This window comes from Danio rerio, chromosome 3 (assembly GCF_049306965.1).
Source record: "Danio rerio strain Tuebingen ecotype United States chromosome 3, GRCz12tu, whole genome shotgun sequence".
In the NCBI taxonomy this organism is placed as follows: Eukaryota; Metazoa; Chordata; class Actinopteri; order Cypriniformes; family Danionidae; genus Danio; species Danio rerio.
In genome coordinates this window covers 22,662,129-22,734,217 of record NC_133178.1, presented here as the reverse complement: position 1 = coordinate 22,734,217, position 72,089 = coordinate 22,662,129, and the positions used below count along the sequence as shown (strand labels likewise).

Below are 72,089 nucleotides of genomic sequence, written 5' to 3'. Positions count from 1 at the left end.
CACCATAGTTTTGTGTCTAATGCTTATACACTTTTTGGTGATCTGTCTGTGTGTGTTACTGTAAGATGAATCACTGATTTCAAACACTGAAACTGAGACCTGTGTCGATGTCAGAAAGCAGTGTGATGGTGAACAACGAGGTCCTCAAGCTAACCAGTGACAATATATAAACACCCTAAAACAAATAAGCGCTGTGTAGGTTGCTGTGTCAGAGCCTCTTACGGGTCTGTGACTTGATTTCTATAAACTGTACAACAGTTAGCCCCCTAGTGGTGATTCAGTTTTAATAAGTTAGTTAAGCTTGATTCTGAAATAATGAAAAAAATTATACATTTAAAAATGTTCTGTTAAATTAATACTGTTGTTTATATTTTAAGTATGATGCATAAAAAATTATGACATACTATGACTAACAAAAATATTTACACACACAAAATATACATTATATATAAACAATAATATTTAGCAATTTTAGTTTTACAACCATTACAACATTTATATTTTAATATTAGTTTTAAATATGACACTTAAATCTAAATAAAATATTTTATTTTATAAATAAAAAATGTCAATTCAACAGCATTAGGATGTTATATGTAAATAATTGTCAATTGTATTAAAATAAATGATTTATTTCAATATATTAAAGCATTTTACATATATTTAGCTGAATTACCTCAAAGCAATGCAACATGTACGTCATTTGCCATTTGAGTGAGATTCTAAGAGAACTAAACCCAATTTCTTGCCTGCAGCAAAGTAACACTTTAACTTGAGCAGCTGGTGTGTGAAACTTGGTGTTTGAGATCCGGTCAAGGTGAAACTTACTGACCTCAGGGTGCTTCTGACCAAACAGGAGGTCAGATGAGAGTAATTTTACACCACTGAATGACTCGATACATGTAAACTCTTACACTTTTTTTCTTTCATCTGGTTCTCCACCTGCAGCTATGAATCTTCTCTATGTGCTGAAGACGAAGCTAATCTATTAGGTGCATGACAAACTCTTCCTCTTCTTCATTGTTCATTTTAAAAGTTCAGGATTGACTTCAAAGATGCAGGTGGATGTGAGGTCAGTGAATGAGGAAACTGATGACCAATGTTTTCCAGCATGGTCAGACTGATTGATTACATATAATATGCTCTTCAACAACTTGACCAACACCCAAATTATTGAAATCCAGGTGGTCTCTTCAGAAGAGTAAAAATGTTTCAGATTAGTAAACCTAACTGAGTTTTCTATTGAGGTTTTACTCATACTGGCCATGTCAGGCTTGTGTGACACTGACAATTGAATTGAAAATCATGAAAATCTTGAATTTTTTGTATCAAGATGTAGAAAAACAAAAGCTTAAAGCTGAAAAAACTAAAATATCAAACATTAAATGGGGAGCGAAAGATCAGTTCACCCAACAATTAAAATTGTCATTATTTACTTGTTGGTTTGCCTTTTTCTGTTGATGAACATTAACTTACATAGTATTTTTTCCAACTATGGAAGTTGATGGGTTTAGCAAACCTCCTTTAAGGCAAGTCATTTAACTCTGTGGCCATCTTTGAAACGCCTCTCAGACAGTATGGTCAAGCATTTTGTTTAAACAGGGAAACATCAAATTCTCCAAAACTGTTTACCAAGCTTACAATTACATTATATATTTGTAATCATAAATAAAAAATAAACAATGGTCTCAAAAGGTGTTTCTAAACGTCTGAATCAAACTAATCTGGCATTTTTTTAGGTTGCCCAAGCTAATGCACATGCATGCTTATAAATGAATGCAATCATGACACCAACCTCAATTATGGCCTAGTTACACAATATCATCCTCTGAATAATGATCGTCTGATCTCTTCTTAAGTATTCAAAAGCTTGATCTTGATGGCGAATCTCCTCCAGAAATGACAGCGACTCTTTGTTTACAAGTTATTGGGCATTTGAGTAGTTGCTGTGATGTGATGTGCATTTGACAGGATGGACTGTACCATCCTCACGTTAGTTTCCTCTAGATTATAAAACCAACAAACTTGTTTTCAAGTACACTTAGCTCATTTAAATGTTTTTCAAGCTTTATTTGTATACATTTTTTATGTCTGTCAAGCAAGTATTCGCTGAGATTCCAGTGCAGTTTGTTGACCACCAATCTGGTTCGAGCCTTTTTGGTCAAACTGGTCCGAACCTTTCCCCCGGAGAATCTTCAGTCTATAACGATCGATCATTGGTTCCTGTTATAGAAGAAGGGGCTTTATTTGCCTTATTGATCGTTACACTTTCCCCTATTCTAAACTAAACGAGATATGTCTTGTGTATTCTTATAACAGAACTTAGAATCACCAACAGGCGACACTCAATAGAACAATCCATTGCAACAGCAGCACCCAGCAACAGCTCCGCGACTTTGCCATTCTGGAGTAAAAGCAATCGGCCGTCTATTGGCTCTGATAGCAAGCAGCTGTTTTTTTTTTTATTAATTTATTTAAAAAGCACATTAACGCTGAGATACAACCTGACAGACAACAATACAACACTTACTATCACAATCTTCAGCACTTAATGCATTTTTTTTACAGACTTAATGTTCTATATTGACTTAACTTATTTTGTTGAAACTGTCTCTTTTAGGTGATATTACTTTAGTTTGATAGTTTACACACTGGCATAATATAAATAAATACTGACATGGTAAATTAAAGTAACATGACTTTTCAAAGTGGGATTTTGATATTTTTTAGTGTTGTCTGTTGAAGAAAGACAAAGGGTGTACTCACACTGTGCACAGTTGCCTTGGACCGGGCCGAAGCACACTTGTCCCCCCTCTCCTCTCCACCGACAGCTAGCACTCACAACGCATTCGGGCCTGAGCATGCGTCATCAATGATGCGCTGTTCAGTAAGAAGCGCTCTCGCTCAGCAAAGTAGAGATTTCTTTAGTTATATCCTTTTAGTCGTTTGGGATGCAGTGACGCACAGTCAAATATTACGATGAACAGATCAGCCACTTTTGACGCTCCTAAACAATCATGAAGCCCTCGTGCTGCAGGAATTAGTAGGTTTGCTGAAGGTGCAGCTGTCGTGCAGTAATGGGTTTGTGTCTTTGATAATCCACAACATATTGCGTTCATTGATCAGTAAGAATGATTAATAAATCCATATGAAACAGTCCTATACAAGTCACGTCTCAGTTTCAGGCTCAGACGTGCTTTGCACTCACACTACAAGCATACTGTGCCTGAGCCCAAGTGAACCATGCTCTGGCACACCTCTTCCAACCGGGCCAGCCAAGTGAACCACGCAGATTCAGAGCACTCGCACTTTTCAAACGATCCGGGAAATGGGCCTGGGTATGGTTCCAATAGCATTGTGTGAGTACGCCCTAATACAGCTTTTATGTAAAAAGCCATTTTGTCCAAAATCATTGAATTCTGACAGAAATTCATCATACACATACGCATCTATGTTCATGTATTATATGTCTCCTGACCTGTATCCAATTAAACACATACTGTATAGGGAATTCTGAAGAGACATCATTTAACTATCTCTTTGAGCAACTCTAAAAGAGGGGTCATTTTTGAAGAATGGAAAAGATATATGTGGCAAAATAGAGTAATTTGTAACAAAGGCGACGCAGTGGCGCAGTAGGTAGTCGCATCACAACAAGATGGTTGCTGGTACGAACCTCGACTGGGTCAGTTGGAGTTTCTGTGTGGAGTTCTCTTTGCATTCGTGTGGGTTTCCTCCAAGTGCTCCTGTTTCCCCCACAGTCAAAAGACATGCGGTACAGGTGAATCAGGGAGGCTAAATTGTTCGTAGTGTATGAGTGTGAGTGAATGTGTATTGATGTTTCCCCAAAGATGCGTTGCAGCTGGTAGGGCATCCGCTGCGTAAAACGTGCTGTATAAGTTGGCTGTTAATTCCGCTGTGGCCACCCTGGAATAATAAAGGACTAAGACGAAAGAAAAATGAATGAATGAACTTGTAACAAGTAATAAAAATATATGTGATATGATAAAAGGTTGATGGATGTAGATGTAACTTATAGATCACCTATCAGAGAGTGCAAAGGGCATCAAACGAGAGCTTGAGCATCATACAAAGATCTTGATCTCTAACACATTCTTGTACCTTTGGTCTTTTTGTACAATTTTCTACTTTGTTTCAAATAATATTTTGTAATAATGTAATTTTCTACACAGTTGGTTCGGTTAATTTCTTATAACTTTTCAAGACTTCATACCCACATTTTCCTCTTAATTTCAAGAATTAAAGAGGAAAATGTGGGTGGGCACCAATGCGCTATGTTGCATTTCTTCCTGTGAGTCCATTTCAGCTTCCTGTGAGGTCTGGCCAGTTAGTTTTTTTTAACTCTCAAATTCACAAGTTAATACAAAGCAAGTTCAGCAGAAATATTCTGAATGGTCAATAACACAGCGGATGTGAAAAAGAAAGTTTTAATGAAGTGAGACAAGAATCTTTGATCTGAACTTTACACAAACTCCACTGTTTACCAACAACAGAGCAGATGGAAGTCCATGTTGTCAGTCAGCCATCTTTCCTCAATGCTTGCTGGTGTCTCCACATGCCAGGACTCCTAAAACAAAGTGTCAAGACCGTAGCAAAGACCCTTATTTGACAGATCTGTCAGATCTCATTAGCGTCCCCTGTTTCCCCTATGTTTGTCTATCATCAGCACTCCTTTCCATCTAGGAATTCGAGGTTTGGCGGGATGGGTCTAGTTCCAGGTGGAGACAGAAAGTCTATCCATTAGCACCTCGTCCACCCGTGGCCTCCGTCCCACCTTGTTCCTCCTCGCCCTACAAATCACAGAGCAACCCGCCAATCGTTCATCACAATGTTAAAGGGCTCGTTATTGTCCCGATGACACCAGACAATCCCCCTTGAACTGCACCTCTGTTTTTGAGGCATTTATCCAGCGGGATGAGTGGAACAAGAGATGGACACCGGACAGAAATGAGAAGATACAGGTGCTGCTGACTCTTTGTCAGCTGCTGGTGGGGCAGTCTTAGATTTATGATTCTGTGGTAGTAGGTGTAGAGGGAAGATGTCTTCACAGTACACTATAATAATAAAAATAAAAAAAAAAGGTTAACTGGATTTACTTTTTTTTTTTTAAGGTTATTGTAACCTATTTATATGGGATGAATTTAAACAAATAAACTGTTGAACATTACTAAATTTAATGTGTTTAAATTCAGCCTATATAAATTGTTTGCAACCACCTACCTTAAAAAATTAAATAAACTCAAGTCAAAAGCTCAATCAAGGTTAGGAAATGTAAATACATGGGAATGGCGAAGCTTAGGGATTGATTCTTCTCTTTATTGGATGATTATAGGGAAAAAAAATCTGGTTCAGTCTGTGATTGTAGGCAACTTCTGTCTTGATCTATTTATGAGTGTCATTTAGTGAAGAACACTGCAAGTACATGAAAACTATACCCTGAAAACAATAACACATTCATTTGAGGTCACCGCCTGTGATATTTAACAAACCATATTGCAAAGTTTTTATTATTATTTTGATATATTGTGCAGAATTTGCAGAGAGTAACATAGTTATTGTTATTTGTAATTGACAGATTTGTATGAATTTTAAAAGTGGCCCTTTAAGAGGCTATAAACAGCTCTGCAACTAAATATAGTTAAGTGTCTAGTCCGTTAGTGAACACCACTATTTTCACTGTCTTTCATGCTTATCCTCACATCATCAGAAGTGACATGTTCAAACAGTGGATATTTTGAATATGGGAAGGAAGAAATAAGCTCATTTACGCATAAACAGAAACAGATACTTTTCAATCTTACCCGAAAAATAGCATTTTCAGCAAGGTAAAATAAATAATCTGTTGGGTATTTTGAGCTGAAACTTCAGAAATACCCAAATGCTTATTACATCTTGTGAAAAATGGCATGAAGCGTGCCGTTTAACCACTTTCAGTAACCTTAAAATGATGTTTTATAGGACCTATTCCCACATATTGTGAACTGAATAAGACAAAATAATATACAAAATAATAAATCGATGGAATTTAGTGAGTAATAAATGAAAACATTAAACAGCACAACATATAATGTATACCACGTAACAGAACTATAATATATTTTTTATATGCAGCCCTTCAGGTACAAGTATACTTGGTTTCAACATGTATGCAGCTCATGACTTGCATGCATGACTCAGAATGACTTGAGGAACAGTAAATGAACCCAGAAATTCTGAGATGCATAAATACCTTATCTTGAGCTACACGTAGGTTTTACCATGCTTTAATTTGTAGCACATGGGTTTATTTATTGAAATCATAGTCTGTGAAATTTGACAAGCATTTAAACATTGCAATGATGAATTGTATTTTGATACACGAATCATGTTTTGTGCAGAGCAACATAAGACCCCCACTGACTTTGTATGAACAGAATTTAAGGCAAACTTTTAAAGTGAACCTTTAACATGACCGAACAGCCAATATAAAAACGATGTGCGATTAATGTGTAAAGGAAAAGGTGTGTTTGTGTATTTATGCCTGCATTGTGTGTGTATGTGTGACTGATAGAGATGGAAAAGTAAAGAGTGTGATGAATGGTTGAAGGAGTCGTATCAAGGACAAGCTGTGGTTTACCTGAACTGTGATCAGGGTCAAACAGAGGCCACAGAAGAGAGTGACTGATGGGCCGCTCAACACAGGAACTGAAGGAAGGCAAAGGAGTCGAGAAAATAGAAGAAATTCTGCAGGAGATCTGTAGAAACAAAACAAAATGTACATATGGTCTTCCAGAGAGATTTTACAACCATTAAATGATGTTGGGCGTTGTGTGAATTATGTAATAGCCCTTATGTATATGTATATGTATATGTATATGTATATGTATATGTATATGTGGTTATTCAATTTTCCCGAAAAAATTAAATGGATAGTTAAAATGTATGTTTCGTTTGTTTTGATATTATTGTATGTATTATGTATTGTTTAAAGTTTCATTCAGATTAATGTAAATGCACAAAAGCATACACATCACTTAAAATGAGTAGAAGGCGATAACAGCAAAGCTCCAAAAATGCCCATTTATTTAATTAAAAAGGCTGATAAAAGGTGTGTAACATTTCGATCACAATGGCTGATGAAGAGCCGATGTGCTCAATGTTACACATTTTTGGAGCTTTGGTGTTACCGCATTTTTATTTGATATTCAAATTAATGTAACCATTTAACATTTACATTTATTATTTATTTATTTGTTAATTAGGCTTAACATTTTTGCATAAATTAAGTATTTTGTTTTCAATTCCAGTAGGATGAATTAACTTGAGAATAAAAAGTATTGTTTGATACATTTAGATACAAATAAATATTATATTATTTAGATTTTGTGTAAATTTATAAGTAGAATGTGTTATCTTTTTTTTTTTACTTTACATGTTGTTGTATATACTTCATTTCTTTTTTTTTTTTTTTACTTTTTGCAGAAAATATTTTTCTGCTTAAAGGGCTTCTTTCTTACCCATTTTTCAAGATTTCAGATAAGTCTCCAGAATGTCCCCATTTTGTGTCTCCAAAATGTGTTTGTATAGTTTTATCTCAAAACAGCCATCCAATTATTTATTATAGCTTTCAGATTATTAGAGTTTTCTGCTCTGAACACAAAGTAGCAGTTTTTGTGGCTAGTGACTTTAAAGTTAGTTCTCCCCACCCACTGTTACCATGTGTCTGTTAGTGTGCCTCAATCTCAACCTTGCCTGTGTCAGAAAACCAGCACAGTGACAGTCATGATGAAAGCAGATCTCATGTAATGTGTGTGAGAATAGTAAGAACGTTTCCAATGATTATTTGATGTATTTGTTGTGGTGTTAATTCAAGCCTTTCTGCAACAATGACTCGCACACAGTGTCATTACAAAGTTCACACGCATACAGATACACACAGCGGACACACACAGCATGCGTTTAACTTTGTTTTTGCATGGCAAATGTGACAGGACACATGGTATTATCCACACTCCTACGTCCTGTTGCGGTCGGCCTTAAAATGGGAGGGATTTAGATCCTATTTAATCATCAGGAAATTTAAAAAAGAGACTTATTGTGTTTTTATCACCCTAATATGGTGGATGCACTATATCTGCGCACAGTTCCGTGGAATCAGCTTATAATGTTCTTTTCTTTATCATAGGTGCCCTTTAAACTGATAAAGGGTATGGATTGAAAGGGCAAACATGCTAATATTGCAATATTTTGCAAGTAATTTAGTGCAATTACTTGCAAAATATTGTAATATTAGCATTGAGTTCAACTTGGGCATCAGATTTTTGGGCTGTTATTATTTTAACAAACTTCTAAATGGTGTTGTGAAGAACATCTGACTTGAATTAGATCATCTAACTGCAGCTTTACAAACTTTTTTCAAACAATTTTTTGTGTAACACATTTGGGAGTAGCAACAACAACAAACAGACTTCTGGCTTAGTTTGTCAGTGAAGTGCATCGTCTTTATTAATTGTGGATGAAGCCATCACAGACCTGTCTCAAAAATAAACTTCACACACATCATAACAAAAAACAAACAACACAATACACAACACTAACCACAAATACATCTGTACCATTAGAGCAGGACAAAGTTTGTGTCAGGAAAAACCAAGAGAATCGGGCGGATCTTACAACATGAAGACAGATGAACACAATCACAAAGGCTTTAAAAATGTGTGTACTCTGTCACAGTGGTGCGTTGTGGGTAAATATGTGCCATAACTCACGCAGCGTCACTGCCGTGCCGTTTAAGCGTTCATGTGTATAATTATTTTGGAGGATGTCTCCATTTTCTTTCTTTTGCTTCAAATCAATTTTTATGGCAGCTGATTTTATGGGCGTCATCAGGCGCTGGAGAGTCTCAGTCGGCGTCTGCTGCGGGCGGAAAAACAGCAGAGACGAGTCGCCGAAATATTAACACTTCCACTGCATCACCTCAGGCCAACACGTCAATGACAGAATCTATGCACGTGTACGTGTGTGTTTGTTTGTGTTTTGTTTGCCAAAGAAAAGCTCTCTGTGACCTTTGACCTATGGCATCGTCTTTTCTGCAGCTCATCGCTGTGTAACAGATTTTCACTTGATTTAAGGACAACATTTCTGGATATGCTGTACAGTGACTTTAGTTCCTTTTTTTCTGACAGTCTAAAAAAAGTGTCTAAGTTTCAAAACAATACATTTAAGATTACTTAAACCTTAAATTTAAAGTCTTGAAACATTTATGATCAATGAGCCATGACAAAATACATTTTTTTAAATGTTGCTTTTTTGGGTAGTTTAAGGCATTGTGTTTAACATACTGTAATGTGGAAATCGTAAAAATCATTTGATAACTTTTTCAAAACTTTAATTTGACCATTAATTTGCAGTGTTTGTTCTAGGTCTAAAGTAATGTTAAACTGTTCTTAATTCCATGTAAAACTACATCTAATGCTCATTGAAATGCTCCTGCAGCCCTGTATAATGTATTTTGTAATGTTACAGAAATCAATTTAAATAAATTTAAATAAGTAATTTTGTATTTTTAAAATTAAAATAATTCTAAAAATCATTAGTTTTATAATAGTTTAAAAAATTCTTTAAAGTGTTACGTTTATGGAATTATTGTTCTAGGTCTATAATAACTTCATAAACTGCAGGTCTCAATTTCCCTATGTCCGTGTAATTCAGCCTCCCAAATATTGTATTGTTTTAATGTATTATATTAAAATGTTAATTATAATTAAAATGATTTCAAATATAATAAGAACATTTATGATAATAAAATAATAAGAGAATAGTAGCAATATCTAATGTAATATAAATAATATAATGCTGAATAAAATTGACTCAAAATTATGTATATGCTTTGAAAGTTTTTGTAAAGTCATTAACTGCCAAAATTACTTTCTTTTCATCTTAATCACTTTTATTAAGATTATGATTATTACTATTTTTTTTCTCACCTTAAGACAGGACAATGGAGATAATAGACAGGAAAGCAAAGAGAGTGAGCAGAGAACTCCAACTTGAAAATCGAATTCGGGTCACCCTGAGCACCTCAGTGCTATCGGCCCACTTAACCACTAGGCTATTGGCGCTTTTATTTTATACATTTATTACATTACATTACATTTTTCATTCACATTTATATACTTTATCAAGTATAATATGTTCTTAATGAAATAGACTAATAAATGGTTCCAGGTAGGGCAGCACAATATATCGGTTCAGCATCGATATCGAAATGTCCGCATCCGTAATAGTCACATGGCAAGATATGCAATGTTGAGTCTGAATTATAGTTGACCAGGAGCTACAAAATTTTATTAAATTATAGTATTTTTACAGAATCGATTTATGCAAAAAAAAAAGGTATTTCTAAAAAATTTTGTTTCAAAGCAAAAACTTCTATAGTTTTGGTTGTTTTAAGGAAAAACTTGAAAACTAATTAATTGAAATTATTAATCTAAAAAGTTTAAAGTAGGAAAATATATACTTTAATTGTGATTTATTCAATTTTTGTACCTGAATTCTGTTAGACTCAATGGTAAATCATTAAATAGTGCTATTCAAACCATCTTGTGAAACCGCATTCACATCGCAAAAAACAAAATATCGCAATATCAGATTTTTTTCAGTATCGTGCAGCCCTACTTCCAGGTATAATATCTTTCAAAATACTATAATCCTGAGTTTACTGACTCAAGTACAAAAAAACATAACAAATCACCAATATATTAGATTGGTCCATATCTTTGCAAAGGCGCATGAACAACAACTCTCTAGACTTGGTCATGGTCAGCGTACATCCACAGTATACGTGCATGAAGTGTCCAGTGAAATGCTGATTATAAAGAGCTCCTCATTTCCTGCTGTTCATCACGAACGGGCCGCCAGACGGAGACCCTCTGTGTCACGCTGACCAATGGCAGGATTAGTGTTGTCTAAACAGACGGCGGTGCTCCTGAGAGAGGGCAAGGCCTGCGTCTGCTCAAATAGAGGCCCGCAGATTCATAACCGCAAACATTAACACCTGCACTTCTCCAAATATTAGCATCTCTCCGTAAATCCAGCACATGATCTCTGTCACCTCGCAAAGTGGATGAACATGTAATCTCCTGTGGATGAAAGGGTTTTTGTAGATGAAAGCTGCTCCGACAGGATAATCCTAAATGCTCAAAAGCGTAGCCGTTTCGTCGTGGTTTATCATCGTCCTCCCAGCGCAACTAACCTGTCTTAAATGTCACTTTTGTTCTTTGTTTCTGGTTGCTGCTTTTTTGCCGGAGATGATCTGATGGCCTTTATTTCCAGTGGGTGAAATAGATCTGTGGCGGAGGAGAGATTCAGTCTAATTGTTTCTATCAGTCTTTTCTTCGTCGGCGGCTTTCAGACTCTGGCTGCGTCCCAGATGTCATTTACTGTCTGTTCAGTGTTCGAGAAGGTGCAACTTTTTTTTTGGTTTGAATGAAATCATAGTTATGAGGGCGGCTTTAAAAGCAACAAATTGTTGGCCTGGTACTCGCTGATGTTATTAGCTTGTACTTTGTTTGAGTGCAATATAGTTTAATGTTTACCATTTTATCTTATTTATTACCTTTTTTTTAAGTTGTATTTGTTTATTTTTTATATCTGGTGTAATTTATCAGTTTAGTATTTTGATTTGTTTGTTTTCTGTGTTTGTATGCATTTCATGTAATATATATATTTGAATCTGGGTTTGGTTTATGTTTTTGTTTGGACACATTATCATTACTTTTGTGTATTATATTAAACTTTTTTTTCCCAGTTGTCCCAGTTGTCATTTAGTGTCTGTTCAATGAAAAGTGAAGCGTCTCTGAAGTGTTCAAGGAAGTGCAACTTATGTGTTTGAATGAAAATACATTAATAAGGTGACTTTTTAAAGTTGCAAATTGTTGGCCTGGTACTTATGGATGTTGTTCTATACTTCATCCTTAATCCACTTACATTTGTAAAAAATAATTAAGTTAACCCTCTAACTACCCCACCAAGAAAAAAAAAATAGATTGCAGTTCTTAACTCCTAATGCTACTATTTAACACACTTAATGCATTTTTTTAACGCCTCCCATAATTTCTAAAATATCACCCTTTACCAAATGGTTGATATGTCAGTTTATGGAAAAGTACCAGACTTAATACATATAAGAAAAATCTGACAATATGTAAAAGTGTAAAACTAGTTTATTTAAAAATATATATTAAAAATAAAACATTTTTGAATACTAAATCACCTTAATTTTTTTAAGTATGTCATAAAATATTTTTAGATTCTCATTTAACATGTTTCTTTTCTTGTTTTTTTAAATAAGAAATAAAATCAAAATCCATTATACAGTAGCAGTGCAACAGGATATTTGTAAGAATATCCTGTTGATATTTGCAACAGGATATTTGTTTTTGGTAAACCAACAATATTGTGTGTGTAAGCCATTATTTAAAACAGACATTCTTTAAGTTACTTTAACAGTCTTTTTTTTTTTAATTATGCAGGGTTTCAGATGTTTCATGTTTTCCTAATATAAATTGATTTAGTTAACAAAACATAATAAAGTGGATTAAACATAAAACAATTATGTTTCCCAAAACAATCTTCAAAGTTTTATGGTTTCAGCTCATTTTAAATAAGTAGTTTGAAAATCTTTTTTTTATTTTTTAGAGTGTACACTGTAAAAAGTGATTAGTTACTTAAAGCAAGTATAACCAGTTGCCTTAAAAGCAACAAGTTGACTTTACAGACAAAGTAAACCTTTTGTAACTTGAACTGTTAAATTGACTTAATTTTTATAATTATGCTAATAGTACTTTCTTTTTAAAATCAACGAATCCCTTTTTACAGAGTCAGACAATTTAGCACGTCTGTTTTCAAATAATTACTGTATCACTATTACATATTTGGTGCTTTAAGTTTTTAAAATCTACAATTCAGGCCTTAATTGAATTTAGAAGACACACTGGCGTCTGGAAGAGCAGAAAATATATAATAAAGGTGTATTAGAAAAAAGTGATTATTTTTTTAAAAAGTGACAATGAGTTTACATATATTATTTTTCATAAAGTTAACTTTTTGCTTTTAAGGCATTTGGTTCACTTGCTTTAAGTAACTAATCACTTTTTACAGTGTATATACTTATAGACTAACTTGGGGCATGTAAAAAAATAAGAACGGTCCGAATGTATTTCCTGCTTTATTTTTTTCAATTTCCATATAGCTTCAGAGAAATCAAAAAGGTCTGCATATTGATGAATCATTTTATCATAGTTTTAATATTAAGTTGAGATTAAATTGTCTCATTACAGTTATGAAATAATTTAGTAACAAGCAGCAAATGTTCATGGGCCAATGGCATCTCCTCGTTGAAATGGTCTAAAGAATATCCTTTAGTATATTTAATTTCATTTAACTTTTTTCACTGGCAGCTTTCAGACTCTGGATGCATCCCAGATGTCACTTAGTGTTTGTTCACTCCAAAGTGGAGGGTCAGTCACTCCTTACGTGTTTTTGAGGTGCTGTGTTTATGTGAATGAAATCATAGTCATAAGGATGACTTGAAATGCAACAAAATTGTTGACCTGATACGCATCGTAAGGCACAGCTTTATTGCGTGATCCATGGACCATGCGAGACCATGTTTTTGGTCGCATGTCCTTTTTGTTGTGCTGAGCTTTGTGTATTTTATAGTGCTGATCTAGCATTGCGCCACCTGCTGTTTGCATGCAGGCGTATCTTCAGACTAGACCTCAATTTCCAAACCCTTGAGAATATTAGACCTTTTTACTGTTGTGTGGTTTTTCAGTTAAAATAATAATAATAATCATTAATCGGTCATAATTAAAGTTGACAATTCAATATTTTTGCTTTAAAACTTTATTTTAGGTAAATGTTTTTTGTTTTTTTAACCAAACGTTAAACTTGTTTTATTTTTGTCAACATGAATCTGATAATATCCCTTCTTGCTTTATTGTTCACATTAAAACATAGTAGCTAGTAAGCTCTCAGTATAAATCTAAATACATTCGTACCAAGATTATCCTTCAAATTAAAAACAACAAATATATGTTTTTTTTAAACTGTAATGTCCTGCTCAGCCTCACCTGAAGCTTTATAAGGACCTTTCTTGGCCTCCAGCATTTGTTCTTTGGTTGTGAAATAAGAGTTTTGGTGTTGGTCTTGAGGTGACTCTTTAGATGATGCAGATCCTTGAGGGTTTTCACAGTCACCTGAAGAGCCAAGTCTGCAATTACACCTCCATTCAGCAAACGCATAAATAACTGAGAGGCGGCAAGATCCACACATAACAGTGATTAATAGAACCATTAATTCAGCCCAAAACCATACTCATCTTTTTCCTAATAATGGATAATTACAATCTATGGATATTGTCAAAGGTAGAGAGCTGATTAAATGATTTGGCTTAAAGGTGCAGCGAAACTTAAAATGTACAGGGGTAATAGAGTTTAGCATCTTTTACCTAAATAAATGTTAAAATTTCACATTTCAGTTTTGTACTTTGTTCTATTTGTTTTTTTTCCTCATTTATTTTGTTACTTCCATTTTATTAAACAATTTTTATTGGACTTCCATGCTTATACATGAAAACCTTTTTACACTCACTCAGTGAAATGGTTTAATATGATTGGTTTCAGAAAAGGAAATGTTTTAGAAATTTTGAAGTAAAAAAAAATTAGTTTGACATGAATTTCTGCTTGCTGGCTTTTCTATTTTGTATTTATAAACGCTGTAAATTTTTTTTACTTTAAATTCACAGTAAAGTACTGGCTAATTATTGCATTACTTTCACAGTAAAATACTGTATATAAATTCACAGCAAATTACCGTGAGGTAGTTAACATTAGTTAACTCTGACTTTGTTACTTTACACTACTGTGAAATTACAGCCATATAGTGTAACTTCACAGTAGATGGTAAAGTCCATTACTGTGATTTCACAGTATTGTCTTTTAGAATTGACTATATTTTACGGTTAAGAAGGCTTTCCTCGGCTATTCATTCTGACATTTACGCTGACTTTGAAATCATTTTGGGTGTTCAGCAATGTTTGGTTCTATGAACCAATTACTTTGGTTTAAAACTGTTTATTAAGTTTTTGGCTAAGCACAAAAATATTTTTATATTTCCATGTTAACTTTTTGAAAGTATATAAAGGTGCAGTGCACCCAAAAATGAAAATTTACTATGACATTCATATCAGTTTTTTTTGAAGATGAAACCAAATTGTTTTTAGGGCTGCAATAACATGCTGCTATTTCTAAATATCAAAAAGTGAAATACAAGCATAAAAGTTCATTTATATTAATGTCTATGTTGAATGAAATAAAGAGTTTGAATTCCTGTAGCTAACATGCAATAGATATAGCTCTTTTACAGCAATTTACTGTAATCATACTTCCTGCCTTAATTTCACAACAAAATTATGAATACAACACATTACTGTGAATTTTTTACAGTTAAATCCTGTAAAGTGATACTAATGTAGTTTACTGTGAAAAATTACAGTAAAATGTTGTTAAAATCTAGACATTTCTTTACAGTGAATATTTGTGTTTTGTGTAATTGTAACTTGTTTTTGCCACAAAGATAGCCTTAGATGCTGACATAAAAATAAACATCTAGGTAACTTTAGAGTAAACATAAATGTGATAATAGGAATACCTTTCAACATTATTTTCATATTTTTCAAATGTATATATAGATTTTTGAAGGTTGGTTTAATTGATTTTGATAGAATGAAATTAGCATATTTTGTTTGATTTCAAAATTATTTGATATAATTTTTTAATTTGTTTATTTTTATTTGATTTCTGGGTTGTAGTTTTTTTTTTGTATGTCATTTATTTCTTTTTATATATATCTGTGTTTATCATGATAGTATATGATTTTTATTTATTTATTTATTTATTCATTTATTAATTTCATTTATTAATTAATTTATTGTTTTTGTTTTCTAAAATTGATCTTGATCACATGTAATTTAGCCTACTTTGCTGTGTGTTTCAATTTTGAACAAGAAAAACTGAACTTGCATTTCCTCTATTATCAACGTTTTATTTACAGCAACAACAACAACAAAAACATAGTTAGCATTGCAGTCTGCAGTCCTCAGATGCACGGCTGATAATATTGATGGTGTTTGTTCCAGATGTGCAGTGCAGATAATGACTCTCAGAGGTAATTGACAAACAGATCGATGACCTTGAATCTGTTTGTCTGCCGCTGACAAGAATAGAGTCGCCTTTTCAGAAAGTAGCGGCTGCATTCTGGACGACCACCACAGGATAGCAGTGTCGGCTCAGTTTTGCCTCCGTCTCAGCTCTGTCTTGTTCTCCCAACCCCCCTCTCTCTCCTCCTCCTCCTGATAGATACATTATTAAAACACAGCCTTTTTCATTAAATATTCATGAGGCTGTTACACTTCTTTCAGGTGCTCACATTACCTGTGCTTTCTGAGCCATACACTAGAGGGCTAAGCAGACCGTGTGGATTTAAATCTCACATTTCAAGGTCGCAAGTGTCTTTTACTGCTATGGCAAACTTGTAACAGGTATCTGTATGACAGAAAATGAACAGATAAGCTTGTTTTTAAAGGAGGTTCATAATGAAAATCTGATGACTTCTGTGTTTGTGCTATAATCAGAAGCTCACTCAGAAAAGGTGAAAAAGGACAACCCAGTAAATTTGGTTTTGTAAGGATTTTTTTCTGCAAGCATGTGAAAGAACGAGCAGTTCTGGTTGTACCCCTTTATTTAAGTAGGATGGGGGTCTTATTGTATATTACTGCCTGTAAATTTGTCCACCCACCTACAGTCCACCTTACCATTTGTGTTAAAGGGATAGTTCATCCAAAAACCTTTGAATTTCTTTCTTCTGTTTAACACAAAAGAAGGTACTCTGAAAAATGTAGCCGTTGACCTTCATGGTATTTGTTTTTCCCTATAATGGAAGTTGGTGGTATTTTTCAGCTTTCTTCAAAATGTTTTCTTTTATGTTCCATAGAAGAAAGAAATGTAAAGTTTCGAACCACATGAGGGTAAATTAATGCCGAAATACAATATTCAAGTTCATACAATATTCAAACATACAAGTTTTGGGTGAACTATCCCTTTAACTCACTGTAGCAGCTAGAAATTTACAGAAGCTATGTTTCCATCCAAAGATACAAATAAATTTATGCGCATAACTGGAATATCACATAAAAAAGATGTGCACGTTTCCATGCAAGTAGTCAAAGAGAACAAAATAATCACTTCCTGCTTATCTGGTGCCAAATATCAAAAGTAAAAACTGAATTTGCTGTGGTAGGAGAAGCTGCATAATTTTTTTTTTTATTTCAAATTAACTTGCGTCAGAAGACTGTATGCTGACACAATGAACGTGGTGGCGTTTGAAGGCATCAGACACGAAGTTGATGCTCTTGCCAATTCTGGAGATAATAATTTAATAATAACACTAATACTGCCGTTTTAGAATGACCAAAACAACATTTCAGATATTTAACATTGTGTTCAGCTTGTTGGTTTGTCTATTTAAACCAGTGGTGTCCAAACTCAGTCCTGGAGGGCCGATGTCCTGCAAAGTTTAGTTCCAACCCTGATTAGACACGCCTAAACCAGCTAATCAAACTTGGAAGTTGGAACTAAACTATGCAGGACACCAGCCCTCCAGGACTTAGTTTGGACACCCTTGGTTGACACACACTTTTTTTTTTATCATCACATGATCTCTTATAACGAAATCACATGACTTTTTTTAATGCACATACCGGAATTTGTTCGGTATAAATGTTTCCATTGTAGTTTATAGGCATTTTTTCTTTTGAATAACATTTTTTTAAAAAGTCAATACTATCATCCTACTTAGTTATGCGCATATGTTTTTTTATGCGCATTTTTAAAATGTAAAATGTATTCACTGACACCAGAGCTGTCATTTGATTAATTCCAAAAAATGTTCACCGTCAGCCTAATTTATAATCACATGTTTATTCTTTCATAAAGCTGTGACAAAAATGGATCATGAAAGTGATTCTGAATCGATTCTGAGCTTAGTTTTTAACAACAGATGGTTGTATGCTTTACACACAGCCTTACTCTTTGTGTCCAATTCCGTATAACACCTAAACCTTTCCTAACTTTACAAAACATTATTTTACGTTTAAGCAAATTACAAAAGGGTTCATAGTGTAATGTTTACAACAAGCTTGTGACAAAAGATATTAAGATTTCATTACTAATTGTAATTAGTGTTAAATGCTATCAAGCAGCAGCAGATCATTGAATCGTTTGAAAATCAAATGGTTGGAAAATCAGTGACATCAGTACTGAAATGTATCACTTAGATTATAACTCTTACTATTTCATTGGGAGTGCAGTGGCTAGTAAATATCTTTTATTAATTGCTGTAGTATCTAAATGTTTCTGTTGTGTTGCATCACATTTGGTGCAGATAGCCAAATTGCTTGTCCCTGGAACCTTGTCTGTAATTTCACTTACAGGACATCGTGGCATGATGATAAAAAAAACTTTTCCCATGAACAGAAAAAGTTTACAAAAATATTGAATGTGCTCAGTCACGTGAAAAAACTAAAAAGAATCATAATAATGTCAACTGAAAAGCATAAAAAGTGAAGCGCCATACAGGGTCTTGTGGGAAAATCCATTTTATGGTCATTCACCTTACATACACTTGTAAGGAAACTTGCCATTAACCTGATTTTTAAGGTAACATCGAGAGTCAAACATCTTTAGCATGCAGATAGCAAGCATCCATTTGGTAATAATACAGTGCTATCTGAGGGTTTTGCCTGAGTTTAATAGATGAGTGTTTTCAGATGTTTAAAAACGCTTATCAGCTCTGCACTCAAAGGCCTCTCAGAAGACACTAGCAGCGGGGAAACCCTTTAGATAAGAGCATGAGCCAGAGATTACTTCGCTTTAACCACGAGGAGGAGAATTGGAGAGTTTGAGGTCATAACAACAACAACATATCTTTATTGAGCCACTGATTTCTGCATGCAGAGAAAGCCACTTTATTGAAAAATTTAAGCAATGCCCATCACTACTTTAAAGAGTTTTTAACAAGTGTTACATTATGTGTCCAATATAATGCTAAACTAGTAAAAGAATTCGTCAGGTATTTATTTTAATTCATATTTAATTACTTATTTGTTTATTAAGAAATAAAGAAAACGGATATAATTTGTAAATATAATCAATTTTCCTATACTTATTTGCAGTTTTGTTTTACAGTAAGTAAAAGTAATATATTATTTATCCGCTAAACAAATAGTAAACAATTATATATAAGTGAATGAATCCAAAATAAAAAAGAGAAGAAAAAAAATTCTTTATGCTTATTTTGCTATGTTTATATTTGCATTTTCTTCTACTTAACCACTATAAATAAGTATTTATTATAAGTAATTATAATTATAAGACTAACGATGCAATTTGGAAACATTGCTATTGATAAAAAAATAAAATAAAAATCAAACCTATTAATCTATAAATCTATTTCTTTACTAAAAGGAAGTAGGTCTATAAAGTACTGTTTATTGTATTAAGTAAATCTCAAGATAGTATATTATTAGATATTCATGTTACAGTCATTAATTTTAAATGTATCTAATATTTTCAGCCAGGTTTTAGTGAACTTGCAATATTGTCAAAAACACACAACTTTCAATTCTTTTGTTAAAAGACCTAAATATATGCAAGGTCATTCAAATGTTTTGCTTATCTCCAACTAACACAAACACTTGCAATCGGTTCATGAGATCGGCCAGATCAGCCAGTACCGATCACATCATTAAGTGTGCTTTCACACTTTGTTCAATTGACCAAACCTAAGTTCATTCAAGCGCCAAAATAGACACGTCCGCATCGTCAATCTGCTTTTACTGAATCTTGCTTTTGTTACCAAAACCAAAATACAGAGAGCCACTTGCATCTGTCTGCAGAAGTCGTTTTTGGTGAAGACAAGCAGACATTATCACTGTTTGCTTTGGCTTGTCACCAAGGTAGGTTATACACAGACATACACACACACACACACACACACACACACACACACACACACACACACACACACACACACACACACACACACACACACACACACACACACACACACACACAAACCGTACCTCAGACCACCACCTCTTTTAGAAGGACTCTGATACAATTTACATATGCACACCCGGGTTCAGAAGACAACGTTCCATTAGTTAAACGTACTGTACTCTGACTTCAAACGTAACCAGGGGCTGACCAAAAGTGAAAGTGTGAAAACACCCTAAATGTAATTAATTGGCCAATACCAATCTCCGGCTGATCAATCGAAGCCCCCAGTAAAGGTTATAATACATTTTCATTTATACTGTACTATATTCTGTTGTGATGGCGTTAGCATTCAGTAAAGTTTTTATATTGAATTATTTTTTTTCTCATGTATTTAAATTTGTATTCAGACAATTTATCAGATCATAACTTCAAGGTTACTAGCTTGTTGATATCAGACATTTTACAATGGTATAAATGCAAATTTTTTTATATTGTTGCATTTTATGAAATTAGTAAAAATTATTATTAGTATCATTTGTTATTTACATGTAATATTTACATTTTTTTTTAAATAATTAGAATTTTTTTTGTCAGCAGAAAGCAAATTTTTATTTAAAGCAATTTCACTGATTTTTCACCATAGTCTGAACAGTTTCTGAGACTTATTTTTGTTAATGGCTGATTAAGAAAAATCATGCAGCGTTACATGCAGCATTACCAATACCTTCCAAAAGTATAGTTTTAAGAATCTCTCTCTCTCTTTCTGTCTCCTCCTTGGTTTTCCTCTGGTCTTGCTGGTTTTGTTTTGCCGTCAGCAGCAGTGAGTTCAGTGTTGTGTCTTGAGCTCAGACTGGCAGGGAAATCAGACATGACTCAGACACAACTGTAGGTAAATGAGCGCCGACTGAGAAGCGTCAGATCCGTCCAGTCAGTTGTTGTGGATCTGCCAGCTCACATAAACAGAAATCACGCTTGCTCTTGGCATTAATTGCCTATCATACACGCGTCCACCGGCTAGAATACATTGTGTCATCATAAATACTTCAGCAGTGTTTTATAAGGCCTGACTCAGGACTCGCCACCAGCGCAGATCGATATATGTCAGCGTTATACGGAAAACAGTATTTGCATAATGTAAAACTTGTGAGACAGGAGCATTAAGACAGGAAAGGCTGTAGTGAAATTGGCCCGAGTGCAAACCACTGGAGGAATGGCCACAATAACATTTGTCATCCGCCATCTCACACACACGCACACCCTCCCTCATGATTTACCTCGGTGTCTGAGGCCACACCATAATGCCACATTGTTCTGCCATTAACTCCTCAACAGCCTCTAAACTTAATTTCCCTGATTTGTGTCAAAGCGCCAACAAGCTTCACCATCGATTCAAGTGTCACCAGAGGCTTCTTACTGTGTGTGTGTGTGTGTGTGTGTGTGTGTGTGTGTGTGTGTGTGTGTGTGTGTGTGTGTGTGTGTGTGTGTGTCTGTGTGTGTGTGTGTGTGTCTGTGTGTGTGTGTGTCTGTGTGTCTGTGTGTCTGTGTGTGTGTGTGTGTCTGTGTGTGTGTGTGTCTGTGTGTGTGTGTGTGTGTGTTCCTGGTTGAGTACATATTCAAGATAGCTTCACTTTTTGGTACCATCTCGAGCTATTTCATACAATTTTGCATGGAGCTTTGGGGCCATATTAATCAACTTGCACCTTAAATGTTTACATCACATGGGCTTTTAAAATGAAAAAATAAAGGCAAGAATAGTGGTTAAAATAAATTAGTGCAAAATAAAGTTTAATATTAGCGACGTCCATGCGTCAGTGCCATATTATTTTTCAAAGTATAGTTGCGTCCCAAATGCACACTACGCACTTGTACACTATGTAACCTGTTGAGTATGGGTTTAGTACTGTCAACTTTATTTTACTGAATAGAAATTTAAACAATTTCCCCGATGATATTTATCATACAAATAAGCAAAGATTGAAAAAATAATTTATGAAACAACCAAATTACCACATTCACTATGGCAAAATCGCTCGCATGGAAAAAAATTGGTTTCACAATCCAAAATAAATAAATTAATCCAACCCAAAGTCTCTTTAAGGCAAGTAATTTCACTCGTTGGTCATCTTTGAAACGCCTGGGTATGCTTGGGTATTCTGTCTGAATGGGGAAACATCAAACTCTCCAAAAATGCTTGCCAAGATTGTGATTAAATTTCATAACCAACAATAAATTAAACAACAACTGTCTTAAGTTTAAATTCAATTCAATAAATGTACATTTGTGTTGCGCTTTTCACTCTAATTATTATTTCAAAGCAGCTTTACAGAAAATGCACATTATTGCATTACAATCAAATTGGGATAAGTTTATTAGGATAATTTTATTAGTTACCAGTAACTTTAACTAGGAACTAATAGCTTTTAACAGTTAAAGTTATTATCCACACTACCGGTTTGGTAAAAGTTTGGTGTTAGTTTTTTTTTTTTTTTCCCATGTTTTTTTTTTAAATAAAATTATTCTGATCACCAAGATGGCATTTATTAAATGAAAGAAAGTAAAATTGTTAAATATTCTTTAAAATTATTACTACTAGTCATTATTTTATTACGATTACCATTAATAATAATTTCATTACTAATAATAATGATAATTAATATTAGAGTGATTTCTGAAGGATCATATGACTGAAGACTAAAGTAATGAAGCTGAAAATTCATCTTTAAAATCACTGGAATAAATTATTAAATTGAATTATAAACTTCTCATGAACAGTTATTTTATAATGCAATAACATTTCACAAATTTACTATTTGAACAGATTTTTTTATATATTTAAATAAATGCTGCCTTGGGGAGCAGGAGAAGCTTCTTTTAAACATTTAAAAATCATACTGACCGCAAACTTTTGACAGGTAGTGTATAAACACAGATAACCTGCAGTTATACAGTATATAGATGATGTCTATGTGCTCAATGAAGTGTATAATATGAAGTGTACGCTATAATTTAAATTTGCCTAAACCACTAATCTGGTTGATTTTTAAGTTTTTGAGTAACTCTTAATGTGGCGTGTGATAAAGAAAAGCTGAAGGGGAGATAGAGAGAGATAGAAAAAGAAGTTCAACTTGCACAAAATCTGCAAAAACTCAGGGCTGGTCCGATCTCCTCACCTGTAGATTCTTCAGTCTACTGCAGTCTCTGATTGGCTCCCGTACTAGAAGGTGGGGCTTAATTCACCATGTTGAACATAACACTTTTCCTCATTCAAAACTGTATGAGTGACACGTCTTGTGTATTCAATATTCGTTGTCCAACCTCAGCTCCAAATTGCACCAACCCTTCTGCTATTTGAGCAAAGCTGCGACTGTTTGGTTCATGAAGTGTTGAATAGCCCACACTTCCTTTTACCAGTTAAATAAATGCATCATTCGGGTATTTAAAGTGCACTTATTCTTTTGGAATAAAAAGAAATATTTCAGTGTAAATGCACTACTTGCTCTTTTTATTGAAACAAACTGGCATAGAATAGTGCGTATGCAATTTGTACTATTATTATCATTAACCATATTGTGAACATGGAAAAAAATCATGTACATGTCTTTATGTAATGTATATGCAGCAGCAAAAATAATTATGATAAATAGTAATAAAAAATGCAGCATCGTATTACTAATTTTCCACTTTTGTTTTTATTAGGTTTATGCTTTTTAAATTACCTTTAATGGTGATTTAATAAATTAAAAGTAAAACAAACAAACTAACAAAAATAGTATTTTTTGTGAGCTATAATAAGCTTCTTAAATGAGCTTAAATAAAGCATTGGTTAATTCAGTGACATTAAATAATTAGTTTGCACCTTAATATATTATTTTCATTTAAATGTGGCCACATAAAGCACATAGCACACTTTGTGCAGTATGGTGCTCCTGGAAGCGCTTGAATCCAGCACCATTTCCTGTTACTGTTCACCCCTTATTCTGCTTACTTCCTGTCTTCTCTTATAATTTACAATAAACAGGAAAAGATCCTGTTCAGAGTCACTGCTAAGAGATAGAAATACGTTTATTTTATGTACACACACTCTCTCTCTCTTCTGTTTAAAGAAAAGATTTTTTCAAAACATTTCTAAACATAATAGTTTTAATAACTAATTGCTAATAACTGATTTATTTTATCTTTGCCATAATGACAGTAAATAATATTTGACTAGATATTTTTCAAGACACTTCAATACAGCTTAAAGTGACATTTAAAAGCTTAACTAGGTTAATTATGTTAACTAGGCAAGTTATTGTATATTGATTTGTTCTGTGTAGACTATTTAAAAAATATAGCTTAAAGAGGCTAATAATTTTGACATTTATGTTTTTTTTAAAAAATAAACTGTTTTTATTCAAGCCGAGATAAAACAACTAAGACTTTCTCCAGAAGAAAAAAATATTATCATACATACTGTAAAAATTGTCATGCTCTGTTAAACAAAATAAGTCAAAAGGGGGCTATGTATGTGTGTATGTGTGTATATACACACACACACACACACACACACACACACACACACACACACACACACACACACACACACACACACATATCTGTGATTGCAAACTTGTTTGGTTTTCTTCTGTTAAACACAAGTGAAAATGCGTAAACTGAAGAATACTGGAATTTAAAATTTTGCATACAATGACTTTCCGTAGTAGGGGTTAAATAAATGTGAAAGTTATACGCTACCGCTGTCCAACATTCTATAAAATACTTTTTTTTGTGTGTTGAACAGGAGTAAGAAACTAATTAAGTGATGGCACAACTTTCATTTTTGGGTGAACTTTAAGATCCTTTTAATCACTAATACATAAACCAGAAAAAAAGCAGCATCAACAATGGAACAGGGTGGTAATCATCTCTGTCTCCTTGTCTGAATGTGTCATAAAGGCCTGTAGAGGAAGTGAGTTTTTGATAATGCAGTTGAAAAGACAACTGTAAATCTGTAAAATTCACAGTAGATAAATAGCAGTTGTAGTTTCCAGCATTTTACTGCTTAAATAAGGCAGAAACTGTAACATAAACTTCAACATTTCATAGTGTACTACCATATTTCATCAGTTTTTAATGGCAATTCATCAGTGTTTTAAAGTATTAAACGTTGTTGCACACACAAAAACACAGTCATACGCATGTTGTGATAAAGTCATATAGTGATAACAATAGATAGTGATAACAAACAGCTTTTTCCTAAACAGAGTAACATGCTAATATATAGAAGGCTCTCAATGTAATTTACACAACTACTAAACAGCACTATTGCAGCAGACACAACAGTAAAGTAAATGCACTAAACATTATCAGAATTAATATACTGCAGATCTCTAATGTAAAAAGCACAGTAATGTCAACGAAAAAGCAGAAAATTGAAGTGTCACAGGGAATTCTGGGAATAGTCAATTTTATTTATCATACAAACAAGAAACTGTAATGAGGTTACAGAGTTGTACTGTAGAATAAAAACAAAAATTGCAGTTAAAATCACAGCATTTTTTGCAGTGTATATGTATATTAGCTTGTTAAGTTATTATGAAATTATGTTACCCAGCCTAGATCTAAGCCTCATTTGTATTGGGAAAACCCGTAGCCATTAATGCCCACTGTTAGTCATCACATTAAAGTAAATCTTTTACAAAATCCTGGTGTTCACTACTGTTTCTAGACTTGCTGAAAATGTTACTCAAATATAGAACACAAATTACTAAAGGAAATTAACATTACAGTCATTTTTTTCGAGAGTATAACAGCATATTTATATTAGTAACATTTGCTTTTGGCATCTGATTGAGGGATTGGACTTGTACTTAAAAGACATCAGTAGATATCGAGAACAAACACAAAATGTCCAACATGATGGAGATCAGAGAGACCTGACATCACGGAGCAAATGGAAGACTCCTTGATGTGTCTATTGAAGGAGAGGCATGTGTGTTAGTAGATACAGAGCAGTGTGACCTGACTAACCTCTGACCTTCGGGCTTTACTCGTGACCTAATCGGAACCATGGTCTCTGACTAGAAGAGGGTGTGCATGGTTTGGATGGAGAATCGGTTTCTACAGTACAGCCTGTGTGATTATCTGTGCTCTCAAACTGATAATATTTGCTACTCTTTTTATTAAGCAAACCCAGTTATTTCTCATGCAAACAGATTTTTTGCATTGTTGATATTTTATCCTAAGCTACAGAACTGGACTACTACAATGTAAACACTGACAAAAATGGCTTCAAAGCATTTTTATTTTAGTTTGAGCTTTTAGTAATTTCGCACAAAGATTCCAAAAATCACATGACTTTGCATCCAATCATATTTGAACCTAAATTATTGGATATATAGACATGCATTTACTTAATCTTATTAATATATGAAACATCTATGCTGTTGTTGCCAATGTTATGATAATCATACACTGTAAAACCAGATAAGCTAACTCAAAATATTTAAGGAAACCAATTGCCAATTAGTATTTCAGTTGACATCAAACATTGAGTACTAGTAACTTAAACTTTTTAGGTTAAGTTAAGATTATCTGTTTGAGTTGAGTTAACAAACTAATCAAGTCCAAACAACTGTATAGCTACTCAAACGGTTTGAGGGAACCAATTGCAGCAAATGGTTGGCTGAACTCGCATGAGTATAGTTAGTCAACCAAAATGGTGTGCTGCAGTCCGTTTCCTCAAACCATTTTAGTAGCTATGCAATTTGGATGTAATTGATTCACAGTAAAACCCAACAGTCAACTTTATCAAATAAAATAAGTGTAGTTAACTCAGTTGACTAAAAGTTAATTCTACTCATTTGAAATGTGTTTTGAACTCTGTGTTGAAGGAAACCAGTTAATTCAATACCTCATTACTTCAACCTAAATGGAGTAAGTTCACAGTACTCATATAGATTATTTGTTTTGACTCAAATGGTTTGTTTTAATTGGTTTCCTCAAACGATTTGAGTTGCCTTACTTTACCTTATTGGGTTTTACAGTACTCAGTTGGTTTGAGTTGTCTTCATTTATTAGGTTTTACGGTGCTCAAATTGCTTATTTTTCTCAAATCGAGTAAGTTCACAGTACTTATTAGGATTCATTTTTGAACTTAAATGGTTTGTTGCAATCTGTTTCCTCAAATGGTTTGAGTTACCTTAACGTTTTGGGTTTTACAGTATTGCAATCAGTTTCCTCAAATGGCTTGTTACCATAACTTATTGGGTTTTACAGTGTTCTATTACATGAACATGAACATAAAGCAAAATCTGACGTGTAAACAAGAAATTACATAAAAAGGAGGTATTTTAGGATAATTAATAATAATAATAATTGCCAACGTTACCTTTTTCACAAATTTAAGGAGATGAAAAGTCTGTTTATTGAAGTAGTTTGTCAAGGGCATAAAACCGCTCAAAAACCAGAGTCAGTGCTCTAAACCAGGGTTTTGAAGGCATCACCATGTCATCTTCAAGAACATTTAAGTCATCTAGCTTGTCAATAGGCAGCATTCCCTAATCCTTTTTGACATCAATGATGGCAACAGCTACGTTTTATGCATTGTTTTTCCCTAAAAATGCATTGAAATTTTTTTTGTTAGTAAATATTTCTACATGTGCACAAAAACAAAACATACTATCAAAACCATACATTTAAAAAGATATTCACACAAACAATTCTGTCATCATACTCAGCCTTGACTTGTTCCAAACCAGTTTGAGTTTACAAAAGAATTCATATTCTGAAGAACAGATGGAAATCTGTAACCATTGACTTCCTTATGTAACTTTAATAATCAGTATCTAAAAGTATTTCATGTTGAGTATAAAAAATATAAGAAAGATAAGTGATATGACATTAGGGGTTGTACTTTCAGCAGAAAAGCCCCAAACGTTACCCTTTTTTAGCCCTTTATTTTTTAAGTGCAGAGGTAAACGTACAGTAACACAAAATTTTAGTAGCTTTGATAGGTATTACAGTAGAATTTTGTTGTAAATACATATACAGTCAACATGAGTGAGTGTAAAATATACTCTGCGTATGTGCGAGACCCAGAAGTACTTATCAAATACACATTAATATTCGAGTTGGTGTTTAAAGATTGTTTCTTGTTGTGCACATCAGCAGAACTGACTCGTCTGATGATAAACTCGGTGTAAATCTGTTGTCAGTTCACCGCTTCATTCAGCTGCAAAATGAACGTGTAAATATGCTGGCTCACATCTCTCCTCTGTTACATCACGTCGGGACTTTGGGGCCGTGTTTGCGCGTGTGTGGGTGAGATTTATTCGGCTTGTACTCCAGCGCTTCATTATTGCAGAGCATCCGAGAGCGCAGGATCTCCAAACAATTTATGACAGACACCTTTATTGGCCCCTGTAAAATAAAAGCGAGGAGAAAAAAAAAAGATTAATCATCTCTCTCTCCATTTATCATTCGAGGCCCGGAACGCCCCATTAAAAAGGGCTGCAGTTTTACAGCGTTTTAAACGGGCATATGTCTGGTCACCGTTGGCATTCAGCTGTAAGGGCAGCTTTAGGACCCTGAGCTCCAGCGCCGCTATCTAAATGAAAGGTTGGCCGTGTCGGCAGCTTTGCCCATCTGGATTTATACCGTTGCGCATTGTTTAATTGTGCCACTAAATAATGCCCATGCATTATTTAATAGGCTGTTATTGGGTTTTTAATTGGCAGGCCAGGAGGCACTTCAGTCTCAGAGAGTGCATTAAAAAACAGGGGAATCAGTCTGGTTATCTGTATTAACTGGTGAGGTGGCTTTGTGTTGATGTGTCAGGTGTGTGTGCGGCTCTGCGGGGGTTTCAATTTCCTGCGTAATGCGGCTATTTGTTTAGACTAGTTCCAGTGGTCGTAATGCTGCTGAAATACAGTTTGTCTTGAAAAGCTTGGACTGGCTGTACAGCCCGATACATAGTTTCAAGGGGACATGCTTTTTAGGATGTGCTTTAAAATACTGCAAGATGAAAAATGAATGTTTTAAAGTGCCTTTTAACTACCGTATGGCAACCCTACACAATATTAATAAACTCTTATTTATTTAGAAGTCCATAAAATTAAGATGTATGTAGCTTAGATGCAGCTATGGGCAAAATTGGGATTTAAAATTAATGTTTTCCTTTAGTGCTTGTGCTAAAATATGGCACTGTAAGAATTAAGTTGTGGATCGGAAAAATTTTAGGGGAGGTTCATTGAGTGAGACACATTGCATGTTTGGACAACAAGATTAAGGTCATGAACTACTTCAGTTTATTTATTTTGTGCTGTTATCTGAGGTCTACTAAAGTTATCAATAGTTTTACATTAAAAAAAAACTTCTTAATTTGGAAGTAATTTGGCTATTTTTGGTGCTGTTTTTCATCAGAATGCTCTGTTTGCATGGGTGTGGTGTATTGTAGACACCCAATGCTTTGATTGGATAGGAGTTTACATATTTACAGGGCTGAACATGTAGTGAAGTGGAAGTGGGTTTTGGTCTTCTGCAGAGCTGGGGCTTATTCACCATGTTAAATCAAGATCTTTTGGCAGAGCACCTCAAAGTCCCTTTAAGACAAGTCACTTCACTTGAATGGCGTCTTTGAAACGCCTCTCGGGCAGTAAACTCAGGCATTCTGTCTTAATGGGGAAACCTTAAATTCCCCAAAACTGTTTGGCAAGCTTATGATTACATCACATATTTGGAATCACCAATGAAATTAAACAACCGTCTCATGAGTTTTTTTCTGAACATTCAAATCAAGCAAAATCTGTTTTTTTTTTTGTGTTTTTTTTAAGTTGCCGGAGTTGATGCGCATGTGCAGTTGAAAGGAACGAGATCACGACACAAACCTCATTTATGGCTGTGTTACACATTATCATGCTCTATATAATGGTCTGATTGTGCTGGTCTTCACAGTTTGGTCATGATGGTGAATCACCTCCAGAAATGAAAGCGACTCTTTGTTTACAAGTTTTTGGGCGTTCTTGTGGTTGCTGTCATTGATGTGCGTTTGGCATGACACGCTGTACATCGCATTCGTTTCATACAGATTACAAAACCCAAAAACTTTTGTTTTAAAGTACAGTTGGTTCATTTAAAACCACAGATTTCCAGCTTTATGTGGATATATTGCTTATGTCTGTAAAGCAAGTATTTGCTGAGATTCCAGTGCGTTTGTTGACCTCAAGAAACTGTTGTAAAAACACACGTCTGGGGGATTTTCCAGAAAGCAGGTTTTGTGACATACCCAGGTAAGTTTAAGAGTAAGTGGATAACCTCTGCTTTTGGTTCCAAAAACGAAGATAACTTTTAGTGTATGCTAAGTAGCCATAGCAACTTACTCTCTGAAGATAACCTGCTGTGGAGCAGGTTGTTTCAAAGTTAATCTCTTTCAGTGAGGTTACTGAGCATTGCTGTCTCTTTCGATGGACGGAGAAGCACAGATATACAAGTTTTTTCGTCGTGAAAAGTTTATAAGTGCATAGGTATTTTTCATATCCAAATAAATATTTGAATGGCCGCTGTCATTTTTCCCCAAAGAACCATTAATGTATTTAACAAACCTTTTGAAATCAAACATGACAACCCGTGGGTCTGCGCTTACCATCGAATGAGTCAGTGCAGCTCTTTGTTTTTGCATCAGGGCATTTTACTGTAAAATGTGCCAATAGTGTGAAGAGCAATCCGTAAAAAATGCCTAGCATTGAACTGTTTTATACATTTTTGTGCAGTTCCATGGCCATAAACCATTGCATATCATTACACAGACGTTTCAGAGCACGTAGTGGTCAGTGCGCCATTAAGGAACAACGGTGCTCACAGCGGAGTGAGTTCGAACCTCGAGTAGAGATTTTATTTTTCCCCTCTGGTCTGAGCTTCTCCCCCGAAGAAATGTCAGTCTATAGTGATTGATGATTGGCTCCTGAAATAGTAGGCAGTGCTTCATTCACCATTATTTACACATTTTCCCCATTCAAAACTATACATGAGACATGTCCTGTGTATTCTGTAGTCTTTGATTGCCTTCAGTATAAACTGATTTTAGAGCAACAACAAAGATTTGAGATCCAGAAATATACAAGATGTTTTTAAAGTACTGACCTCTTTCCTGTCTAATGATCAAAGTAATTTTGTTTTCTCAGTTCTTGACCCCTTTAAATTCACACAATAGATTAGTTTATTTAATCACACAATCAGATTAGCTGTTTTATAGCTTGTTTACCACCAATATTTGTGTGCAGATGTAGGCGCTGTTTACACTTGGCAGTAGGATTTTTTTTTTGTTTCAATCTGATGAAAAGCAAGCTACTCTAAATGCATGTTTTAATGGGGTTTGAAATGATTTAAGCTTAGAAATTGAAAATGCGTTCGATCAGATTTCTTTGGTTGTGAAAAACTCATATGGTCAAATGCATTCAAATTGCCAGGTCAGTACAAACCTGCAACCAACCAGTTTGTTCATCATGGACTAAATTAAATGTCCTACTTTTTTTTTCGTCCAGATTTTAGGAAACCTAATGCCATTTAATATGACTTACAAAATTTTCTACATATATTTTTGACAGTGATGCTGAAACAGTTTTAGATAAAAGTGGCAGATTGTAGCAATTAAATGATGGCAGCAATCCAAACAAACCAGTCAGTTCCTATTGTATAAATCAAGCCTCAGCTTACAATTTCAGTTTCATGCCAAATGCATGGATATTCTCCAACAAAAAGGCTTTAATATGGCCCTATTTATCAATTTTAATGCAAGACCGAAATGGCAGCAATCAAGCTAAAAAAAAAAAAAAACTCTACGTTTTATTTTTGCCTACAAACTACATATATATATATATATATATATATATATATATATATATATATATATATATATATATATATATATATATATATATATATATATATATATATATATATATATAATTATCACTTTGTGTAAATGAAATACTATCAATCACTCCTTCATGGCTACTTCAATGCATTTCATCTACTATTGATGCTAAAATGTGGAAAATAACAATAGATTTAAATGTCAATGGTCCACAATCCTAGAAAAATTACTTTTTTTTTTCTAGTTTTCAATATACAGCTTCAATATACATCAGAGAAATATCAATATTTTTTCATGACAAATTTCGCCATATCTTTAAACACTTAATTATTAGATTGATGATCCAATAATTCAATCAATTTCCAATGGTCAAAATTGACCAATTTTTCTTTTTAGAGAAGCCGTTTTTCTCAGATCCATGTAAATTCCACTCAAATATGCATATTAACATTGATGCTAAATCACTATATTATATTGTCAAATATAACAATTAGAAAAATGTTTTGTTGATGTATTGTTGAAGGATTGCAAGATTAGTCTTTAAGATGTTATGTTATTTTGACTTTTAACATTTTGTAATTTAGTTACTTTGTTAAAATACTTTTTCAAAAATATTTGTATATTTCATTCAAAGACTGGCATTTTATTAAAGTTACAAAAGAGTTACAATAATCAAATTGACCTCATGCATTTTAGTGTCCACTACCTTTTCCTTTATTTTATATATATAAATATATATTTATATATATAAAGAGAGAGAGAGCATAATCGTTTCTTTAATTGCCCTCCTTATTGGACAAAGCGAGGTACACACCTTTGCGGGTGGTCAAGTAACTCATACACAGCTAGAATCTACAGTAAATTACAAAAAGATCATATTTTTAAGGTAATGACTTCATAAAATGTGATGTCAGACATTCAAAGTATAAATCTAAAAACTCAATAGAACTATAAAATATAAATATGATGAATTCAATTCAGGGCTGGCTTATATGAAGGGTCAGAATGACTGCTGTGACCAACTGACCATTCTAGTAGTTATAGAATTGTGCTAGATTCACTGTTCAGATGGCTTATTGCAGCAAGCATTACAGTCACTGAAACCTTATTTGATTCATACGGAACATAATAATAAAGAGTATACGTTTGTACAAATTTCACCTCTTTGGCACTAATCTCATTGCTTCATGTGTAGTCAGTGTTTGTGTGATTTTTCTCATTATAACAAATGTCCTTCATAAATTCAACAACTGGTTGGAGGTCAGAGAAAAGCAATAGTGTTTATTTGATGAATCCTACTCAATACCGAGTAATGGCTTTTGTGGATATGTTGAATGAAGCGTGGACACCGATTTCAGCCTTTAAGCTCTGGTTTTGTACTGCAGTGTTTCTAACCTGCTACTGCTGAATCTACAGCAAACAAAATTATATTTGTAAATGTTATTGAGTTGTGAATCTGAGTTTGCTGTCTGTATTGCATGTGATGCAATAAAAAGTGTACCTTAAAATAATAGCATGGAACAGAGTTTCCCTATGGGCTGCACTTTTAATTTGAAAAGATGAAAAAAAGTGTTACTTGTATAGAGCTATGGAAAAAATGAAGAGTTATGATTATTTCTTCTTAATCTAAAATAAAAAATTTCAAAACACTTTCTTAAAGTTTTAAGAAAATCATTTTGTGGAAAAACCCAATTTTTAATCGTAACAAATCATGTTGCCATTGTTAAAAAAAACAACAACATTTATTCTTACAAACTGTCATTTTCTTGATGACAGTAATTATAATTAAAATAATTATCTTAACTTTGTATCTTTATTAAATAAAACAAATATCAACACTTTACTCAAGCCATGTCTAATACATCCAGTAAGTTTAGAGAAAGAAAGAGAGTTTATTTAATATCCCTGTTATTGTATATGAACACATTTTAAATTATTTTTTAAATAACATGTTATTAAATAACAAATGACTTATCTGTTTTTTAATAATGTTATTACATTTTCAGGCAATAGATAAAACAACAAACAAGTGAACAGAACAGGGGGGACAAAAAAATGATAATAATAATAATAATAATAATAATAATAATAATAATAATAATAGTTTAAAAAAAGGATCAATAAAACTATGGAGGTTATGTTTAACAAAAATGGATCCCACCTCTCATGAAAGAAAACATCTTTGCCATGTAAAACACAAGTAGTCCAGTGGTGTGTATTCTAGTATTGCCCTGTGCCATAAAGGCTTTGTATGAGTTTGGTTCTGTTTGTTCAATCAGAAACGTGTAGAATGAACAAGATTTTCTATTGAGTTGCTAATATAACATCTACATTTAAATTTGGCCTTCATCAACATACAATAAAAGCAAGCAGAGAATGGTGAAGAAAACAAAGCCTGACCCACTCTTAGATGCACAGAAGTAGAGGACAAAGATAATTAGTATGTTCATATTAAAGAAAAGCACATTGCCTACACACACACACACACACACACACACACAAACACACACTGTACTGAGTTGACAGTGAGGTTTACAAATGCACATACAATCCTGATTAATTAGACCACTCATGCTGGCACACCGCTTGATTTGCAGTACACACCTACACACACATGCGCACACACACACAGTCAGCATCTGAGGCTCTGATTTACATAAAGCCACTCAGGGGACTAACGGCATCGTCTCTAATTGAGCTTCAAGTCAATCAGAAACTAGTCAGGGGACATGAAGTGATTTAACACCACGCTTAGACCAAGACATGAAGTCAGACGCTTTTAAAACTGCACTGTTTATCTGCACAGGGGCAAATAACGCTTTCTTGAAAATGCCAACATTGAATTTAATTAAACAGTAAACCAATGAAAAAAATGAGGTAATGCAGAAAAAAAGAGGAAAAATACTTTCTTGGTGGCTTATCCATTTAAAAAATAAAAAGCTTTATTAGTTGAATTTCAGTTATAGCTCAGATTTTCACCCCACATTTCTATAGAGTATAGAGTAAACTGATTCATTAAATTGCATTTCTTGTTTATAATGATTACGTTATAATTATATTATTACATTTATGCCATGTATATAATATTTTTTTTGTTTTTTTTTTGTTAATACATTAATGGCAATTTGTTCCCTTTAGCATCTTAAAAATGAGTCATTTTTTTGAAGAAAGAAATTATACATTTATAAATTTTATTATACATTTTAAGCAATTAAAATATGGACAAAATCAAACATTGGTTTAAAATTTAAATTTACTATTTAAAAGTTTACCCAACTTATAACAACCCTGCATTCTTTTAGACAATCTTTTTTTTTCATTTAAATGCAACAATGGTTCATAGTTTTTAATACAGTTGATTATATCTGTGTGTGTGTTTGTATGTTTAGCTTGAGACATAGTTAGGTAGTAAACCTATATTCGAGTAAACCTATATTAGTGTATTTGTATTTGCATTCAATTTTTTTTTTTTTTTACAAATGGCTTTTTCATTGTGTGACTTTATGTAGCTCTAGCCTGTGCGTAGTAACAAGACAAACTACTACTACAACGTGACCAACAAGCCATACCGGTCTCCCACAGAAGTTTATCTCTTTTTAGACGCTATACAAAGCTACTGTGACACAATGAAGAGAGAAAGAGCGTGTGTATGTGTGTGTGTGTGTGTGAGCGAATGACTGCTGTTCTTGTACTTTTAGCTGTGCTGCATTGTGTGTGTGTGCGTGTGTGCATGCGTGCGTGTGCGCGCACGGCCATTTGATACAATATTTAGACAGTAGGCAGTGTATGTCTTTTCGTAACACTAGACACTAAAAATCTGCCCTTTACAACTCTAGTTAAAATTAATGAGCTGGTTAAATGTCTGCAGGTATAAACTGTAAGAGTGTGTGTAAGTGTGTGTGGAGTGAGATGAAGTGGGTGAGAGGGAGGCTTGAAGACAATGGCGTCTCGGCGGCGTTACACTGACGCTCCTCTCTCTGATGCTCCTCTCACTCCCTGCTTTCACTGAAGCTCATCTATCGTTCCCGTGGGGTCATGTGGAGGTCGTAGACACGCAAGGGTCATGGCAAGGTCACAGGGTGTCAACTTTGCCGATATTAAATAAGCAACAAACTGAAAAAGGAAATGATCAAGTGTTGCACTGATCTTTGATTTTATTCGTTGCAGATTTAGATTTTTACAACAAATTGGCCAATTCTAATAAATGTTTCAGATTTATTTTTAATTATATGTGGCATAAAAAATTAATATTGTGGCATAAAAAGTTATTTATTTGCTTAATTTTGGGCTGAATTATCTGCAGAGTAAAACCACTGTAATTACGATCCACATAAGTCTACATACATTAGCTTTGGCAGGTAGAGGTTTAAATTAGTCTAATTTCAAAATATGAAGTAAATAAATATTGATCTGATGAACAATTTTTTTTCTTTTTTTTTTTGTAAACATAGAAGTGGTTAGGGTTTTGTTGATGGTTTCACTTTTATCTCTTGCTTTAGCAGTCATGCAGCTGCTTTGTCCCAGAGATATCTAAAGGCAGAAGCGCGAACCGGAGCTAAATGTTTACACAAATTCTGTGTATAGAAGTATTGTGAACAACTTCGATGAAAACATGGAGGAACACTTTCACATGTCGAGATGTTGCCTAGATAATATTTGTGTGTGTTGGTGCTCACCGGAGTAGACCTTCACGTGCACACACGTCAAGCAACTGAAGCAGAGCTTGAAGGCAAATAAACATCGGTTTATCATAAGTATTTTAGTGATTATTTTTTACACAGTTGGTATTAAGAAGGAACATAAGAACGTTATCTGACTAACATCTAGCAGTTCATTTGTAAGGAAAGGCTTTTATATTCGTAATCAGCACAGATGTGAATGCGTCTGAGTGTTCTAATTAGCTGGAGTTGACGTCTCACTTCAGCACATTCTAATCTTGATCTCATTCTTTCTGACAATCTTCCTTCTGCGTTCACACAGAGCAGCATTCCGGCATTATTGAATTACTGGTAAATTTACAACTTTTTTTTCTGGAAAACTGCTGGAACAAATTAACCATTTTTTTATTATTATTTTTTTTTTGAAAGGGCCTGTTCATTGGCGCAATAGTCTAGTAGTTAGCACGCCGACATATGGTGCATTAGCACATCAGGGCGTACCGAGTTCAAATCCCAGCTCGAGGACATTTCCCAACCCTACCCCTCCCTCTCTCTCCCACTTCGCTTCCTGTCATATCTACTACTGTCCTATCTAATAAAGGTAAAAATACCAAAAATAAATCTTAAAAAAAAGGGCCTGTTCACACATGATAGCTATTAGGAAAATTGCCAGTAATTTTTTGAAAAGTTCTGTATGTGTGAAAGGGGCTTTTGCTGCTCATATTGTTCTATGATTCGATCGGCATAGCAGTGCATTAAAGCCACAAGGGAAGTCACGTTTGGGACAAACAAATTAGGCCCAACATATGGGACATCCAGGGCCATATATAGGAGAGTTGACAACCCTATGGAAAGGTCACAAGTGCATTTCCCAAACACACCCTCAGCACTCACAGTATAAAGGCCTGCTCCAGTGTCTGAGTCATTTTAAAACCAAAAAAGAAAAAAAAGCTTTCCATAAAAATAAATCACTGGAAATCGTTTTCGGTGCTAGCAATTACCATATTTCACTCATAATTGTACAACTCTCATGGTCAGATGATTGTGGGCGCCCTCACAGTCGGCCCGTCTTCCTGCCCCAAAAACCCAAACGCTGCATCCTGGCTTGCTCTGGCTCATCACTTAGTCCAGGTAAACGCGTGACGGTCAATACATACACAATATCTGCGTGTAACATGAACACCGCTGGCGTCGTTAAGCGCTCCCTGCCGCGATTAGACCGTCTGGAGACTCCTGTCCGTCAAACAGCTGCGGGGTCCCACTCTGAGGAGCGCAATTGATTTAAGAGAGCCCTCCAGGTCCAGTGTGCATTTTCATCAAACGCTACAAAATCGATGCTAAGCAGATTTAGATGTTCGTCGCTGAGCTATATTTCAGCTAGCGCCCTCGCTAATGCTGACGTGTCCGAGGCGGCCATTATTACCCGCCATTAGCATTACTGTCGCCGCTGTTACAAATTCAGCTGTTCCAGCCAATTTCCATTCAGCTGAAGAGAGAGTGAGAGAAAGAGAGGGAGACAGAGAGAAGGTTTGGATGGGGTAGATGGTGGTATGCGAGCGGTGGAGGAGGAACCGAGAGGAATGACTGCATTAGCATAGCATGGGCTAATGCGTTAGATCAAGGACGAGTTAGAGGCTTGTCTCTTTCTGTGAAAGTAAACTGGATATCGTGTGATGTTGTGGTGCAGTGAATTGTTGAATTAAGCTGCTTTATTTTAGCACGTCTGTTGATTATTTCAGGGACCTACAATATAAATGAATTGTGATTTTACAGGAGCAGAGCATGGTGATCATTTGTGTAAGGGTTTACAACAAAGACTGCAAACCAAATATTAAGGCTGGAACTTTTAGGGGATGCTTTTCTTAGTAAATTAGTTATTTTGCAATGGTGCTTGAGAGACTATAAAAAGAAAGGCTGTGTTATGTAATATAGACTTCAATATTACAGGAAATCTATCTCTGAAGTTGACATTTGTGTTTAAAAAGTAAGGGATTTTTTGCTTTTAGTTCCTGAAGTATGTTTGTTAACTGCATATAAATCTTACGAAATATTCCCACATATTTTAAAATACATTGAAGTTTGCGTGGCAGTTTTCACTAACTTCCAGAAATGTTTTCTTCATTGCAATTCTTGGGTATATATTTGTGATATACTGTAGGTTATCAGTTTGTTAGTTATGTCATCTGTAAACTGCTATATACAGTAATAAACATTGTTCCCCGCTGCCATGTTTTGAACAACAGTATTAACCAATGAGAGTTCAGGAGCCATCCATCATCGGGTATTATGATTTGTCCTGATTCATAAAAGAGAAAGAAATGTTTACAAGTAGTTTGAAGTAGTATATGTTTTTGCTTTAGTTTTCATTGGGAGTTCAAGTTTTTTTTTAATGTATTTTAAGTGCATTTAAATTTTTCGGTAATTTTATTACAATTTTATTAAAGGTAAAAGATTTTGAACATCTTTTAAAAATAGATAGAATATCAAATATATATTAAATTCAACTTAAGATAATATAGAAAGCAAATGATGTAAGGTTTCTTACTAAAATACTTCAAAATAATTTTAATAAATAATAGTACTAGTAATAAAAATAATAATAATGATGATGCTAATTTAAAATTAGTAATTTAAATAACCAAGTAAATATATCAGCAAAACTATTAAGCTAAGTAGTTTTACTGATTCTATCAATTCTATTAATTTGCTAATAATAGCAATAACTCTTTTTCAGTTAGTAACTTTTTTTGTATCAGTATAAGGGAACATAATTCAAACTCTGAAAGAAAGGAGTGTATTCAGCAGTGTAAATTGTAAAAAGCTGTGCATTTGGGTGAATGTACAGTATGTGTGATTTACAGTTTGAGGAAAGGAAGCGGAAACCCCCCTCTCTCATTCTTACTAGCCTTATTTTTACAGATCCCATCTTTCCCTCCCACTCTCTTTTCCTTCTTTTTTTCAATCTTGATCCTCGAGCCTATTTCTTATCTCTTATACCATTCCTTTTCTCCTGTTTTTACTCTGCCTTCACTTTTTTTTTTTTTCATTTGAGACGCTGCTGCCGCAGGGTTGGTGCTCTTATCAGTCTCTGTGTCGTTATTTCTGACTGTTTTTTTTTTTTTTTACCACTGGATTTATTCATGATCCACAAAAATAGACTTACATTTACCTTGGCCAGGTAGTTGTTTAAATTTGATTTGTATAGTTTCAGAATATTTGAAAATATATAAGAAAGCACAGTGATCTGTGTTAAAATTATGCTAATGAAGCAAACCTGCACAGAACTACAATAGACACACTGAGGTCATATTTACACTAACACATTTATGTTTAAACTTTTTTTTCTTCCCTTTGGCCTTCCATCCTCACTGAATAGTGTGTTTTGGCAATAGTTAATCTTTTTGAAAATGCTGAGTGGACTGTGAAAAGTGGACTAAGGCTTTTAAATAAATTAAAAATCACTTATTTTTAATCATGTTACCAATTCAGCTTAAATTGTGGATGACATTGTGCAGTTGTTTTGGATGCTTTCTGTTTTGACAGCATTATTAAGAATTAAAGGTGCAACAGGTGATTGTCTTCAGGAACATTTTTGTTTTAATGGTTGATAGTCTTTTTACATCCCAACAGTAATGATTAAACTAAATAATATTAATGTATTTATATCTATTTTTATACATAAGAATAAGAAATGTTCATCCAATTTTGAAAAATTTGTCGGGGTGATAATTCCTATAATTCTGATAAGTAGCTCAAACTGTCTGTCATCAAATGCAGATTTGTACAACTGCACAGCCATTCAATCAGATCTGCCGTTTATGCTTGTACGCTCCGCGCATTTATGTGCACATGAGACGGTTACAGTGGTAAAAACAAATGCTGAATCAAATCAAAACTTTAAAATCCTGAATCAATGCTGGAGTTTTTTTTGCATGCTGGAGGAAGGACGACACCATGGCTGTCGTGTTGTTCAGTCACTGAAATCTTTTGGCAAAAGATTGGTGTGACTATTTTCAGTTTCATAAGGGAACTTTTACAGCATCAATAATGTAAATTTTTAACAAGTTGAACAACAAAACATAAGTAAATAGTGCTATTCTGCTTAGCTTGCTTTACTGAGCTAAAGTTGGTTTTATATTCACATTACATTGGTTAATTTTTGAACAGTTACAACCTGTGACACTCTCCCTGTATTGTTTACCATGTTTATTTTTAATGTTTGGTCTGAAATAGCATGCAACTATGGCTTAGTAATGAGTGTAATTCCTGCATGCCGCTGGCCAACCACTAAGCAAACAGTAGTCACTTTAGGATAACGCACATGAAAGAGTGAGACCAGCGATCTTTGTATGCGTGAAATATTTCTTGTTATGACACGTTTTGCTTGCTACACAACTGAAAACATGCAAGATATACAATTATTTGTTTTTTTGTTTTTGGGAATTGTATTATTATAAGGTACTGTATTTTTCAAGCTGGCAAATGACATGATCTAGGGGGTTGTCTACTGTCATCTTTAAAGGGGCCATTTGTGATTTCAGGAGGCGTTGCGTTGAACGGCAGGGAACGGACTGTTTACAAAGATATTATGCTAACAGATAGCATTTTGGCAGATCACCTACTGCACCTTAATGTCACTTTGTAGATGGACATGGAATATTTACTCAGAGCTTTGTTACAGTACTTGTTGCAACAACTCCACCTCACTGTCAGTCCATTTAAAGACCTGGTGGTTTTCAGCCATGTCAGTGTGGATGAATAACTTTTGTGAAATGGTTGAAAACAACAGGGGAGTTGGAGCATTTTTAGATGAAAATTGTGTTTTTAAAAGTATCTGATTAATGTAGCCTGAATAAAGCGAAATTGGAGAAGTTTGTTCCTCACCATTGGCTTGCTTGAGTGGGTCTTTGGAGCTGAACATCGATGGATTTGCTCTTCAGTGTTTGTACTTCCAGCACTAAAATTTAACCAGACTGAACTGAACTTAAACTCTTAAAAACTGGACTGGCACAGTTTCAATTTGCGAAAACTTCTTTGTTAAGCTGCGTTGACGCAATCTATATTGTAAAAATGTTATAGAATTAATGGCTGAAATAAACAAAAAAGCAAAAACTCACTCTGTCAGGTGTAGCTTGCAGAACAGCAGGAAGCTGAGCTTTACTGTAGACTGTACCATTCAATAATGTTTAGGATTTTCTAATCCACATACGATTAGATCAACAGACACACAGTTGTACTGAATGAAGTTTATGAACAGCATATTAAAGTATAGATGTTTGCTAGGGGTTTTCACTGAGGAAATTAATAGGATGTTTCCAAAAACAAAAATTTTGCCATTTATATCCTCCTCTTGCTTCAAACATGTCATGAAAACATTATAAACAGCATTAAAAAAAGCAGCCATTGACTTCCATTGTAATTGTTGTTCCTATGGATGTCAATGACTGCTTTTTCCCACCATTCTTCAGGACATATTGTTTTGTTCTGAAGAAATATCTAAGTTTACAACCAGAAGCAAGTAAATTGAGGATTTTTCCATTTATGGGTGAACGTTTGACTTGAATTTCTGAAACGTAAAACTCCAAGTTATCATCTAAAATGCATAAATAAAACTGTCCAAACACATACAATCTTTTTGAAAGCGTCATCAAATCGCAGAAGCATTAATTGAACAAAGGCTAATTAAATTTGTTAGTGAAAAGTAATTGCAATAATTCTTTTTTTTTTCTTTCCCCATTGGGTGTTCGGCTATTGTCGTGTTGTGCCTGAACTGCCAATATAGCCTATCTGTTGTCAGTCTTCAGCTTCTCTGGCCTCAGTTAACTTTTCGTTTAGAGACTGTGTACTATTGAGTTATTGCAATGCAGTATGTGCCCAAGTCCAGTGCAGAGAACGGCAGAATTAAAACCCAAGCAAACAAACAACAACAAATGATCGGCGTGTCTGTTGACTCTTGTTTTCCCGAATCCGGCTCTCAGGAAGCGCGCGGCGGACCCGGGCCGTGACCTCTGAATGAACTGTGCGGGAGAGGTGAAGCAGAAGGCGGGCGCGGGGGTGAGTCTGACGGGCTGCAGTCGCCAGGTTGCTCGTTAGAGACATGCGATCCGGCTGATGGGCCTCAGAGCTGCACCCCGCACACATCTCTCCTCATTAGCAGAGGTGCTGCTGTCACACGCGCAGATCCAGCGCACACTGCTGCAGACCGAGACCGGGGACTCCGTGGAGCAGAGGGCGGAGCTTTGGAAATGGGGGATTTGTGGATGAAAAGACGGCGGAAAGATTAGTAAAACAAATAAAAGCGAGTCCAAAGAATCGGAGTGAAAGAGAAAAACTTTCAGTGCTGCAATGCTAGAAAAGCCGGTTAGCATTTTACCTTTAATACAATGCTGGAAGTAGTGATAATGTAAATGTGTTTGCAAATATTTAATACCATATTACAAAAGTAAAAGACATGAGAATGCTATTAAAATGTATCCTATTATTTTAATAAAAATTATAAACAAATGATGCAATGAATGCAATCATCAAATTTGCCTTAATTTTTAATGTGTTATTGTCGTTTTATTAGTTGTCTTTATGGTGCTATAATAATAATAATAATAGTTCTACTTCCACTATTTTAGTAGTATTTTGGTTTATTAAATGAGTATTGTAATATAACATTGGTGATTTAAAAAAAAATTTATATCAGTATTATCAGTACATATTAGTATTATTATTTATTATAGTTATGTCAGTTAGTTCATATAATTTTTTATCACAGTATACAATTTTCATTAAATTATTCATTTTAATCATATTGTTTATTATGTTAATAATAATTCTTTAATAAAAATATATTTTGTATTACTATAAGTATCTCTGTTATAATTTCAGTTGTTTTAAAATGAACCTGGCATTAAATGTACTGTTAGTTATTACTATTATAGTTTGTTATTGGTTAATTATCGCATATTAATGGCATAATAATGATAATGATTAATATTATAAAAATATGATTAATCTTTATAATGATAAATAACCAAGTATTTTTTCAGTACTTAATAAATTATTAATTTTATGTACTCAAGTTGGATTACATGTGAACATTTCATGCACAAGCCTGTCACATTTCTATCATGTGTCTTAAGCATAAATATACAGTATAGCATTTATGAGATAATTTGCCATAAATCATAACTCTAGTGTATCCATTATGACTTTGGGATGATTTCCAGAAGTGAGTAATTGCATTAAAGGTACAAAACCCCATTTTTTGCAGTCTAAAATAATCGAATTAATATACTTTCTATGTAGCAAAGAGTTGAATTGGTGCCTTTGAAAATGAGCATACTGTATGTAACAGATCTTAATGGGGAAATTGAATTCATTAGACAGGGTGTCCCCAGGATGCAGCAGTGAGGGATTGTGGGATGTCAAAAAAGGACATTAGTCGGTTCTAATGGAAACAGAAAACCAAATCATTCCACACTCTGAGTTTAAATGAAGTGTCCATGTAATCAGATTGAAGCAGAGGTCACTGGTCTTCCCTCTGATCGATAATTATACAGGTTACACTCCCGATGGTCGCGGGACTCGAGTTTACAGAAAAAAAAATGGTAGTGAGAAAAATGACTCAATGTTATAACATTACTTCAAATATTCAGTTGAACTCGCATATAACTATTGGCATTAACAGTTTTATGGTTAGTTTTTGTTTCAAATGTTAAGCTTTCACAAGTGTTTTCATTCTCTGTTTGTTTACACTTTTAAATAGCATCATAGGGCTTTGATCTCTGAAATTAAATATAAACTCTGCTGCCTGATGAAGAAATGCAGAATATAGTAATAAATTTGTGAAACAACAGAAAAAGTAGTTGTTTATGTATTCTAATATGGGTTTGAAACTTATAAGTCGCTTTGATAGACTTTTTAAAATGTAAAAGTTCAGAGATCATGGTCTCCTGATGCAATTTGAAAGTGTAAATAAATGGAAAAAGGCAATCACAATAATCATTAATTAAATATTTTTTGCAGTGCTTGATAACATGCTAATGTTAAGATTCAATATGTTGGTTTTTTTAAATACAGAAAAATGCAAATTTTAAACTGAATAAAAAAGGGTTAAAAAAGGGTAACAGTAGAATGTTTTGTTTGTGCACACAAACGTGCACGCAATTAAATAATAAAACATTAAGTTATCAGAAAATATTTAGTTAAATCTTGTTTTTTGAATGCTTATGAAGATAAAACATCTGTGCTTTAGTGAAATTGTGTGTTTTTTTTTGTTCTAACCTTTTAAAAAAAGTATATGCCTCCACATTTAGTTCAGCACTTAACCATTTGCTTTTGCACAACAGTTTTTGCTGCATAAATATGTAAACATTTGATACAATTATTTGCATTTGTGTGATTGTGCTGAAAGTGCCAAAGGATTTTGCTTAAACAGGCTGATAGACTTTGCTTGAAAGCATTCAAAAACATATTGTAAGACAATTCCCCATGTGTAGTTTAGCGAAACAGAAGATACTTTGGGTGGAGAAACGTGAAAGAAAGAGAACTGGAATTTAGCCAAGCTCGCTACGTTTGATCGAGATGCCGAAAAGAATTTACGGCCTGGTGGATTGAGTGCCGCTTGGTAGAGAGAGCGAGATTGTGTGTGTGTGTGTGTGTGTGTGTGTGTGAGAGAGAGAGAGAGAGGGAGAAAAAGAGAAAAGCTCCCCTCTGACCAAGCTCGGCACTGGGCCGAGAGCTCCCTAAATCTCAGCCTACAGATTTATGGTCATCCCATTCACACAAGTAACCAGAAACACAATCACTATCACAATCACCATCAGCCTACACACACACACACAGAGTGGCCAGCTGATGCTGAGCTCGCCTCAGCTGAATCAACTATTCAGGAGGAATTAAAAAAAGCACACACAAACACACTAAATCACTGCCGCGCACACACACTTGCGCCATGTGTGGTGGTTGGAAGAAAGAATCAGGAACGCATGAAAGGAGGATAAGGACTGAAATGGAGCATTTCTATCCAAATTACTGCATGTTATTTATTGCAGCAATTACTCTGAGACGTCTGTGCGCCTCTTCATTCGAAACGATTGTAAAAATACATCAATAGTGGCTGAAAGAGCAGAGGCAGATCAGCTGCTCGGCAGACATTGCTTACCTGGCACAACAGTCACTTCTTTAACTCCACCTTTACTTGTTTTACTGTAGCGTTACCATCTGACATGTTGTACTGTATTTATATGTGAGCAGTGTATGAGGGTTGTTAATAATGTAAAGCTAAAACCCTTATACAAATATTTCAGTTACTTAAAATTAAATAATTATTAACAGATAAAAAAAGAATAATATAGATTCCATATTTAATTTAAAAGCTGAAAACAAATGTTTAATGTTAACTAAAATGATGACAAAACAAAGCTAGTTATTTGTCTGTTAGTTTATTTCTGTTTTTTATAGACCATTTTGAGGGACGTAAACAATAATAATGGTATTTCCTGTTTTACATTTTTTATTTCTATCCAAATATTGATATGATGTTATGATGTTTTAATGTTAAGTCATTATTGAATTCCTTTTAGTCACAGTTATGATAGTTTGACAACAAGCAGGAATTGTTCATGGACCAATGACATTGCCACATTAAAATGGTTTATAGGGATGATCATTTTAAATTTCAGTGGGTTTGTAAATGTAAATGATCAGTTAATTGTTTAGTTTTTTATTATTTAAGTTTTTCATAAACCTTTGGTTTGCAAATATTTTAAATAAATTGCAAATAGAAAATATAGTAAAAATAATGTACTAACACTGTCAAATTCAACTGATCTTAAAAAAATTATAAAAATTAGCAAAGTAATTAATATACAGAGGAAATAAGCAATTGCAAATAAAAAGCAAATATTGGCTGATAATTATATTATCAATATTGGTTAATGCAAAAAAAAAAAATTGTAATGTTTAATGTGTGTGTAAGTGTACAGTGCTCAACATAAATGATTACATCCCTCACAAGACTATCTATTAAATTAATATTCTCTATAAGATGCTATAAATAATATTATTTTGTGCATATACAGTTATTAGTGAGTACCAAAGCCAAATCTGGAGTTAATCTTACAAAGTAACTTAAGATAATGGTCCAAAAATTAGTACACCCACATTAACACGATGGGGAAAAATATTGGATACAAATTTTAAAAATCAAGATTTAAAAAAGTATATAAAATTTAGGTGACATTTTGTAGTTTGTATTATTATTATTATTATTATTATTATTATTATTATTATTATTATTATTATTGTTATTGTTGTTGTTATTGTTGTTATTATTATTATCATTATTATTATTATTATTATTATTATTATTATTGTTATTATATTTTATTTTATTATTTCCAAACAAATGAATATAACTGTTTAATAAATCTGTTTAGTTCAAATTCAGCAAAAATATTACTTATATTCAATGAGAATTGAATACAAATACTTATTTTCAAAATGGGGTGTGTTTATTTAAGCTGAACATTGTATATTTCGTTGTTTATGCAAAGTAAAATTGAAACATTTTCAAACCATATTTGCTGTTATTAATATATATTAAACTATATTTCACTGTTTGGAAGTGCAGTTTTGACCTCAGTTTCTGTTACAGCATGACTTGTCAGCAGCACTTGCAGTGTAGAAAAAGCATAAGCTCATTGAAATACCATCAGAAATCTCCTAAATTACTGTTTTCATTCAATGCAATAAAAATAGCACTCTGAGGATAAATTTGTTGCATTATGTTTTGAACAATAGTGTATCTGAATGCGTGTGGCTACTAAGGTGACGTTGTCCACAGGGAATGCTTTCGTTGCAGAAGAAGGTCAGAAGTCAGGCAGCTGTACTTCCTTTTGCTGGACAGTGTCACACGTCTTTCCAGATCCTCTAATTGGCTCCCTGCTGCTGCTACACACACACACACACACACACACATGCACACACCTCTCCTGAACTCTGGGAAAATGCCACTCGTGAGGCCATTCAAAATGGCTGAAGGGAAAAGACAACAGCACAGCAACGAGATGCAAACTCTCCTTCCCCCATCGCTCCTTCAATACGTGATCGTAAATTCCTCTTCCTTTCTTGCCCTTCCCTTTGCATGTTTTTTCTTCTGCCTCTCACACACACACAACACACACATACTTGTAAACATATCCTCATTGGGATTCCTCTTTCACATCCAAGTTATAATTAGTGCTCTTTTTTTACAATCTCTTGGTATTTTTAGGTAGATTTTTCATTATTAGACTGTTTACCTTGTACAAATGACTCTCAATTTCTTTAACAGACATTTTAAAGTTTTTTTTGTCACAACAACACTGTTTTTTGAAGAAGCTTAAACATCCATTGAAACTTTCAGTGGCAGAAAATGTTCTTTGTAGTGTAAAAGAATTCTTTAGATTGGTTAATTCAATGGTTCAAGTAGTTCTCTTAAAAGAAATGTTTGAAACAGGAATATTTTGAGAACATAATGTACACACAGTTCATTGATGTCAATGTACATATATTGGTTCAAAAATGCTTTTTATTTAATATTCAGCATTTTATGAACTTGTATGAAACTATGTTTATGTTAACTACCTTTCCTAACGAGTGCTGTGGAACAGGTTTCCTTTTTGTCTGTTTTGAGAAAAACACTAGACATACTGTATTACTGCTGAAGTGGAAAAAAATAGTATTTTCAAACATGCTACAGTGTGAGCTGTATATTTTTAATACAAGTTGACATACCAAAAACGTTGGCTTTCAGTATAATTGTATTTTAAGTTTGCCAGACATTTTTTACTGTTGTTTCAGGACCATTTAACCTTTTTGAATCATGCCCATTTTCTCTTTGCGTGTGTTTGTGTTCACATGACAAGTGGCCAAACATTTACCAGCTATAACCCCAAAAATTTAAAAAAAAAAAAAAAAAAAAAAAGTACATAAAGTATTTTAAAAATAGGGATATTGGCATTATACTTTTTAAAACCTCTATTTTTAAGACTAAAGAATCCAATCTAAACGCATGTATCCATTTTTTTTTTAGACAGTCCCCATGTCTAATCATATACAAGTAATCCAGAAATGAATAAGTGATGTCATATATTTGGACTGCACTCTTCATATAATGTACACTTCTTCATGGTCACTTTGATTCTGTTCCACTTTGGTCAAGAAAGATGATGTTTGAAAATGTTATAACAGTATAATTGGATGATTACAGAAAGTATACAGACAACCGCTCTCTGCAACATATAATAAAGCAGACCATAGTCTAGTTCATCTTTTCACCTCTGTGCTTTTGTGTTTTGTGTAAAAATAAATAGTTTTTTGGACTGGCCGAAGATTTTTCTGTAATAAAAAATGGATTGTTATAGAGAATTTATAACTAAGTTTGTATATTGTATTGCTGATTGTTTTATTTGTATGTATGTATTAGGGTTGGGCATCTAAGCTATAATGCCGATCCGATACGCATCTCGATGCAAAGAATACGATCCGATATATTAGCGATACATTTGTGACATATTGCGATGCAATACGATACGATTCACACCCATATCACGATACAATGCGATAATTCAGCACTAACTAATTAGATTAATTTTATGTGATAATGTGAAAGAGGATGCCGTGCCATTGAATGAGTTTGATTATTTATTAAACAAGTAAAACCAAGAATTTTTTTACAAACTGGCTTTTCTCTCAGAGCCAGAGTCTCGGTTTACAGTAACTAGAGGGCCATTTTAGAACATATGGCACATATTATTTAAGTATTTTTAAGATAAACTAAATGTATAAGTGCAATATATATTAAAAAATATATATTTGCACTCTTTCAACAAAGGTTTACCATTGCACAAGAATTGTGATTTAACTTTTCAACTATGAAAACAAGTTTTACAAATATATATTTTGCCACTGAATATTCAAAACTTAAGGTCATGAACTAGCAGTGTTATGCTGCTTTGAAACATCACTGTCACTGTACTGTCACAGGCTAATAAAAATAAAATTAAATAAAAATTAACAGGAGGAGAATTAACCTTCGTTCTCCGTGACACTATAAGGCTGAATATCTTTGCAGATGAACAATGCAATAGCATCCTTTATTGCCGTAGAGCACGCAGAACTGTTAGGAAGCGGGGCATGGTAAAAACTTTCAATGCTTTTCTCACCACTTTTGGAGCTGGTAGCTACAGGTGAATCAGAGCAGGAAGCAGGGGATGCAGGAACACTGGAAGATGCTTCCACAACAACACCGTGGCGGCGCTTCAAGTGAGATATCAGATTAGTCGTACTGCCTGTGTATTTTACAGATGCGCGGCACATTTTGCAAATTGCATCTGTCCTGTCAAGTCGTCCATCTTTTATGTAAAATCCATATTGTTGCCATACTTAAGATTTAAAACTCAGTGGGGAATAAATTGTCTCGGCATCCATAATGTTTGTTTTGCTTCTCGCGCTTACTGAGGGCGCACCACTAGCTTCATCCGCACACCTGATACACTGAGTTGTAATGTAAGTGTACACATCCGTAAGGCCATTGCTAAGGCATACTTTATGTTGGTCGATTAAATTATGCGCCAAAAACAGGTTGACAACACTTGTTAATAATACAAAAATACATTCTATATTAAAAATATAGGTTGTATCTTGGAAAAACCGATGCATTTCGCAAAAATCGATGCATCTTCCAAAATTTCCTTCATCTTCTGCTGCTCTACCGATGCACTCGCATCGTGCACGCGCATGACCGCCTATCGATACATATCGGTTAATCTTCCCATCCCTAGTATGTATATATGTATATATACAGTTATATTGAAGTCAAAATTATCAGCCCCCTGAATTATTAGCGCCCCCTTTTACTTTTCTCCCCCAATTTCTGTTTAACAGAGAGAGAAAAAATTTCAACACATTTCTAATTATAACAGTTTTAATAACTCATTTCTAATAACTATTTATTTTATCTTTGCCATGATGACCGTAAATAATATTTGACTAGATATTTTTCAAGACGCTATACAGCTTAAAGTGACATTTAAAGGCTTAATTAGGTTAATTAGGCAGGTTAAGGTAATTAGGCAAGTTATTGTATATCGATGGTTTGTTCTGTAGACTATCGAAAAAAAAAAGCTTAAAGGGGCTAAAAATTTTGTCCTAAAAATGGTATTAAAAAAATTAAAAACTGCTTTTATTCTAGCCAAAATAAAAACAAATAAGACTTTCTCCAGAAGAAATAATATTATCAGACATACTGTGAAAATTTCTTTGCTCTGTTAAACAAAAAATGTAGTTGTTTTCTATTGCTACATATTCTATATCTAGGGTTTTTCTATTTTCTGTTTTATTTTATTCTCTAATATATTATTGATCTTTTTTAAGGTCTTGTGCAGTTATAAACATTTCACTGCGTGCCGTACTATGCACGTGACTAAAAAATCTAAATTTAGATTTAAAATGATAGAATAAAAAATATGGATTTTTCTACACGTTTCATTTACAACTTTTGAAAATTGTATTCTATACTGCTTGGTGGTCTTGAACTCTTTCATCCTCACTGTTCTTGCATTGTCATGTTTCAAAACAGGCCATTCTAAAGTGGAATATTGCAGCCTGTCAAATCACAATAAATCCTTCTTTACATTTATTTTTAACAGCTTACACCAACATGCTTAATTTAGGTTGAGGAGGCACCGCAGCGGCTTTTGCTGTTGGGACGTATTTACACTCTGGGAAAGGCAGAAGAATGAGATCTGCAGGCACGATGCACTGTAATTTATATGTGAGGCGAAGTTTATTCCTTTTTGGATTTTGAAAGGGTCTTTGTGGAAAGTATGCCACAAGGAAATTAGCAGTGTGTGAAAAGAGAGTTGGGTTTTCCATAGTTTAAACAAACAAAAAAAAAGGTTGAAATCAGACTTAAATTACCAAGTGTGTGGAAACTCATTTGGCAGCGAATGGTTTCGGGCAGCGTCTGGCGCTGAAAGGACAGCAGCGGAAAGTTTTTCTCAGTGAGGCATAATTAGCAAGCCAAGACACAAACATTTCATCACGCTGTGCTGTTTCTTCTCCTCTGTCTGTCTCTCTCTCTCTCTCTCTCTCTCTCTTTCTCTCATTTACACCGACACATGCTTTCCGTCTATTTGGAGAACACACCCAGAACCCAGAGGAAAGTGCACAGCTTAATCCGTCTGTCTTTCTCTTGCACTTACTCCCTAGATGGTCATAAAGATGAAACGCCCCAAATGTGGGCCCAGCTCTCAAAGCTTCATAATAGCATGTCATATTCATCTGACATTGTTTAGCGAGGGCCACTGCGTTAACTACTTTCGAACTTTGTGTAACAAAGGCAATGGAATAAAGTTAGCAAACCCATTGTACATGTCAAATAATCATTATTTATATTTCATATTGTGTTAAAAATGTGTGGACCTTTAAACACTGGAATGTGTGCTTTTCCACGTTTTTTAGCTAAAAAATCCATAAAGAACCATCATTTTGAAAGTTCTGGATAGAACCTTTATGGTGTCCTGAAATGTTTAAAAATTGTTGTAAAGAAATGTTGCAAAGGAATGTTTAATATTTATTTTTATGAATAATAGTTTTTTATTGTTGTTGTTGTTGTTTTTACTCTGTCTGTGGTCTTGTAATTGCGTGTCTATTAGGGTTTTTCATCAAAATACAAATTGATTGGAAGCAAAACTGTTACAATTTGAATTTAATTAATTAATTTGAATTAAAATGTATAGATATTTTAAGAGGAATTTGAATACATCTTCTAAATGTTGCTAAATGGATAAACTCCAGAAAATGAATGGGGTTTGACTGTTTTAGATTTAAAAATGAATAGGTGGGAAAGCTGAACTAACTCTAGACTTTAAAACTGTTTTAACAGCTTTTCAGGTATGGTTCTAAATAGATCTGAACTTTACATACTCTTAAAAAGGATGGTTATTTACAGTGCTCAGCATATATAAGTACACCCCTCACAAATCTCTCTTTTAAATTCATATTTTTAATAGGAAACTATGCAATATTATATCTGTGCATGTATATTAGATTAGTCAGGACTGAAGCCAAATTGGAGCGCATCTAACAAAATAAATTAAAATACTGGTCCAAAAACTAATACAGCTTAATTTATATGTTATAGAAAAATATTAAATACTCATTTTAAAAAGAAGAAAAATAAGGAGAAGCAAAAAAAAAAGGGAAGTAATTGTTGAAATTTTGTAGGTTGTAATTTGTTTTTGAAAAATTTAGCTTTTTAGCTTTTGCCTAGATTCACTGAGAAATTGGTAAAAAATATGCATTTTCAAAATGGGGTGTATTCAATTATGCTGAGCACTGTATAATTTGTATTGCTTTCACTTTTACTTTCAGGGAAAATTCAGTCCTGTGATTTTAAAGGGTGACTTGAATCAAATTAAATAAGAAATAGCTTAGAAGTAATGTTTATATAGTCAATTTACTATATAGAGTTTATTTAGCAAAATTGTGACCATAACAATTGAAATTCAAGAATGTTTGTTGAATTGTATGTACAGTGTCTTAGTGAGATTACTCCACAAAATCATCTTGACTAATGTACACATCAGTCGAAGTCTTTATATAGATGTACAGTAGTACATGTTAATAAACCCATTTACACAGTTGAGGTAAAAATTATTAACCCTCCTATGAGCCTTTTATTGTTTATCAAATATTTCCCAAGTAATGTTTAACAGACCAAGGAAAGTTTCACATTATTTCCTATATTTTTTCTTCTGATAAAAGTCTTATTTCTTTTACTTTGGCAGGAATTAAAGCAGTTTTAATTTTTTAAATAATCAAATTTAGGCTCAATATTATCAGCTCCCTTAAATATATATTTTTATTGTCTATAGAACAAACCACTGTTTTTTGCCTAACTACCCAAACTTGCCTATAGTTAACCTAATAAGTAGAAAAGTGTTATGCACTGTCTGTTTGGCAAAGACGAAAGGAATTAGTTATTAGAAATTAAATATTAAAACACTTTAAAATACATTGATGATCTCTCCGTTAAGCAGCACTTGGGAAATATATTTAAGATAATAAAAATGTCACAGGAGAGCTAATAATTTTGACTTAAACTGTCTTCACTCTTTCATTCATTTTCCTTCACCTTAGACCAGGGGTCACCAATCTCATTCCTGGAGGTCCGGTGCCCTACAGGGTTTAGCTCCAACTTGCCTCAACACACCTGCCTGGGTGTTTCATGTATACCTAGTAAGACATATACATACATGCAGGACACCGACCCTCCAGGAACAAGTTTGGTGACCCCTGGCTTAGACCATTATGTATCAGGGGTCACCACAGCAGAATGAACCGCCAACCATTCCAGCATACCTATATATTTTACGCAGCAGATGCCCTTCCAGCCACAACCCAGATTTGGGAAACACCCACACACACTCATTCACACACATACACTCGTACACTACAGCTAATTTAGTTTATTCAATTCATCTACTGCATGTCTTTTAGACTGGGTGAAACCAAAGCGACCTTCTTGCTGTGAGGCAACAGTGCTAACCACTGAGCCACTGTGCCGCCTTATGGGTTTACTATATATTATATATTCACACACACAAACACATTATACCCAACTTGCCTTAGTATGTGAAAGCATATGACTCATTCCAGTATTGCGGGTACTTTCCTAAGGTTTTTCTTAAACCTGAATGATATAAAATTTACAGTAAACTGAATCTGTTATCAATGTAAATGCAGAATTTCGTATAGAACATTTAATTATGTGATTAATTATTGTTTAACGTGTTGTTAAACTTTTTAAACCACTAACGGAGTACTTTCCACCAAGTAGTGCTTTGCCTCAAGATGCTAACAGCTACCATCATATTATAGTTGTTTCAAAAGTGAATGAGATATTTATGGAAAGACCACAATAAGGGTTGATCTATACTTATTCTGCTATTTGTGTATCATAAACATTTTGCTCAAATGAATTAGAAGAATAATGACATGCCCCAGTGCCTTCCAGAGCTTCCCGCCAGAGGAAGTGATGTCATTTGTAGCAAGTCTTATCCTATTTCTAGAAGTTTAAAGTTTGTTGTGCCTTTTCATAACTGATGTACTAGAGTAGACCAAAACAAAAGGACAGAAGCAATTTTTTATTATTACTAAAATTACAAATAATACAGTAAATAGACGTTTAATGCTAATGTTCAACTTGGAGTTAACATTTTAAAAGGTATTTAAGTAAAAAGCCCCTAAATAGACACACAAACATATATATTTTTTTAGAGATAACTTGATATAATTGTACAACTCAAACCTGTTTCTTTAAAGTTTTGCTATTTGAAAAATAAAAGGATTTTGTAAGCTAAGGGATCTAGAAATATACCTCTATTTCCAGAATCACCAATATACTATATGCTATTGTGGCTCTTTCTTTCAGGAAAATGCAAAGCTTTTGATTTATTATACTCAACTCTCACATCTGAGGAAATGATGGACTGTAATGTGTTTACGTACTGCAAAATTGTGACCACAAAAAGTTAAAACCCACCAACAAGAGAATGTTTTTTTTTGTAGGTTCAATCTGTTAATGAGATTACCACAGGAAAAAAATATCATCTATAAAACAATGAATGGGTTTACGCAATTTATCTCCGCTCTCTGTGATGGCTTTGTGTCTGCATGGAAACAGTGTGAGCTTCTACTAATGGCTTCATCACAGCTAATGCACATATGAGACTTCCTCCTTCCTTTCAAGCAGCTCGATGAAGAGCAAGGTGAAAAATACGACACGTGAGAGAGGAAAATTCAGCTTTGACGAAGTGAGATGAGAAGTTCACAGCTGGGGTGAAAGCCTCATGAAAAATCCTCGTAAACAGACGTGAGCAGAACCATAAAGTGCCAAGATGTTGGTGGTTGTAGCTCAGCGTCGAATAGCACAGATGTTGAGCCCCCCTTCCCATCATAGGTGGGTAATTAGACCCAAATCACCACACTCTCAGGTGGAATCGCACCATTTCAAGGGGAGATGGCGGGGGGCTAACTGAATCATCCAGTTTAATATGACCCAGAGCTTCTCTTTGTTTGCCTTCTTTGGGTTTTTTTTATTTGTTGAGATTGATAACAGAAGGTGAACTCATTGAAGTTATTGTCTGAGAGCAGGTAAAACTATTTTTTATGATTTTTTTTTTTTAAGAGGCGTGGCTGATGTTCAAGTTAAACTTGATGTAAATCGAATCTGCAATGTAGAGATCAAATGTCGAAACTGATACAGAAATTACCATACAGTTTAGATGGATAAACAAATAACTGCAGTCAAAACTAACTAACAGTAAAAAACAAACAAACACATGAATAAATTTTATTGTGCCACGTTTTTTTTTTACTCATAGTAATATATCAATCATACAAATTACATCATCATATTCAGATTTATTATTTATTTATATCAAAATTTAAATTTATACAATTATTTTACAGTATTTATATTTTATATATAGTATTTTTTTTTATATTTTATTTTTGTTATTGCTTAACAATTATTTATTACATTTGTAATTTCGTAATGTTACGTAAATGGGTATATATAAAATGCTGTAATATAAATTGTATTAATTATCATACATTTATATTTGTGTATCTCAATCATATTTATTTAGTTTTTGAAATATTGTTAAACATGTATACATAAGTACATACAATTTATATTTTTTTATACACACACACACAACACACAACACACAACACACACACACACACACACACACACACACACACACACACACACAAAATATATATCGCTTAAAGGGGCTAATTATATTGACCTTAAAAAGGTTTTTAAAACATCAAAACTGCTTTTATTCTTGGCGCAAATAAAACAAATGAGTCTTTCTCAAGAAAAAAATAATATTATGAGACATACTGTGAAAAATTTCCTTCCTCTGTTAAACATCATTTGGCAAATACTTAAAAAAAAAAAAAAAAGAAAAAGAAAGTAAAATCCAAACGGGGACTATTTATTCTGACTTTATATATATATATATATATATATATATATATATATATATATATATATATATATATATATGTGTGTGTGTGTGTGTGTGTGTGTGTGTGTGTGTGTGTGTGTTCTGCATGTTAAATATACAGCTTGTAATCCATTTTAGCTGCATTATTTTATTATAAAAATCTAAAACGCTTAGATATACAGTATTTCGTCCTGTGAACACTCTCTTGTGCATGATACACATTCGCGAAACTGTCTGTTCCTGAGGTCTGGAATATGTGTTTACATTAGTGAGAATCCACCCTAATGGGCCATCCATACCTTAAATGTGATCTCAGCTGAAGATTGTTGCTCTCCATGGTACCATGCATCAAGCTAACCCAGTAAAACACTGTCAGTCATTGAGCCGTGCTCTTATCAGCTCTAATGCCATTCAGAGAAGCGAGTGTTCACCATGTCCACGGCTGTGTCTGAATATCAGCGTCATACGGCCTGACCCTTCACAAACGCTTCACAAAAGGGAGCAGGTCATATATCTTTGGTACAATTCTGCTTTCAGTTGCCTCTCGAGAGCTGGACCCTAGAAATTAAGCCAAAAGTAATCTCAGTCCTCAAAGACGACTTGGTTCTTTGTGGAATAGGAGCATTTATTAGCTTTTGGACAGCTTTTCAGTAACATTTGGTTTATACAGAGGGATTGCTGCCTTTGCTTTGAGAATATTTTACTGTTCATTGATGCTTCTAATACCAGTTAAGTTGGAGGAAAAAAAAAGAGATCCATCACTTGCCCATACCTGCCTGAAGTCTGCGGATACACCCCTGAAATTCAGCTTTCTTTTTCAGTGTCAGCATTATAAATCACAAGACTGTTTGACTTGCGCATTATTAAACTTTGTGAAAGTACAAGCACCATACATGGCGACTTACAGAGATGTTTATATATAAACATTAGAGAGAAATGTGTTTTAGAAAGATTGTCGGATACTTTGATCTTTTCATTTTTAAAGTTTAGATGTATAAAAAATACAGTATAGGTATAACACAAAACACCTTACATATACATACACATGCAATGCAAACACATTGTAATTTTGGGGGGAACCGATTTTAATTTTAACTTCCACTTTAGGTGTGATTTGAATGTTTTTCTTTATTATTTTCATACATTTAAATCTTTATGAAACCACATAGGTTTTGAATTGGTCTAAGAGGACAAACACAAAAATACAGACACATTTTTGTGCTTGAAAAAGATGTTTAGGTGATTTTAAAATATGTAATTTACTTTTTTTAAGAATATTGTTAATCTACTTCTAACAATGTTAATTAATAAAATATACATATAATGTTACACTTATAATAATGCCATATAATAATAATGCCAATGCTTGAAGTAATTTTAAGTGAGTTTAACACATTTTGGGGGGACACAAACTTAAATAATGTAACTTTAAATGAGAGAGGATAAGCAAAGATTATGTGTCAAGAAACAAACTACACATTACCTCCTGCTCATGAATGATCCCCTTCTATAACAGAATTATCATCGTATTGAATAAACAGACCTCACCAATTATACAGTATAGCTGCGTCAGCCTGCGACTGAGGTGATTTTAAGTTGTTAATGTCCGTTTGACGGCGAGCTGTAGAGGGATGACCGACTACACTTACCAAACAACAAAAGCACTTTGCTTCTCCGCTGAAACGCGACCTCGGGAACGAGTACAAGGTGATCGATTTATGCGCTCTTCTCTTTTTTTTCAGCCGCAATCAGAACAGAACGGGATGGCGCGCGCATCAGACCCGAGACGTGCGGAAAGTTTTCAAGCAGTCGCTCGACGCTCGCGGGTGTTGTTCAATTTCCCGGTAGGGAGAGGGAAAAATCCTTGACATCAAGTCCCTTCATCTGCGGTCTCTCAGCGCCCCTCTCAAGCCCCCTCCTCGCGGAAATCACGACTTCAAGTGTGCCTGGCCTTCGGTTCTCTTTTTCTGTTCTGCTGGACACTATAAAATAAAGAATGTTTGGGACATTCGCTTGTCCTCGTGCTTTTTTATATATATTTTTCTTTGTTAAAAACAATATTTTAAAATGATAAAAAATTATTGCATTGATGCCTATGGCTAAATAGTGATAATTATTTATAAGACTTAAGCTACTTGTTACCTGCACTGTTCAAAGTGTTTATTTACACTGATTTTATTTTTTTTCTAGCATGAAAATCAGCTGGAAGTTTTTTTGTTATAGTTGGCTTTATATTCATGAACGTTTCTGATAAACGTTTTTCCTTGATGACACTAACAACAATGAAATCTGTAGATTTAATAATTAATGCATTAAATAAATTACTTCTTAAACAGTGTTGTTAAAGTTAGCAAATACTGTGGCAGTTTGATCTAAACGGAACGTGCATTTTCACAGAAAAGTCGAAATGTCGACTACAAAAATGTCGAGAAGGGTCTTCTCTGTTTTATGGTTTTCCTGTCATTTGACAAAAAAATGGATCTTTGCATTGTTACGCTATATGACTAATTTAGCTGAGGAAACGTTTATTAAATAGGCCTGCAATATTTTACAATTAATTATTCCGCTGCTTTTAAAAAAAATGATAGATTATGATTGACTTGTGACAACACTTTTTTTTTACAACATTTTAAATTTGTTTTTAAACACTATTCTTTTTATTTATTCTTTATTAATTTATTCTTTAATTAATGATCGATTTTTTTTATTTTATTTTAAACAAAGTAGCCTAAGCAGGTTTTTATGCACATCATCCAATAATTATTCTTTACTGTTATGCTTAACACATAATGGATGATAGTTTTTTATGATATATATATATATATATATATATATATATATATATATATATATATATATATATATATATATATATATATATATATATATATATATATATATATACATACAAAACCACATACGTGCATTTTTACAGCTTTTAAATTTTGATTTGATTATAACAGAACCGATCCAGACTTTGAATTAAGACACGAAATAAATTCTTCGACGTTTCCTTAATTATTGGCGTCTCGTGTGACTTTGAAACAACATAAAAAACAATACTGATATAAGTATTTTAAATGAACGTGCACTGCAGTTTGGAGAATGACAAGTGTAAATTCTAGTCTCATTTCCACAAAAAAAAAAAAAAAAATCCCGTGCTGTAAGTGCTTTGTCTGACAATAATTGAACGTTATGCGCTCTCGATCACCGTTTGGGCAATAATTAGCCAGTCTTTTAGTTTTATGAGACACACGTTTAAAGATAATTCCCACTATAAAGTAGACTGATCGTTTTTTTCCTATCGTTTTTGCTCTTCTGTTATGCTTGATATTTCAGTCGGATTTGTGTTAAATAGTGAGGGTAAATACTTAAAATGATATCTCTCCTGTGTGATAACTTAATCGAGAAGTATCTGTGATTGATAAGCAATTACATAAAGACTTCCGAAATAAAGTCTTAGCTTCACGTTAGGCCTGTAGATCTGACTACGCCGTGTGAATCGGTCTTAATTAAAGATTGTAAAATTATGACGTAATTCTGCACTTTGGTGTCACTAACACGGGCTTTCAAACGGTGATAATGCTTTTTGTTGCATTGAAACCTTTTGTGGCTTGCGTGCTCTTGAACGGATTGATCATTTAAAAACTTTTTATTTAATACCTTTCACCCTTTAAACCACATAAATATTACACAATATGCTTGTAAATAAACTGCATAAAGCAAATGCATGATTTAATCTATTCGATTAGACTATTTACATTCACTAAGCTGCTGGCTATGGCGCTGTTATCCATAAAAAAAACGATGCAAATGTTTTTTTTTTTCAATAATTCGTCTAAGCATTATCCATTACGCCATGTTAATAATCTATAAATTTGCAACAGCTGGACGCGTATGGACTTAAAATAAAACTTCAAAAAATTTCCTCGACTTCAAGGCCTGTTCTTACAGTAGTGTAAACCGCACAAAAATTAATAAGACACCGATTTAAGAGGGAAAGTTTTGTCGTCTTCGTTGACTAATTTATTATGAAGGTGAGAAGATGTCGCGTGGAATTGAGTGATCAAACACAGGCCTACTATAATTCAGAAACTTATTTATAACGTCGTCTATCAACAGCCGAAAAGATCCGGACGCGTGACATTTGTCGGAAACAATAAATCAGCATCGTGTCTTTTTGATAATTAGGGAATATCAAAAAAGAAGAGCTAAGAGAAGTCTGTCACTTTTGATGAATTGACATTCCACATTTCTGAGGGCTGAAATATTTATGAGTCTCTAATGAACCCGAAGGGTAAAATATGTTTTGGAGTGTCTCATGGCTGAGCGTCAACTTTGCCTCAAACAACGTTGCGTATTATAACAAGTGCAATTTTAAAACGTCTTCTTCGTTCTTCTGGAGATGGGAAATAATTAATTTCATCGATCTGTGGTTGATTTGTTGGCTAAGAGGTTGTCTGCAGAAGGCTGCAATCTCAAACCTCAGAGGGTTTGTTGGAGAACGGAATGGACAGCAGGTGGCGCAGTTGAGAGAAAGCGGAGCAGTATTAGTATGGGAGGACAGTAGCTCCGAAACAGCACATTGGATGCCGTCTTTCCCTTGGGAAATGGCACTTGTGAGATTCTAAAAACTGCAGAATTCGACCAGATTTTTAAAAAGCAATAGACAGCTAATAATTGAGATGTTTTCTTTTCTTTATTTGTTTTTTTTCTTTTTTTTTTCGTTCAGCTGAAGTTGAAAATTCTGAAAATATATATAACATTTTGAAACGTCTCTTTTTACTTGATGTCAGTACACTTTGTTATATATTTTCGAATCTAAAATTCCCCTATTTGCAGAGCCTATTGTTTTTAGATTGAATCTGTCCACGTTTAGGGGAAAAACATTGGCTATACACTTCCCCTCCTTCCTTGAATTTAAATAATGCGGGTTTTGGGATGTAAATTAATTTTAATAAATCGGAACGTGAGGTTTATGGGGTTACGTAAATGATCATGATTAATGTTAAGGTTAGTAGTAGTATAAGGCTCATAATAACAACAACAACCACAATAATAATAATAATAATAATAATAAATAATATAACGATATTATTATTGTTATTTTACTATTGGCTTTTTATTATTAGACAAAGGGCTATATTACTTGCCACTATCTTTACAGTTAATTACATATTTTGTAGCCTACATGTTGTAACAATTTTAATTTCTTTTATAAGTATTTTATTTACATTTTCTAAATTCCAGTTTAATGTTTCTGTGATCATATTTTATTTGGAAGTTAGATTATTTGTTATTTTTAAATAGTCTAATTTAAGTGACCTTAAACTAATTTATTTTAAAATTATTTGGATTATAACGATGGTAATGTTATATTGCTGTGTAACATTTATTGAAGGGATGTAGCCCTATTATTATTGTTATTATTATTATTATTATTAATAATAATATTATTACTATATGCTTTAGGCATATACAGTGCTGCTCAGCATATACAAGTACACCCCCTACAAATCTATCTTTTAAAATTATATTTTAATAGGAAGCAATACAATGTTATATTTGTGCATACATTAGATTAGTCAGTACTGAAGCCAAATCTGGGGCTTATCTAATAAAATAACTCAAGATAACGATCAAATCCAAATTTGTGTTATAAAAAAATATTAAATACAAATAAAAAAAGAGGAAAAAATTAAGAGAAGTAAAAAAAAATTAATTAAAAACTTGTAAAAATTGTCTGGGGACTAAAATATTATTTGAATAAATATATCTGTTTAATAAATCTGTTTTGTTGAAATGCACCAAAATACATTGCCTATATTCACTGAGAAATTGAGAAACATAGTAATTTTCAATAAAATGCTGTTAATTTCTTCATGATTATACAAATTTGTTGTCCCGCAAACTAGAATTATTTTATTTTTCTGTATTACACGTGCAAAATGACACGTAGCTTTCCAGCGCGTTTGCGAGGAAGTAAATGTACATATTTTAGCCTGTGATTGCTGACTCCAATATATTTTAGATGGTAATTTAGAGTATAGTAACGATCAGTAATCTCCATTGTTACATTGTTGTAGATAATCTTTTCTAAATGCAGTATAATATGCTGAAAAACTATACATTGTCGACCCGTCTTCGCAATATTTAACCAAAATATATGCAACTGAAGGCTACTAAGTGGACTCAAAACGTAGGCCTGTGAGTTAATAATTTACATGTTTGTTTCCTGCACGAAAACTTTTCCGATATAGGGGAGATTAGCTTCCTTTCTCACTCAAATGTAAAATGTAAACATGACAACACCGACAACAAATGAGCGCAAGTTAAATTCACACCAACCTGTAATTCCGCTCGCGCTTGAACAGCAGGGGGCTCATTCTCTGACAGTAAGCACCTCAAACTTTCTCCGCGCTGTGCTGTTTAAATCTATTAGCATCGTGCTGCAGTCTTTCCTATCTGTCTCAAGCTAATGATGATGATGTTTTTGGGCATGTGCAAATTAGCGCAGTCGTTATGTTTATTCAATCTGCTGTCCGAATTTAGCGCTAGCTGGTCTCAAAATTAGCTGCTTAAAATGAGGCAGAAAAAGGGCATTATGGGATTGAGTGTCACTACAATGGATGTTTTGCCCAAAATGCACCAACATGTGGAGTCTGGGTTTCTGCTTGTAGGCTGAGCACACAGAGGGATTTAACTTCCTTTGCTGTTGTGTGTTTGAGGATTCAGCTCTGTTGGGTTTCTTCATCCACAACGTGACTGGCTCCTGTGTGTCTGGTTTGGAGGGCGTGTGTTTGCTGCTCGCATGTATATAAAGGTGTGCATCTCTGAGCTGGAGAGAGTTTGTGTGCTGAAAATCCCTTTGTTTTCTATATGTTGCCATAACAGAGTGGGAACACAACAGGTTTGTGTACTGGAATAACAGACCACCTGCAGAGGAGTGTGTGGGAGCACTTTATATAATCATCCACACAACACACGTAGGCTGATGGTGACGAGAGTGTCCTATAATGCTTGTGCACGCACCACCTGACAGATATGTATTGGAGCAGGAGAAAGCGAGAGGTAAACAACAATTAGTGAATGTGTGGTGTGGAAATTTCCCTCCGTTTCTCTAAAGACCAAAAAGTGTCATCGTCGGCGTGCACCGAACATTAGAAATGACAAAGCTATTGCTCCTTATAGACCAGAACAATAAAAGATCTTTGTTTTTACAGTCTAAAACACACACACACACACACACACACACACACACACTCTCTCTCTCTCACACACACACACACACACACACACACACACACACACACACACACACACACACACACACACACACACACATTATGACTCACTCAGTGCTTGTAGAAATATCAGCTCAGCAAGCAGTTATGGGACAAACTGAGTTACAATCTTTAATTTCAGGTCTTTATTGCGTTTGTTTTTTGTGGTACACTGTAAAAACACTCAAATTATGGTAAAATGTTGCTTCATTTGCCAGATTTTCATCCTTAATATGGTTTGTTCATCTTAGATTGAACTTTAATCTGTTTTGTATCTTTATAATGACAATCACCAAAAGCACTTTTAAATTATCTGCTAAATTAATAAAAAATTAATGAAATTAAATGTCACAGATTTATTTGTGTTTTTCCCATCTAGCCCATGGAAACTCACAACGAACCATACCATGTATCATTTACTGTAGCATTTTTACAGTCATTATCTCTTAAAATGTTCTTTTTAATATTGATTTTGATTGTCTTAAGTGTAATTGTGATTTCTAGATTACATCTACGAATTAAAGTTATAGTTAATCTCAAGTACAGCAGCTTTTCCAGATGCTGATCTAGATGCTAAATACAGAAAGTTTACTGCTTGTAATCTATTGTACATGACTGATTAATAAAACCTGTAAGAGACAGATATTTCAGTGTAAAACTATCAAATGTAAAGTGTCGTGGAGTTTTTAATTGATGTTTTTACTTTTTGTATTCTACTATGAAAATCCCTTTGTCTTTTTGAAAACAAGTGCTTACAACTTGCAGTATGATTTATTTTCTTAACACAACTAAATAGATTAGCAGTATACTTCCGCAGCATTTATTATTTTTAGTTAACATTTATTTTAGCATTATAGTTATATCCAAAATTATTATTTTTTAAACTCTAATCAATTATAAACATTAATGTCAAAGCCTAATAAATGCTGTAAAAGATCTTTTGTTTTTACTTTTATTTTACTTTATGTGATTACACTATGCCGAATATAGTTTTTTTCCCCATTTAGTAAGGCAACTTATAGTACCATTAACCAGTTAAGCTTTTACTGTATTTTCACTGCTAAATTTACTAGCACTATTGGATTAATTTTTGGAATTTTTCAGTTGTTTTTTCACAAATATGTGAGCACACACACCGTTAACAATCTTTGTAAATTACACAGTATTTAACTGTAGTATGAACTGTATTTGGTGTATGACAGATATGCAGGATGTTTCTGTATTTTAAAGTTGCACTGTAAAAATGACTGTGTACTATACTGTAAAGATAAATAACACTTAAATTCATAGTTAAAGTCAGACTTTTTAGCCTAGAATACATTTTTTAAAACAGATTTCGAAACATAATAGTTTTAACTCATTTCTAATAACTGATTTATTTGATCTTTGCCATGATGACAGTAAATAATATTTGACTAGATATTTTTCAAGACATTTCTTTAAAGCTTAAAGTGACATTTAAAGGCTTAACTAGGTTAATTAGGTTAACTAGGCAGGTTAGGGTAATTAGGCAAGTTATTGTATAACGATGGTTTGTTCACACAATCGAAAAAAATGTAGCTTAAAGGGGCTAATAATTTTGACCTTAAATGATTTTAAAAAAATGTAAAGCTGTGTTTATTCTATCCGAAATAAAACAAATAAGATGTTCTCCAGAAGAAAAAATATTATCAGACATACTGTGGAAATTTCTTTGTTAAGCATCATTTGGGAAATATTTGAAAAAGAAAAGAACATTTAAAGGGGGGCTAATAATTATGACGTCAACTGTTATACATCAAGATAAAAAGTATTTTAAACATAAATGCAGTATTTTAGCTGTAAACAATTTACAGTAAGTTACTGGTGAACTGCTGCTAGAGAGTTACTGTAGATTCTACAAGACATTATTAACTGTGTTAACTAATTAATAATTGAGGTGTTATTCAGGTACACTTAAAGCAGATTAACACAGCTCTATGAAGTGAAATCTCCACATGCTTTGCACGACGAGTCTGATTTGTGGTCTGTCATCTGCGCCCACAGAGAGAGAGAGCGACTTCAGTTCAAAGGTCGGTCTCATTTTTTAGCCATCAGGGCTGGACGGGGGTCAGATTATGTGTGGCTGGGGGTGTTAAGGACAGTGGGGGTCTTCTGCTATGTGCCAGTCTGGAAGAGAAGACCACGCTTTGTGCATTGATACCAGTTTAGGATGCGGGTTGCATGTTGTGTTCATTCATTCATGGGGATTCAGGCTCTGCCATTGTACAGGGCGAGGCAGAGGGGGGCTGAAGGGCACCGTGGGATTTGCCACCCACATTCCCTAGTTTTCTTTCTGTAAGAACACTAAAAATAGCCTCTAGCTCTGTGTGTGAGTGTGTGAGTGAAAAGGAAATGGTCATCTGGTAAGTTGGAATGTAGGGCGAGCTGGACCGACTGGTTCGACTGTGAGTGTGTTTTGTATTTGACCGCCGTTTGACCTTCCCTGAGTGCCCCCTCACCTCCCCTTCACCCCAAACTCCCATCCTTCACCTCCGCTCCCCTCCAGTCTGTCCCTCCTTCCCCAGCAGACTGATGGCCAGTGGGCCTCTGACATTCTTCTGCTGAACACACACACACACACACACACACACACACACACACTCACGGAGAACCTCTGACCCCTCCTTAACCCAGCCGTGACCTCGCTTGGAATGTTACAGGAGTTTTGACACACATAGCCGTAAACAAACACACAGCTCTTTGTGTCTTGATAAATAAAAGAGAGAGATTAGAGTTGTTGGCTGAGTTTCAAACCTTTCAACGATCAGAAATACATGAAGTATAGACTTGTAAAAGCATGTCAAGTTGCAGGTTTTCCTTTTGTAGTGCAAGTTTACGTAGAGTTCCTACACGGGTTTATATGAAATAAATTAATTTAGCTAATCATTTATCTTTCTCAGCTGTACCGTCTTACTTTACTTGCAGATTTATTAGCAACATTTTGACCTCAGAATTGTGACTTTTTATTTGATTCAATATTAGTAGTTTGCAGTTTTTTGTGTGTGTGATTTGTATTTTCACATTAGTTGCAATAATTTTGCACAATTGTTTTTTTTCTCACAGAATTTCTGCTATTGTTATTACTTATTGCAGTTTTTTCTTGCAATGTTAGATTTTCTTTTCTGCCATGAATTTTTAAAGTCTCAATGAAAACTAAAGTTGTTGTTTTTTTGTTCATAAGGCTATTTTTGAGCTAATGCAACAACAACAAAAAAATGCATTTAAAAGTTGAAAGTGCTAAAAGAAATTACTTCCACCATGCTGTAATGATTTTGACATCACTTCATCTTCTCATACAGTCTTCTGAGCTCTGATCACGTGCTCTCTCGTATCTGAAGCGTCCTGTACTATAAAACACATTAATCACTTATTCACATGGAATGGCAACACAAGTGGATTTACCTAAACATTTGCAATCTTTTGCAGATTTATTTACGTAATAAAATAATTTTCCTGTAATTGTGATTGTGTCTTTTGAAGTTGCTATTATTCCTTGTAACTGTATTACAGTCTCAATTATGCCATTTATGCAGCACTAAAATATGTCTTGTATATTTATACTACCCTGACAAGCACCCAAAAACATATACTTGTACATGTATTTATCAATCTGGAGTGATTTACAAAAATTACACGTCAAAACAAGGTTCCACCCTTCTGAATTTTTAACTCTGCTGCAACTGTACTACTCATTATTTTTTTAACTTGATATCTTTCAATTGAGATTTTCTCTTGTTTGAAACTTTTTTTACACTGACATCACAAACTTGATTTTATATCCTTCATTTGCAATTCTATCTCTTTTATTTGAGTAATTTTAAATGTTTGAATTTGTCATATAGCTGTATTTAGTTTATGAATGTTTATTTATGTTTGTAATATTTATTTATTGCATGTATATATTAATCTAAATTAGACCAATCAAATCTTTGTCAACTTTTAGTAGGCACGTTTATGCTATTGGATCCAAAATTGGATTGAGTACCTCAGAGCAGAGAGCTGAAAATAAATACTAATGGTGTAAGTAGAGGAAAGTGAAGAAAAAGACAACTATAATAAGAATTAGAATATCTGTATATCAGAATCAGTCTGTCAGAATTAGGATCAGTATATCTGCTTGATTTTCAGTAATGTAGGGTGTTTTGAAGTCTAAACTCTTGCAGATTAATTTACATTACATTATTCCTGGAGTTTTCCACTTTTTTGTAGTTGCCACTATTTATTGTAATTGTCTTAAAACCTCAGCTGGGGCATTATTTCCCCTTAATATGAAGCTCTAAATATGTTTTGTGTCTTTGTACTGCAATGAAAGCCACCCACAAAACATATACTTGTGATTTTATAAATCATTCATTCATTCATTTTACTTCAGCATAGTCCCTTTATTCTTCAGGGGTCACCACAGTGGAACATGAACATATTTTACACAGCGGATGCCCTTCCAGTACTGGGAAGCATCCATACTGGGTAGCATCCATACACACTCATTCACACTCGTACACTATGGCCAATTTAGTTTATTCAATTCACCCATAGCACATGTCTTTTGGACTGTGGAGGAAACCGGAGCACCCAGAGGAAACTCGAACACAGGGAGAACATGCAAACTCCACACGGAAATGCCAACTGACCCAGGCGGAACTCGATCTAGCGACCTTCTTGCTGTGAGGTGAAAGTGATAACCACTGATCCACCATTTGATTGACCCTTTTGTAAGTCATTCAGGTTAAATTATTAAATGTATACATGTATGCATCAAATCAAGGTTCATTAAAAGTAAATGCAAATATATAGCACACTAAAACATCAGTTTGCTTTCATGGAGCGAGGAAATACTTTTTATTCAACAGTGAAAAATATAAAGAGTGTCTGTATATTTTTCAATATTTATAATGTTTTAAAGTATAATTTTTTGCACATTGAGATAGTTATTTAAATTATATTTATTACAAATATTTCTAAAAAAAATTAAGATCATTAATAAAATGTATATATAAAATGTATAAAAGAAGCTAATAAAAATAGCTTTTACTAATATTATAACATAAGATATAGAATTGTTGCAATGTTTAACATTATTTTGTATTGCATATAGTCCTACTTTATATGGATGGCTGCCATGCAGAACAATTTGTAACTGTTTCTTGTTATTATGTTTATTTTTCGGGCTCACTGTTGACAATTTTTATAACTTTTTATTTATATTTAATTGAGGCTTCTAATAGCTATTGTTTATCATGTTTTCCATGCACTGTTTTTTGTTGTTGTGGCTGTATCTCACACCTTATAGTTTCAAATCTGTCTGTTTGTCTGTTCATCTTGTGGAAACAGGTGTCACGTTCAGGTTGCAAGTTTTACATAATTTATTTGCATGAATTATATTAAATGTGAATAATTTATTCATTCACTTTCTTTTCGGCTTAATCCATTTATTAATCAGGGGTCGCCACAGCGGAATGAACCGCCAACTTATCCAGCACGTGTTATTAAGCAGCAGATGCCCTTCCAGCCACAACCCCACACTGGGATGAAACATTAGTTTTTGAAATTAAATTTAAACTGAACATTTTTTTATGAATGTTACCTGAAACTTCTTCTTGCCTGACTTTCACAGCCTCTCACATGTCGATTGGAGGATATCAAATCAAAACTGAACACCTTTTGTGTATGTTTGTGTCTTCTGTGCATGTTAGCCCTAAAACCAACCAGCCTGACTTTCAGCATCTCACATGTCCGCTGAGGATGAGAAATAACTCCTGCAATCAAAGTGTTTGTGGCCCAGCTGAAGTTGTTAGATGTTCAGGAGTAGTTTAAGGCTGAATGTAGTCCAGTGTTCTCCACTGAGCAGCCTGAAGCAATTGAAGCTCAAGGTTAATGCTGAGCGGTTGATGGCTGGAGTGGGTTGATGGCTGGTGGCAGCGGTTGCGGGATGTGCAGAGTGCACTTTCAGCCTGCTGTTTGTGCTGGACGTATTGATGGCGTGTGGCTAAAAGGAGGAATTTAACATTGTGGTCGCAGACACCGCTGTGAACACATGGACAGAATGAGCCCAATATCCCCCCCACACACACACACAATCACAACACTTACTGTAGCCACCTTTTCCCCAGTTGACTTGAGTGTTTCATGAATGGGTTGTACAGAGGTGATTGTAGGATTATTTAAATGGGGCGGCATGGGGAGGACTTCAAATGTTATGGGAAAAGACATTTATATATATTTATGTATAGCTATATTCTTATTTGAGACAAAATCATTTGAATGCGAAGCTGTTCTTGGACACCCATATGCAAATGATATATAGCCAAATATGAACATATAATATACATGAAATTATGACATAAAAGAAATATATTGAACATATTTGTAATACACATGGTTAAAATCTATGAAAATTTACATTTTTTTGCATTTTGTTTTTGACATACAAGTTGCATATATGACATTTTATATATTTAAAATCCAAACATGTACTTGTATGTCATGAAAGTTGCTTTTATTTATTTATACTGAGTTTTGTAGGCATTGCAAATAAAAGCCAAAAAAAAAAAAAAAGACTTTAGCATTTGCCATATTACTGCACACTACAACAAGTCCTATGTTAAAGTCTGATTGAACAAAAGTTGAAATCACCTTTTTCCCCTTAATATTAGGACATCTACTCAATATCTTCTGATTTCTGAAATTCGGAAAAAAGGAAGGTGGTGCTTGATTTCGTCCCTTGGCAACTAATTCAGGGGATCTATGGGGTCTTAATGTCTTAAATCTCAAATGCTAAATTGTAGGCCTTAAAGTCTTAAATCTACTGAAATGTTGTGTTGTAGGTCTTAAATCTAAAAAAAAAAAAAAAAAAAGTTCTTAATTTTTCTAAAAAATGTACTTTACACTAACAAGTTCTCATCTGTTTACTGCCGAGGATACTGGCCTGATCCATATTTTATATTTTAGTCTAAAGTAATTGACAGCTATGCTTCGTTCTATTCTTGGTAAAGGTTATAGGATTTGTAAATGGATATATTTGAAAATTAATAACAAAAATTAAAACTAAATTATTATTGTTCTATTATAAAATGTATTAAATTGTGATAATTTTTTATAGGGCAAGTGAAAATATTTTCTGACTGGGTTATTCGAAAAAAAAAAAAAATCCTTGATATTTAGCCCTGTATACAGTAAGTCTACAGTTTCATTCATAATGGTCTAAAAGTCTTAAATTTAACTTTGTAAAACCTGCAGAAACCCTGTGATTGGATTGTTGGAAGATGAGTGATGCTAATAAAATGGAGGAATAAAGAATTAATGAATGAAATCAGGGAAGAAATGAGTCGCACCCTGATAGTCATGCCCTAAAGCCATTCCATATGACCAGAATTGAAGAAAAGTCACTTCAAGGTGGGAGGTAAGGTTATGGTTTATGATTAAGGGTTATAATTGCAAATGAATTCTTACAAAATATTGAAGTGCACAGATACATATTTTATAACAAGCAGTACTGTAAAATAAGAAGAGTACATTTTGATTTCATGACTATTATAAGAGTCCTGGTGCATTACAGCTGAATAATTAGAAGCACAAATCGTAACCTAAACATTAATTAGCATAATTTAATATTTATAGACCTATAATCACACTGAACTGAGCTAAACTGAACTGAACTTAAACACTAAAAACTGAACTTTCCTGATCCCGTTAGTATGACCATTTATGTGAAGCTGCTTTGACACAATCTACATTGTAAAAGCGCTATACAAATAAAATAAAAGCTATAATTATAAATCATATATTATGATTTAATCCAATGGGATTGATTTGTAAATATACAGTAATTTAATGAGGAAGAAAGAAAGTGTGTTTAAGCAGTGCTATTTGTGAGATATTAAATGCACCTAAACTACTACCACACATATACTTTGATCAGTCTGTAAAAAAAGCGCAACAGCAACTTATACTCACCTTATATGATACAATATTATATGGCAAAATTATTTGGCACAATACGACAGGATATTGTACAGCATAAATGTTTCATGAGAAAATGTTAACAGATCAGTTAAAGGTTTCATGTACTCACCAATACTGATGCCATAACTTTATTT

General features: G+C 33.8%; 1 long non-coding RNA gene across 1 annotated transcript; it reads right to left on the bottom strand.

The window, feature by feature from the left end:
* Window positions 1-24,941: 24,941 nt before the first annotated feature.
* Window positions 24,942-58,585, bottom strand: LOC137490576 (uncharacterized). Its single transcript, XR_011010260.2, has 3 exons — window positions 58,339-58,585; window positions 56,989-57,247; window positions 24,942-28,520 (listed from the first exon to the last, which is right to left on the bottom strand). It is a non-coding gene; the product is annotated as an uncharacterized lncRNA (long non-coding RNA).
* Between the last annotated feature and the right edge of the window lie 13,504 nt (window positions 58,586-72,089).